This window comes from Venturia canescens, chromosome 3, assembly GCF_019457755.1.
Source record: "Venturia canescens isolate UGA chromosome 3, ASM1945775v1, whole genome shotgun sequence".
NCBI classification, from domain to species: Eukaryota; Metazoa; Arthropoda; class Insecta; order Hymenoptera; family Ichneumonidae; genus Venturia; species Venturia canescens.
Genome location: NC_057423.1, coordinates 9,473,238 through 9,545,326, shown reverse-complemented (window position 1 = coordinate 9,545,326; position 72,089 = coordinate 9,473,238). Strand labels below are relative to the sequence as shown.

Sequence of the window (72,089 nt, the reverse complement as noted above, 5' to 3'; positions counted from 1 at the left end):
TCTCGAAATGTATCGACAGAAATATCGCGGATCTGAATTCACAATACTAAAAGTCAAGAGTCACGTCGCGGTTACCACGACGAGATAATTGGCACCGTGTCAGAGTGCGGAGTTGCAGAGCCCTCTTTCTCATTCCCCATGGAACGCCTGGAGGAAGAAATGTGAGAATACGCTGCTTTCATAGGGCATGAGCACACGAACAGTGAAAGACGAGAATCAGCATTGGGATATGAATGATCATTAGTTACTTACAACTGTTGGAATATCAGCCATGAATTCACGACAGTTTAATTGTTTAATTGGCAACTCCATATAGAAACGTATCGGAATGACAAAAAGTATCGCCTGCAGGAAAACGAAGGAGGATCGATGCAGCCAAATCTCTGTAATAGTGGCGTTCTTCGCCTTGGAACAAATGACTGATTGAAATTTAAAACGCTAGGAATTCCCCATCAAAATACTGTAAATTGAAAATTGTTTGAAACTCCGTTATCGATAATCGATTTACCATGGTTTTTGTCATTATTCTAGATTCGCTATTTAATTTGTGTTTTTTATGTAGATGCAATATTTAGAAAGATTTTGATTTTGCTCCTCGACGACAGTTTACTTTACGTGTGCGAATCGTTGAATGCGGTTGATCGGGAGTTCGATATGAATTGAAAATAAAAATCGTAATGTGAGTGGTCTAATTGAATATAAAACCGAATTAGAAAAGTATTGGTTAACAACTACATTATCGACTGAAGTAAAATAGACGATCAATGAAGATCGAGTTCGTTATTTAGTTTAACGAACTAATTGTGTATAAACGTGAAGATAAATTCTTCGATTTGTTCACCAGAAATCGAGTTCTGTAATTTAATAAATATATTTAACTCAAGGAAGTAAATAGATCGAATAAGTGTATTCGTATTCGATTATTCGAATACAATGAACCGCTCTACTTTTTCTGTTACTATTCAGTTCGTTAATAATCTCAAAGATTAAACTTCGACTCAAAAATAAAACTTAATATCGATAACTCAAATTAAGGCTTCGGCTATTTGTAAAGCTGTCGCGAATATTGTTCTTTTCATCAATTCATCAACCCATTCATTATTTTATTAATACTTTATTTTGAGCTTACACTAATTTATATATTTTTTAACAGGATGAAAAAATAAAGAAAACCATTAAACCTGATTCGACCAAAACAAAGAGTGAATTATGGATAACCCCGAAACTTTTCAAGCAGTTGTAAATTAAAACGATAAATTGTGTACTAAAACCTAAACCAGGTGAACTTCAGAATGTATTAAATCAAAATAAAAAATAGAAAAAACTTGAAACTTGGTCAGGCAATTGTTAATTCACAACGAGAAGCGTTGATTTCTGTTTCTCAAAATGATGTTTTACAGTTCGATGACTTTGAAATTTGTGGAAATTTTTACTCGTAAAAATGTTAACGTCTAGTTTAATGGTCTTGAAAATCCATCCAATGAAAGGGCTAGAATTTCCTCGGGGCAGTGAATTTTCCTCCGGTTTGGATTATCGATCGAGAGGTTGAATTTTCTGTGTGAGGAATCGTTGGAAAGCAGAGCGGATCCGGTGGCGCTGGGTTTGTAGCACGTGCCACAAATTCCGCCGTTCATTTTTCGCCTCACGAAAACTCATGGCCAGGGAAAAAGTGAGAGAGAAAGAGGGAGATGAGGAACAGAGCAAAGCCGCCGACGCTCCGATTTCGTGTAATTACCCTTCGGTGCTGTCAAGGCTTGCGTCGGGGTTGAGGGATGAGAGGGAAAGATACCGATCAGGAAAATGGAGTGTCGGTTATTCTGCGGTGTTAGCGATGTGTCGACAGAACCCATTTTTTCCAAGTCCCAGAGTACCGCCCCGCAGAATCACGTGTCCGAATACTCGGGATCGTTTCGGGTCTTCGCCCAACAATATTTCAGAATCACCCCGTTATTAGAGCAATAATTGCACAAATTCGTCCATTTTTTACACAACAACCTTCAGGTGCCAATAAAATTTCGATTAAATCCCCAAAAGTCAAAACAGATATTCTCCGACGCAAATGAAGCTCCGTTCCATTGAATCCACAAATAATAACCTCGCCCAAGAAGCAAATATATTTCACCCCGCAATAGACCCCGTACTATTATACAAAAAAAATGAAAAATCAACCATTTTCATTTGAAACCTCACCATTTCAAAACGTGTTCAAATGCGCGCATATGCAGCCGAATCCCCGCCAAATCCATCGTTATAAACCGCGCTTGCTTATTTTTATGTCCGAGACACTTTGAAGGACCGCGAGTGTGGGAGGGCAAAAAAGAGAAAAAAGAAGAAAGATAGAGAGACATCCACACATTACAGGCTCTCTTTCATGGTGAAAAATCTTTGAAATATAAATGAACGTCCACTCTGTAATCAAACGCCCACATGGTATCCGGGCGACACCAGCATATTTATCGGTTGTGTACTGTTGCGAGAAAAAAAAACCGAGAAAAGAAAAACGGCCTAATCGTTTGGTGGGTGTACCTTAATGTATGTATCGTCGATGGAGCTCTGTGCGGACTGTACACGTATCCAGGTATTTGCTTGGTGCGATATACGGTTGACGAAAAAAAAAAAAAAAAAAAAAAAAAAAACTACAAAAAGCGAGTAAAAAGAGAAAAAAAAGCTGGAGGGAAAAAATTGACGAGAAAGCTCGCAACGTGTCATCAATGCGACAGCCGCGATGTCCCGCGTCGCGGATGCGCGTCCTCGTGACGGAGTCGATGGGCAGGGTGGGACCGCGACAGTTGTGTCCTCGCTTCGTGAAAATCATAGGGTAAAAAAAGCATTCCACAAGCCTGCAGAAATGATTTCTATGTTATCCGTGTGCGTTTATATCTATATACGGGGGAGGATTCCGAGAGAGTGGGGAAAAAAACGAGACTTATCCGAAGAGCGGGGTGGGGGGGGGGGGGGGGGGGGGGGGGGAGAAAGCGCGAGATAAAAAAAAGCTGATACCTTCGCTGTATACTTATTAGCCACGCTCCCGTCAATTATATCTAATATATATTTATTGATTACTATAAAAATAAAAAAGAAAAAAAAGACCACGTAAGCGCACAGTCCGGAGTATTTGTAGGTCAACTGCTGTAGCGAAAAATACACATCGAGACCAATAACAATTTTAAGTTAAACACGAACGGATGACGCATGGAAAATTGAAGTACTATCGATGGATCTCTGACTCCCTCATTTGCATGATTGAAATAAATCGGTGAATTGGTAAGATTTTTTAAAGCCTCTAACTTTCTTTGCTATGATTCTGATTCCCAATCGATCTGGAGTCAGTTTCAAGTTTTTTGTTCCTCCCCCCCCCCCCCCGCCCCTTCGCACGGCTCTTGTTCTTTTGTAGTTGAATCGACGAGTAGCAAATGTCTGAGCGGTTTTCCACTGCACTGCAAATAGAGTGCCTATAAATAACGAGTCCGCACCCCTAGTGTTGTGATTATATTACCTTCCCTTTCTCCATTCTCTCTTCCTTCATCTTTCTCTCTCTCTCTCTCTCTTGCTGCAAAATGATCCTGAAGAATAGAGAGAACCGCATGTTGGAAACCCCTCTGGGACGAAGCCCAAAACTGAACTGTACCGAGGAAGGGATGCGGTCGTACGAGATTCTTGTATATATACGATCACTGTGTTCCAGATTAAATCTCCGACGGTTAGCGTTTGATTAAACTTGGAATTGAGAGCGATGTTAATGCTCGTTTTGCGTTCTCTATGCCCTCACGACGCTGCTCCCCTTGCCCCTTGTTCATTTTTCTCTTCCCACAGGCTCTTCCAAAGGCTGATCGTTACGAAATCACTTTTACGAAATGGCCTTGGCGAAAGAGACATGTTTTATGGACGAGCCCAGTTGAATTGGAGGATTTATTTTAATCTGAAAATTTGGGATGCGATAAGATTTTCGTCACGAATAAAAATTGTTATCGAAGCCAAATGATTCGTGTTTCGAATCCAATATCTGACGTCGTATATTCCCTTAATACATGTGGACTCTGTTGAAGGCGAAACACTTATTTTGAGCCCTAACGAATAATAACAGGTTAACAATACCGGGCTTGCCGGACTCTTGGATCTTCGCGTTCTTCATGATCCGTGATGGATGTCGTAATTGTAGCCCCGTTAATACACGCCGTTGTGGTTTTTTAAACTTTTAATTCCTCAAATTTTGTTTCTCCCTATCGTGTATAACGTGCGGCCAGAGCCGACATCGCGACGTCGTTCAATCGATTTTTCTCTCGCGCGTTCTCGTAATTAAAGCTCTATAGAGTTTTATCCATACGCTTAACGCGGAGAAAGACACACGAGCGGCTCGCTCCGCGTACTTTATTATTGCATAGTGTACTGCTGATAGAGCACGTACGCGGCGCATCCCTCTCGGTATTTTATTCGAGCGCCGAAGGGAATGCAATTAAGCAATTAAACAGAATCCACCACCATACGTTCCTGATGAGATTCTCGGGAACTCAATTTTTTCAACGCCGTCTCTCTCTCTCTCTTTCTCTCTCTCTCTATGGATTTGCGCACGATGATTTATCTCGCGTACATCGCACGTTTGGGTTAATCGCAGACAAAAGAGAAAGAGAGACTCGCGGAGAGCGGCGAAATGAACGCGGAATAAAGCATCGAGTCGTCTCACTCGCCGCGGATTTTTCAACAGCTTGCAATTTGGGGTGATAAATCAATAGCGATACACGAATCTCCAGGCCCAATTTATCGCGAGGATTATTGTGTCGTCGACTTTTCGCTCGATTCATCTTCGTCACACTTTACTCAAAGTATTTCCATTCAAATTCGGTCAACTGGCGACAGAATCTCTCGTTCGAAAATCACTCCAAATGTGATGTCTCCAAATAGTTGGTGTTCGATAAAATTACGGTAAAAATAAAAAATTTACTCAATTATATTCAATATCGATCTCAAATCTCTCAACTTAAGGGGGAATTCTGCTTTAGAGAGTCAAAAAATCCAGCATTTTCGGGAATGTTTTTAAGATTGACGGAAATAACTGAGCATAGCGAACTCTTCGGTACAGTTTCGAGGATATTTCAAAAGTACGAAAACATTTTTTTATTTGAGAAATACTAATTTGTACATGGTTTATGTGCAAAGTCTGATTATAAAAATTTCTCAGCAGTGCACAAATGTGGAGAGCGTAATTATTGTACGCAACGAAAATTCCAAATTTTTTTGTTCTATTTTCACACATTTTCCTTCCATATGAGCCAATGAAAACCCGGAAAAATTGCGAAATTCTATATTTTTAGCGACTTTGAAAAAAAAAACGCTTCTAAAGAAGAATATCACTTCAACGTGCTGTAAATACAGAATTTTCCAAATTTTTCTAGTTTTCCTAGGTTCATATGGAAAGAAAATATATGAAAATGGAAAAAAAATTGGAATTTTCGTTGCGTACAATAATTACGATCTCCACATTGTACACAGCTGAGAAATTTCGACGATCAGACTCTGCGCATGAACCATATACGAATTAGTATTTCTCGCATTAAAAAAATCTCTATTCTAAAAAAATTCCCCAAAACGATCGATTTTTTGGCCCTCTAAAGCATGCCCCCCTTAATCCATTGAAGTTTTTAAACAAAATAAATTCTACGTTTCCCACAGGCTAACCGCGACTTGTAACACTGCGCAATCCGCTTGAAATCCATATTTGTATTAGATTTATAGGTATAGAGACGAATTTGTGCTCGTGAATAATTGATTGCGGTATAAATGATCGGCAAGAGGAGGAAGAGCGTTCGAGGATATGTGGACATAGTGTGTAGTACCATAAGGATATCGTGTCAAGGACCACCCGTGGGGATGCTTCCCCATTTCACTCTCTCGTTCTTCCTTCCCCTCTTGCTCCTCGCCTCGTTTCAGTTAACGCGGCCTCAACACTCTTCGCGTCGTCGCCCGCTGGGATATGTATGCGCTCCCGATATCTCGCTCTCTCGCTTTCTGCCCAGGACACACGACACGACACGATCCGAGGTTGAGTAAAGGAGCGGAGGAGGGGAAAGGGAATGGGCGATCCACAGATCTCCCTAATAAATTATTAAAGGGCTGCAGCCACTGGGAATGACGTCGGAGATCGTGCGGCGGTCCTCGTGGCATATTGCGGTGAGAAACGCGTTCGTGGGGATATATAAACCCCTGCGAAAATCGAACGACGCACGAGGCTCGAATCCAGGCTGATCGAAATCTCCCGTCAACGGGTACCAAATTCTGGTCTGTACATAAAAAATTAATGTCACGATATTATCTCGCATACGGATCGAACGTCACGCGGAAATGACTGAACAAATTGGATCGAAAAAAGTCTCGTTTTTTTGACGCACGTGTGCTGTCAAATTAATTACGGTATTTGTTTACTTTGTTGTTTCCTTTTATTGTTTTCAAGCCAACTGTCAGCTTCGCGATAAAATATTTCTTCGATAACGAAGGAAAAAGATCCTGGTCTTTTAGTCGATGGGTTTGCTTTTTGAAATTGCAAACGTGTAATTTGTGATTTGCCGATTTTTCAATAATGTTTTTACATTTTTTTTCACTATTGCCAACGCAAAGGTTATGTTCACCAATGACCCGAGGTGTCCTGCAACGTTGAAAAGCTTTTTTTATATATTCAATGATTCAATGATCGATTCGAAATTTTGGACGGGACGTTCAACAAACGGCAAAGAATTTACAAAGTGGCTGACTCGGCTGAAAATACGATATTTTCATCTCGTCTTCTTCACCGATCGAAAGAGTTTTTTTTAACAATTAGATCAGTTGGTGCGATTAACTTCTCAATGGGATTCTGCACATCGAGCAGCCCGATTTGAAGGATAGAAGGAGGTACAGCTCCGCGGACACACAACATTGTACAAATTTGATTGGGATTGATTGGGATTCACTTCGTTAGTCTATGACGTAGGTGCGCTACATCGGGACACGAAAAAAAAACGTTCATTTTTCCTTCATCTTTCTCCATGCACTTTGTTCTGTTTCCCAATTCTTTTTAAAATTGGCCATGATCGACGACATTGCCGTGGGTAAAAGAAGAATAGAACGAGAAACGAGGACAGATAGCCGAGCCGAGGGGCTCGCCGCATGCTCGTGGGGATAACAGCTCATCTCGCATCTCGTTTCATTAGCAGTATAAGTCCGTCGCGGATAATTTAACGCCGCTCAAAGCTGCGGCGTGTGCACTCGTAAAAGCCGAGCGAGCGCGAAAATCTCCCGGGTAAACATTGCCACATGAATATAACCCGATTACGTAAAACGGGCTAAGAAAACCACAGGAATAGAGCAACACAATATTACCTCGTGGATGGTCCTTATTTCCTTCAACACTTTAGCATTAATGTATTCGAGTCAACGAGCTTGGAGAATCGTTTAATTACGGACTTGTGGTTCGCCAAGCTTCGAGGTTTTCATAGTTTATAGAAAAAAATGAATTTTTTAGTATGGAGGAATCCGAAAATTTTCATCTAATTTTAAATGTCCGAGGAAATTTGCACTTTTGTCAAGTCTCTTCAACGACGAGTCATTTGGTCTTCGGGCCGTGGAGTGACATTAATCAAACTTGAATGTCGGGGATTTGGACACGAGAATCGGAAAAACCGGGTCAAATCGTCGAGCAGGTTCGCCATCGTTAATTTAAGTTTGGACGAGAGAGACCAGAAAATCTTTGTTTCCAGGGCGTTATTGATCTTTTCTCAACGGAAAACAAGAGCGAGACTGAACAATACAAATTACTGGTATACGGTGGCGCCACGAGGAAATGCTTTGTTCTCCGGCCGCCCCGCGGGAGCAAATTCTGTCGAGTCAAAAGCCAATCGTGTTTTCTTTTCTCTATTTTTTCCACTTGTTTTTCCGCGTGTTTGTGAGGCTCCGTTTCGTTTCATCCTTGGCGAAAGATCATTTCTCAGATCCTCTTTACGCTCCGTTCATTTCGTTCCGGGGCTGAGAACGGCGTTTGCAAATTGAGGGAGAAAATCCATGAAAATCGGCCGTTAACGCGAGCTTTCCGGAGATAAATTCCGTATAACAGCCTCGACTGTTTTAGTTCCGATTCGGTCAGCCTTCTCCGTAATCGCGAACAGAAATTCTCAAGTCCAACGGAGAGTCAGAGAAAGAGAAACGGCGAAAGAAAAATTCAGTTTCGAACGCATTGAAAAAAGCCGAAGAAGAGACTAAACAGGAGAAAAGCTCGAAAGACAAAAGAACCCTTTAGCCTAATGCGGGGTGCATCCTTGAGAAAAATTTGCAGAGTAAAAATAAAACTCAAGTTCCCCTGTGAAAAATGGCAAAGAGAAGTTTGTCCTCGTTGCACAAGTTCCCCAGGAAAATCCGCTCGTTTCTTTCCGCTTGAAAATCCCAGGGCCCTTTCAAACCTTTTTCCTTTCACTGCCCGCCACTCGAAATTCCTTCGTTTGATAAAAACTCCAGCGACCCAGTGATTATGGGAATACAATAAAGGGGACACGGATGATCTCCGTAAGATCGAGATAAGCAAGGACGAAGCGAATATTCATTGGCGCGAGAGCGCGTGCACATATCTCGAGTCCGTTATACCCAAAATACAGGTAATTTTGTCGAGGCTCTAATTTGTCAAAGCTTCATTACGAGAACGCAAAGGCAACGAGAGACCCATACTTAGTTGAGGGAACAGTACGGGTAATCATAGTTTAAATTCGGGTCCCATCCATTGAAAATCAGTGGCTCCGAACTGCTTCGCAATCAGAATCTAGCGAAGGGAAGATGCGTGGAGGGATGAAAGAGAGAGAGAGACGGAGATTTCCGAGTATTAAGGAGGTGGAGGCTATCATGGGGCATTTGATCCGTGGCGAGTCATCAATATTGCATGAGGGGAATCTCCTGCAGTTTCTGTGTACACTTATACATATATGTATCCGTAATGGGGAGCTAGCGCGTGCACGATCATGCGACTAATGTGGAGAATGAAAATAGAAATCCGAGCACGCGTTTATGAGTGTGTGCGGGCGCGCGCGTGTGTGTTACTCGACAGTTTATAATTTAGAAAGAGTGAGATAGAAACGAGGAGCGAATGAAGGCTTACGAGTTGTACGCGAGTTCTTATGTGGGGGAGGATTGTGGGAGAATCGAGGGGGATATTTATACGAGTGATTGATAGGACGGTAACGTTATGAGCGTAGCAACAAAAGTGTCGTTCATCTTTGAACGGTTGCTCGAGCATCGGAGTAAATTTACCTTCCACGTTACACGTCATGTGCCTGCTACTCGTGCAATTAAATACGTGCAATATCGACGTACTTGATAATCGACGTAGAGAAAAGAAAAAACGAAGCGGAAGGGCGAATAAAAAAAGTGATAAGCCCGTTCGTAATTACGCTGAATGGTAACGGTCAATGGAAAAAGTACGAGGAAAAGTGCATTTATGAACGTAGCCATATAATAATGTCGCGCGTCTATAAAATAATGAACAACTCGTCGAACCTTGAATTTTTAACTCGCAGATCTTATAACCCCAAGGCACATTAATATTTCATTTAAATTGCCGAGCCATTGTGCTCGTCGCCGAGGCGACCATTTGTTCATACAGTCTCGCGGCGAGAGCGAACAACATCGCCGAATATTTTGTCAACGCGCGATGCGCAGGGGAAAAAACGCGTTGCGTCATTCGACTTCGGCTCCTTTTATTTCCTCGATTTCACTTATTCCACCGTTCCTCCCAGTCTTAGTCGTGCGCATATATCGCGAGATCGAGAAGAGGCGGAGCCCGAATCGCGCTTCCGACAAGCCTCGCGACTGTTGGTCCCTTCACCTTATTCCAAACGTTCCAGAGCTTATTTCGCGACGCGTGCATGCTTTGCTGACGTCGCTTTGCGAGAAGAGTCGTCGTTATTTATTCGAGAAACGAAGCGGTCCGGAAGGAAATAGTCAAAAATGGGAAATGAGAATAAAACGATCGATCGCGAGCGGATAAACAATTAGGTTGCAGCAAAAATCACGTTTCGTGGAAGAGGAAATGGAGGAACGCGGAAAAATGAAAAATGAAAAAGGGCCAAGGAAAAATTGGAGATCCGAGAAGCAGAACGCAAATGAAAGAGACGAAACCTCGTGCACGCAATGAGACTGAGATTTCACAAACGGAGCAAATTCCGTCTCGTCTCTGACCCTACGAGGCCTCTTAAATACTCTCGCACTCGCCCACACGACCTTCCTTTTAAATGGACGTTGCGGTGGGCGCGATTGTGAGTTCTTGGAAATTCAATTTGTTGAGTCTTTAATGCTTTAGCACTGAGAACAACTGTAAATTCGTTTGAATACAATTTCACGAATTGTGTGGTTTTCTCAGTCTTGTTGTGAAATGAATTTTAATTTTAAAAAATGAGTTTCCTCATTACATCGATCACGAATTTTTCGTATTCGCACAGCGGTTGCCATTTACACTGATCACTGGATTTTCAATCCTCGAATAATCATTTCATTCATCGTGTCAAATAATTTTAGCAAAACTTCAACAATTTAATGTTAATCTGCAACGTAACTTTGTTTTTTTTTCTGTCGATTTTCATCCACCTGGAAAACGTCCTTTTCCGATTTGCAACCAGCACTCCGAGGAAATACAAAAATATCTACAAATACATACACGCAGACGGAAGAGAGCTTTGTGGAAAAAGTGCTGACGCCGGAAGCGCACCTGAGGGTTTTTCCGGTATGCCGAGAGGAAACGAATCCGAGACTTTTGGGTGTCGGTGGTTGTTCCTCTCTGCGATTCTCCCAGGGAAAAGGTTTGAGTTTGGTGGGCGATGATAGGAACAACAGAGAGAGAGAGAGAGAGAGAGAGAGAGAGAGAAAGAGAAAAAGGGAGGGAGAAAGTGAGAGCATGAGAGCAAGGAGGATTACTGACGCATGCGAAAACTTTTCCTCGTATAAGCGTGATCGCAAGAATCTGAGAGGATCGATGCAGCCACCGATTCTTTTCGGAGCCGAGGATTTCTTTTCGCTTCTCGTAATCGGAGAAAAACGAGTGGAGTCTTGGTCTTGCTGACTGTGTGGTTTTTTCAATTCGGCATCAGCCTGGAAATAAACATTCGGGAGCTCGGAACAATTTGAGGATCCAGGGGAGAAGAAGTCGCAAAAAAACTAGAAACAATTCCGGAATCGTTGAGCTGTGAATAAATTGAGGGGTGAAAAGATCGAGCAAAAGGAAGCTCTTGTGAAAGTGCGAGAATGCTGTCAGTCAGACGATCCAAATAAGTAGATAAATGCGAAGGACCTTTGGTGATAGGAAAGCAACGATGAAAAAAACAAACGTACGCACCAGCGGGCGAATAAGAGTCGTGAAAACGCTAGTGAAGTTTTTTATCGTGCAATCTCTCACACATGCCCGATCGGAGAGGCCAAACAGCGCTATAAAGGTTCCTCCTTTCCGCATTCGCCGAGTTCATCGATGCTTGCCACATGGCTCAGTGGACCCACCCGCAGTGAGGGTGGATAACCACCAGACACTACTCACCACGGACGAACGGATGAAAAAAGTAAACGCGACAAAAAAAGTGCCATAGATATGCTTCCAAGTCCACTCGAATCTCGTCGAGAGAGTGAGAAACTTGTCGGCCATGTGTCCCCTCTTTTTCCTCCTTTTTTCCACCCTCCGGCTTCGCCAACTCTCGTATCCTATGAATACCATTATATATTTTCTCTACTCGCCATATCCACGGAATCGTGTTCAACCGACCCTCCGAACTACCACGCTTTCCATATTTTTCCCACTTGTTTTTCCTTCCCAACGGCACGCGGCGCGCACGGAAATTCCCCGAGAATAACTGATTTTTTTCGGCATTTCGAACGTTACAAACTCACTCGATGTGTTTTCCCCAATCATTTTTCAGCCGCTATCACGATTCGGGGTCATGTGGATTTTCTTCAATTGCCTTCGCGTAAGGGAACAGTATTTTCCTTCACTTTTCAGAGGCCTGCGATTTTATCGACTTCACGCAGGTATCGTGATAAACTAAAGACGAATTAAAGTAATTTTTTTTATTTAAAAATAATACAATAAAATAAGCTGTCAGGGATGAAATAATTTGGTGCCCACACCAAAATGACGTGTAACACTTTTTCGTATTTGATCAATGATTTTGTGCACTGATCGTTACATTTTTTCATTGTTTTACCAAAAACTCGAATTTATGACCCGAAATATGAACGGATTCGGATCCAAGATGGCGCCTTGTCAACTGCGTTAGCTACTGTACCAACATGATTGAAAAATTCCTTATCATTGCGAGCGTCACCCATTCGAGGAGAATTACCTCAAGAAACGACTCTCTAATGCTTTTCAAGGCGAGTCGACTTGGGTTATCGATGACACGTGTTGCTCAAAATATTCCATGAAACAGTGTTTAAGAAATAACGCAAAAATGTTTAGAATCTCATTCCAATTCTCCGTCCCGATGAACTTTGAATCGTGTTCCGAGAAAGACAATAAATTTAGACGTCATCAGATGCCCTTGGATGTTGCGAGCCAACTAATTATGAATTCTCGTGAGTTTCGTGGAGAAAATGTACCAAGAGATCAGCGAAAAAATATAGCTTCAAAAAATAATGTATCTTCTAAATACGAACATTCCACGAAGTTTTGCTCTTCTTTCTCGCATCTTGGCGAATGCGAGGTCGTCGTGAATCAGGCCATCACGCGATCATCAACTTTCAGACGATTTTTTTCACATGTGTGCTCAACCTGACACAAAGCAACGATTCAAATTGCTCACGACATGTGGAGTACATTCTTCGGATTCCAGTGCGCTGAAACGCGTCCCAAGTTAACTGGAACGGTGAAAAGCCATTTTTTACTGTTCACGAAGACCAATGCATTGATGAAGGTTTTCGTTGAGAGACATTCCTCGATATCACATCGTACGGAATGACGCCATTTTTCGCAGATCTTTAGCCTCTTCGATTCGAGTGTTGATTCTCATGTCAAAATAATTTCTGAACAGCTCTCATTAGAAAATAAATGAGACGCGACATTGTCGCTTTTTTATGTTATTTTATGATAACGTTTCTGTTGCCATCGGTTTCATTTTCGATTTATATATCTATCATAGTGCTTCTGGCTTTTTGTCAATTCGAGAAAAAACTCTTCCTGACGAAAATGACTATAAAAACCGTCCAAGATAAGAAATGTAAAACGATGTTGAAAAGTAAATAAATTTGGAGTATATACAGGCCGGGTTCGACGAGGTTTGGCTAAAACGTTCTTCAGACACCTCAACTACAATGTCTGGACTGATCACCATTTTTTGCGTCGCACTTCTCGTTTCAGTGAGTCAAAATGAGCGATTCAAGGAATCACTACTTGGGATGAACATAAAATTCAGTTAAAAAATATTTTTAGTTAAAAACGATCATTTAAGTCTTAGCCAAATTCAGAAAAATTCTTTATTTCTTGTTCATTTACAGATCATTTGCATTCATCGAAAAATCGATCTTGATTCGAAATCAAAATTCAATCTCGCTAAATAATAGAAACGTTAGTTGAAGCGGTTTTTATATTTTTAGTAGCTTTTTCAAACCTCAACAGATCTTTGAATTGAAAACGTTTAAAGTTTTTTCAAACGACGTTGATCAGTATCGTTTTTTCAAAGACTTTTTCCATTCCAACTTTTTGAATTTGCTCGAAAAAAAAATCAAATTTCATAGCAATAACACGGGCAATGGTGCCCGTGTTATCTTAAGCAGTAGGTCGCAATCGATGAAAAAGTGTTTCTTATCGGTGATGGAACAAAAATATTTGAAGAGCTGAAGTATTACGTCGACATGCTGTGAATAGAATCGTCAAACTTTCATTTGTATCTCAACTCGTTCAAATATGATAGTTGAAGTTTGTCTCATCAGAAAAATCTTAAATTTTCTAGACATCTTACGCCGATGCTCCGGACGAACAACAGGAACAGTCTCCACAGTCTCTCAAAGCCAAATGTATTCCAAGTATAAATGCAGCATTTGCTTATATGAAACAAATTATATGAAACAAAAGAACGTAAAACGGTTAAGAGCACGGTTGAGCTTAACCTCGACTAATAAAAATGTTGGCATTGAATAAAAATATTAAGCAACGTAATTTTCATTTATACAGCTTTTGGACACGGGATTAATTCTTACTCAAGAACTTATCAAAATTGTAAATGAAAAAGAACAGCTCGGCGAAGTTATTCGAAAATTTGACAAAATTCTGTGACGATGAGGTGTCAGCAATTTAAACTCCGGTTCAGCACTGCATTTTACTTTCAAAAGTCAATTCTTCAATCTGGTTCGCTTGTCATAAAATCAACCATAAAGTTCTGATTTCATCATGCTCATTAATTTATCCATTCATGAAAAGAAACTACGACGATTAAGAAAAAATGATTAGGTAAAGATTTTTATTAGATAAGGATTTTTTAACCTTTATAAGGATGAGGCCTCAAATCATTGATATTCATCAGTCGTACGAGGCAAGTAAAAAATTGGATTTTGCATGCTTAATGTGAAAATTTTCATTGGAAAATGGAGATCCAAAGTACTATTTTCAAAGTCGATTTTCGCTTGAATATAATTAATGCTATAAGCGTTCCTAATAATCGACTGGCATACATGAAAAAATAAATGTTTCTTCGGTTATTAGATCTATGACGATGTAAAAGTGATCGCCCAGCTGTTAATGGATCAGCCTGAAATAGCAACGACGTCGAAGGACTCTTCATTGCAATCCCCGAACCGAGAAATGGTTGACGACGAGCAATGAAAAAAACGTCATAATTCAGTGTGCAGCAATGTTTATAATGAAAATCTCCATCACTTTACTACGATATAAATAAAATTGTATGCAAATGTCATGAATTAAGTTCCTGCTCGTCTTTTGCAAAGGGAATCCTGATTGTAGTCTTTGCAGATCGAAAATAAAGTTGGCTAAACCGTCACGTCGATCGATGAGATCACATTTTTTAATATACAGAACGAAGACGAATATGCTTCGTCTGTTCGTTTCTGCACATGAGACAAATCATCGAATTGGACCAAGAGTCTCCCTTGCCCAGCGCAAACCCTTTGATTTGGATCGGATGGTGTAGGTCGTTTCATGAATCCCGATTTCAAAAATTGAAGCCACAGTGTATTCCAAGAAATTGTAGATGAACCATCTTGAAAAAAGTGTATAAAAAAGTATCGACAACAAAAAATAATAAAGATGCGAGTTTTTGCCATTATTATGGTTGTAACTTTTCGACGGCCTCGAACGTACAGCCGCAAAGCTTTGTCATTGATGAAAAATTTGCAAGACAATTGTCCCTCACGTATACAAAAGGGACTCGTTTCTGTATTTTTCGATATCCTCCTTCATGGCACTCGCACGTCGAGTTACTACCTCACATTCCATCGGTAATCGTGATTTCAAAAAAAGACTGAAAACTGGATTTCTTTAGGGTTTTCCTATATTCCTGAAGGCTGTCAGGACGAGTGAAAAAAAAGCATATTTTGCTGTCAATGGACTTCCAACGATGATTGATTAATATTATATTGGATAAAATATCGTTCTTTTGAAAAATTTGCGTCGCAAATTCGGAATTGCTTATTTGAAAAATATGTTTACCTATTAAAAAACAGAAAGTATTCAGAAAGATGCTTTGTAATCTAATATTTAATATTGAAATCTGCGGAATGATTGCTATTTGTTAAAAAATCTTGCTCAAAAAAATTATTTCTGAACACGACTTATGTCACGTGTACAGCTCGAGGCCAGTTTTTAAATTTCGATTTAACATATATATGTTCGATTCCGATATCTGCTGTAATAGAGCTTCTGGCTTTTTATCAGTTTGAAGGAAAACTCGTCATGGAGTAAACAACTCTAAAACAGATGTGGACAAATATTAGAAAAGTAAATAAGGTTGGAGTATATATTGGCTGGTTTCGACGAAGCTTCGATTAAACGTTCCACAGTCGGCACCTCAGCTACAATGTCTAAACTAATTGTCTTTTTTTGCGTCGCACTATTCATTGTGGTGAGTCAAATGACAATTTAAAAAATCACTAAACTAATGAGTTATAATGATAAATATGAAATTCACTTGGAAAATAATCGTCAATGAAAGACGTTCATTTCACTCTTGGCCAAGTTCAGAATCATTTCTTGTTCAAGACGCAAATTATTTGCATTCATCGTGGTTTTCATCTTTTTTAATAGTTTTTTCAAATGAACCTCAACAAATCTTTGGATTGAAAACCTTGGAAACCGTACATCGCGATTAAGCTAATTTATTTTTTAAACAACACTGATCAGTATCTGTTTTCAAACACATTTTCGATCCCAACGAATTTGCTTAAAAATTTGCTCAAAATTTGCTCGAATTTGCTCAAAAAAAAAAACGAAGAAAACAATTGAATTTCTAGCAGAACGTGAATAGAATCGCCAAATTTTTATTTGTATTCTATTCCCAAAACTCGTTTAAATATGATAAATGAAGTTTATCTCATGAGAAAAATGTTGAATTTTCCGACGTCTCTTGCCGTTTGATCACATTAACCAAGTTTGTGGAGAAGCTCTGTTTTATTCAGAAAGAACACCAGAGATCAATTGTCCGGTAAAGACGTAAAACGGTTGAAAGCACGAATATTTTAAAAAAGTAATTGGCATCTTTATGGGAAAATCATTATTAACAATAAACAATAAATCTTAATCTCAGTTTCTTAAAAGCTTTTCAATTTTTCAATTTCAATCAATTCAAAATAATCAATTTCAATCAAATTTTCAATAAAAAAAGAAGCTCTTTCAATTTTGAGTGATAATAATTCATAATAATACCGGCTAAAGCTGCGAGGCAGACCACTATATAGAAATTATTGTAACCGTCAACTACCTATTTTTTATACTAAAAGCAAAATTCGATAAAATGCCCAATTATCTTGATGAAGAAGACGAAATAACATATCAGAATTTCACAAGAAATTACGATAACGAATAAATCATGTTTCAATATTTCTAGGTGACTTCTGCCACTCATATGGTCGAGGATCCTCAGCAAGCCGCTAGAAAAAAATGTGTTGATAGCATATATAACGCGTTTTATGCCATTAAGCAGAAGTTCGATGCCACTACATCGAGCAGATATAAAGAGTTGTGGCCTTCGGTAAGGAGATTCAATGACAGAGAACAATTGGAGCTTAATTTCAACTCATTGAAATCATTGGGTTGAAAAAAATGTGTGATAAGAGGATTTCTTTCCATATAGGCATTCAAGAATGCAATGAACTTTATCGAGTTCGTCATCGGGAAGGTAAATGAAAGACCAGCACCGATTGGGACCGAGACGAAGGTTTCGTTCTATACGGTGGAACAATATTCCATATTTTGCGACAGAGTGGTGAGAACATATTCCATATACAATATAAAAAAAGGAGTTTCTCAAGATATAAAACTCACTTTCAAGCTAAAATTGGCATGGTGTGAAAAAATCATGATCGACACAATAAATATTTTAGATGATCTCATTCGTGCTTTTAACGTATTCAGAAAAATCAAAAGTTTTGTTTTCTGCAATTAGGTGGCGAAAAATATCGAAAAATACTTCAAGGAGTTCATGAGGAAATACTGGAGAAGCTAGCTGTGAAAGGACTTTTCACATTCGCACTCTTCATCGAGACGTGACTGACTCCAAGTAATCGAAAAAACGAACATTGTAATTTACTAGATATTGGTGTTTTGTAATAAAAACAGAAAACTGTATTTAGTAGAAAACATTGACGAAATGTAAAAATGAAGAAACTATCAGTAAAATGGAAATGGCAACAGTGCCCAAATCCAGTGCCTTACATGGAAAAAATTCGATGAATAAAATAATCTTTCTTCACTGCAAAGTGTCTTTGTCGATTTCATTCTGAAGTTCGGTCAAAATATCGAACTTTTGTCCAGGCCACACTTAAGATTGGCTTTATTTTTTCAATGCTGCCACCATGAAAATTACATTTTCACGTTTTGCTTTCCAGTCGAAATGAAGAGAAAAAATATAAGAAATTTATGAACTGAAAAAATGTTCTTCCTCTCTAAATTTAGAGAGAATCCCCTTTTTTTTTGAAATCTCAACGAATTCAGTATTGATCCAAAGGAAACTCGATGTTTCCCAGTCGCCCTGGTACATACACATAAAGGTGAGCTGCGAATTAGTGTTCGTTTCAGAGAACTACGATCCTGAGGAGCGATTATCGAGCCATTACAGCGACCACACGCGAACGAGATCGTCGTCGGGGTTTATTTTGCATTGAGAGACAAGAAATCAAATAAAAAATAGAACCGTAAGAAGTGAAGGAGTAAGGAAGAAAAATGATGAAAAAAGTGTACCTGTTGGGGTTATATTGCTGGGGATCGGGGGAGATTAGTGAGGAGATTAAAAGCGTGTTGCGGAGGCAGGAATTGAGGCGCAGAGCGCAAACCGCGAGTGAGTCGATCTCCCGTGCACATGCCAAAGCGGGGATAGCGATTTTTTTCTCGCTCCCATCTCGCGAGCTTCTCAAAAGGGAATAAAAGAAAAAAAGGAAGAAGAAAGAAGGGCAGAAATTACGAAAAACATGGAGGTTCCATTGGAGTGAGAAGAGTTGAAAAACGTGGTAAAAATGAAGAGCGTCGTAACGTAAACTACGGTCAATGATCCTGCTCGACTCATCCTCGATCCTTTATGCTCATAATACGTAACTTGTCAAGCTTTTTAATGGCATTTTGTGTGTGTGTGTGTATGAGGCTAAACGTTAAGTCGAATTAATAGTTTAATATATATGCAATACCGCGGTATAAATAATGCTTGTAAATAGGCTCGTGTTCGTTGACTTGAATTAACAACAAAATGGGGAAAACGAGCTTAGGGTAATTAAAACGTAGTCAGTGCTATATCTGAGATCCTTCGGGACAGCCGGTGATTAAAACCCACTAACTGATGTGCGCTGGGCTCTTGTCATCGTTATTATAACTATATTTATGAGCGCACTCGCTTCGAACCTCGCGTGTTAAAAGTGTTAGTCCTCGACAATTTTCTCTTTTGTCGTCGCATATACATGCATAAGTATGTGCTCAAGTATAGCGACGTATATTACATTTTTACTGGCGTTTATCTATACGAGTCTATTGCGTGCCCGTCTGTACCTAACGCCAAGGATCGCATACCGATATGCACCTTCCGTACACCCGCTCAAATATGTTTATTTCTCGCTCCATGCACTGCTTTTCTCCCTCGACATAATATATAATTCCACCGTTTTTAACGCTCTCCCTCTTTGCAACTAAAGCCCTCCTTTAGCAGCTACGGTAATCAATCAAAAACCTCTGTCGAGAGTTGTTTGTTCTGAGGCTTTAACTCGCGAGAGGCAGAAAAATTTGAGGTCTATGTGCGGCGATGCGGTTGATGAGATTCAAAGATTCTGGAAACGCTGAACAATATTGAGCAACTGTTTTCTGGTTTTTTTCTTTTTTTCTTGGTAAATATTGGTAAATGAGTTGGTAATTTGACTGGATGCAGAATAGAGTAATTGATTTTAAATAATTTTGCGTAATCAGTCGCGGCTCGAAAAATGTTCTCGCGTTCCTCTGATCTACGAGGGGCACGAGAAAATAGTTTGTCAGGAAGCATGTTTTTAGTCGCAGAGAATATAATCTTGTCACTCATTTGAGTAAATACGCGTTTACAAAGTGATCCTAATTGAAGCGACGAACGACGAGTTTGTCGAATTCACGGAGCACCGCTCCGCGGTCATCACTCGCTTTCGCTGTCTTCCCTTCGTATTTCTTCAAGTTAGAGAAACGAGAGAGCTTCGACGAATTCGTTTATTGAATTATACAATTGACCGGGCAATACGCCCGGGTGCGACAACCCCGGTTCGCATTTCCAGAAATTCCCTCGCAGCAATCTCGCTTTCTTTTCCTTTTTTCTCCCTCTCGCTCCATTTCTACGAGTGTATTACATCCGCATTATGACTCTTCTGGGAAATGCACTCGCGCTCCGAATGACCAGAGAGATCGGGCTAATGATAAATTTTTGTTGCAGATGCACTCGCAAAATTCACCGGGAAAAAAGGCACTTTGAGGGCGATGCGAATCTAGAGACTAGCGATCGTCCCAGTTTTTCCAACTTCTGGGTACACTCTCGATCCCTTTGCTGTGGAGCATCTGAGAAAAAAAATCGTCGATTCAACAGCATTCGATGCTGTTGGAAGATTTCATTGATTCGGCAACAGTGAGCTCGGTCAGCATTAATCTACTTTTCAATGAAAATATGACGTTGAAGTTTGCAACGTTACAATCCAACGGAACGATGTAAAAAAAACTCTCCAAAGATTCCAGTAATTATCCAATTTTGTTTCCTACCGAATTTGCAATTCGTAGTTTTACAATCTACACCAACGATTTCGTGAGATAAAAAATTTGCGAATTGCAAGCGTTTTTTTTTCGTTAAATTCGTTGGACTCGTTGCCAGCTTCAGCGTCGTATTCCAATTCATTGATTTAACACCGTAGAGTGTTGCAAGGATTGAATAACATCATTGACAATCTCCGTACTGGCGAATGAGGTCGTTCAAAAGATTTTTTTCCCCCGGTAAATATGAAGATAAGTCGAACAAGTTTTGAACCAATTCGACAAAACATTGTATTCGATCTTCGTATCGGGACAGCGAATCATTATTTTGGGCACCACCAAGTTTCTACAGTCCTAAAAAAACGCCCCTTTCCAATAAAATGTGAGAAATAAATGGAGAATAATGATACAGCGAGGCGAATAATGAATAGCGACTAATTCACGTTCAATTCGAAGACTGCAATGCGGCCATAACTCTTTACCTACTTCGGGTCGCTCGAAGACCGCGCCGCGGTTTTAATATTCCAATTGCGATGTCGATCTCGATGTAAATTCTCGATATCCCGTGTATTTAAGCGATCTCGATAAAATACGTGCGATATATAAATGAGATATATCGAGAGACACCCGCAAAGTTCCGTCAAATCGAAACTGGTTAAGAAAGGCTTATTTAGAAAATGGCGTGTCGGGGACCGGGCTCGAGCTCTCGTGATCTCTCGATGTGTGTTTCTTTGTGTGTGTGTGTGTGTGTGTGTGTGTGTCGAGTGCGCGTTTGTGTGCGCGAGTTTGCGCTGCCTTCGGGGGCCCCTCTCGTCGTCGATTACTCAGGAATGAGGAGATACCGGTATCGCGCCTTCGCCATATACACGCAGCTCTAACACCGCACGGCAAAATCTCTGTCTTTCGCAGCTGAGGGTCGAGAGTTCCCGACGCCTTCATACGTGTATACTGGGGTGGGTCAAAAAATGGACTTTGTTTTTTTTGATCCGACACAGAAAAACTAGTTCCTAGGCACCTCTATAGAAAGTACTCACCAAAAATGAGCTCTTAATATTAAGGGGAGGATCCTCCTCGTCAAAGTTTCCCATTTTCACTACAGGCTCATATAAAAATGACGATATTTCATCTTTAATCGATTGTTAAGCCAATCCTTCTTACATATTTTTGTAGGAAATTTAACGCCCTACAGAAAAGGTCTCTTACACTTTTTTCATTAATCTAACCATTTACAGAATATTCGAAGTTAAAGGTTGAAGAATTTATTGAAATTTTTTTATTTTATTTTTAGTTTGGTTACTCACTGAAAAATAATTATTGTCAAATGAGAACAGCATATTTTCATAGGAAATTAAACGCTCTACAAAAAAGGTTTCTTTGGTTCAATCGATTACTCTAACCGTATAGCATATATTCGTATTCGAATCCCAATGCGTTCTGTTTTTAATAATTTTTCAATAACTATTTTTTATTTACTCGCATATAATTGATGAATTTTGAGAATATTCATAAAAATTTGAGTCCATTTCGATAGAATAATAGCTCCCAACTTTCTTATCTTTGTTTGGGTATGCCTTTCTAATCAATTCTTCTGTGTCGGATAAAAAAAAAAAAAAAAAAAAACAAACAAAGTCGAATCAAATCGTATATTGGCTAAGAAGACGAATGAAAAATCCCAAATGGAGGAAGAAAAGTTCAATTAGAATTTTCACTGAATGACGATTGAAGCAAAAATATGAATTCGACCGTTGAATCTCATCCTGGGCTTTTTTTCATTTTATTTTCGAGTTCTTTGTTGAAAACTAGAGTTCAAAACAATGAGCAGAGCTTATTCCAATCCAATGAAATAAGATGCCAGTCAGACAGGAAGCTTTCTGGCAATGGAAACGATCGAAGAAAAAAATCTTCGTGCTTCACATCTCATTAGCTTTTACTAGTTAATATACGCGACGGGAATACGTCCACAATGTTGGCGAAGCGAATATGCACGAGGAGGATATATGTCGCCTCGTTAACTCGGTTTTACGGAGCAGTCTTGGGGGTTGACCAATTACGGGAGATTTTAGTGCGAGGCATTTTCCTACGAAGCTGGTCAACAAACGGGCGTTGAGCTGCTTCTTTCGCAGCAGTTTATTTGCGGACGTGAATTTCATTTGGAATGAGAAAAACGAAAGATCCATTCGAAGACGAGATTGTTTCACGTGACTCTGTAATCGTTTTCCTGTCCACCCAATTCTCTAGAATTATCCATTTTATTCGCCCAGCGATTATTCGTCGAGGCAGCCTCAATGGTAGCCGCGTACATTTATAATGTGCCATTTGTAAAAGCTTTATCGAGATTCGAGCCACGGTCACATGGAAAAACCGTTAGAACATTCACCTCCGTTCCTCTGCGTACGTAACGAGTCGTTCCAAAAGGAAACACCCGTTTTAATAGCGTTCGATTTCTGCGGAATAAACTTCTGCAATAAGAGAAGCTGATATGGAGCCAAGTGCAGGACCGGAAAATGCGAAGACGCCCGCAGGGTGCGAACCTCATTACCCCAATATAATTGAGGCCGTTTCCTCCCGCCCTTATTTGGCCTCTTCTCTCTCATCGCAGTGTATCTAAACTCCGCGCTTTGTTTTAGTCGAAGCTATAAAAATTCTTGGCGGAGAAGATATTATTTTCCGTTTAGCTCCGTCCCTTTATATGGATCGAAGGCACGTTGTACTTGGAGCGAACGTAAAGTAAGTTTCGTTCAAATGATCGTCAGAAGAAATTTCACTACTTGCCAGTGCGGGCTTTGCACGAGTCCACGGATTCGTTGACACCCACGTTGGTGCGAATGCTGCAATCGGGAGCGACGTAACCAGGCTGTTTTTACGGACGATTAGTTTTCATTCGGATCCTCTGGGATTGAAATTCGATCGGGCGGGACGGGACTTTGAAACTTCGCAAACAGACATTTTGGCCGGTGTCGCGAATCATGTTAATTAGCTGGGAATGAATTTTTTCGGGAATCTCGATGTTGCCAGGCGCAATTGAGGACGTGGCAAAAGTTGAAGTGAAAGATAAGCGCGACGTGTACGGGAGCAGTAGGTAGTGATGTTGCTGATGATGATGATGACAAAAAGGGAGAAAACGCAAGAGCGAGAAAAAGAGCAAGAATATTGCGAGGATCTCGTGCGTGGAGTACGTGCAGTTTCCGAGATTTCCAAGAATCGGGCCGGAAAGAACAATAAAAATAATCACTTCAGCAAACTTAATCGAGAGTCTGCAAGGCTCTGATGCAGTCGCTCACGTATATGTCTATGAATATACATATATACGCGAGCAATGGCGTTATAACCGCGCCTTAATGACATCTAATTGCTTTCCAGCGTTCTGCACAGAAATGCGCCGCTCTCGATACGGTTTTACGGTGGTACACCAAACTGTGAGAGTAACAACGTCAAGAATATACGAAATTAGTATGGAGACGCGACGGCGGCTTCATTCGGGGGGGAGGGAATCATCGTGCGGTTATTAATTAAAACTCCTTCATTCCGCGACTGTCAAGAACCTCGTGGATTTCGCACCTTCGCGGTTTTATCTTCGCACCATCTAGACAAATGTGGCGTCCTACTTCTTATTTGCCATTCGTTGAGTAATTAGCCCCATAAGATTATTCAGTGGCTCGCACGCTTTAGACTTGTATCTGATTTTTCTTTTTTTAATATGGTTCCGAATAATGATTTATTAAAAAGAAATTTGCTGATCTAACAGATTTTTGTTGGTTCAACTGGAATTTGGTTGATTCGAGCATCCGATTTGATGATTCAAATGAAAATTTTCTCACTGTGGCAGGAATATTGTTGGAACGAAATTTCAGTTGAAGCAAAAATTTTCATTTGTTCGCCACGATTTGCCAACTTGGCTGAAAAATTTTTGAAGCGCCAAGTTTCTGGTCTCGGCCTGAGAAATTTTGCTGAATTTTTTCATGTTCTCTGCGTGGAGTCGAGCGCCCGAGAACCCTGCAATTTTCAATTCATAATGCAGCAGATTCTTTCCGACGTTATCCTGACTCCCCCGCGAGTAAAAGTACGTACGTTTTTATGAATGCTCACGTGCGCTCATCGAGAAACGACATGAGTCTTATGGGAGCAAAAGCGTAACGCTTACGTCATGCTTAACGACACCGGGCACTCGTTCCCCCGTGGCTGGTAAGTGCTTGTTCCAAAAGCCATAACGTTCAACGAGCAATGCATATACCATCGGCCTCCCGGGGATCTTTAACTCGAATATTAAGAATCCTTTTCTCTTTTTTTTTTAATCAAATTATGCAGTAATGCGTTTTTTGCATGGAATAAGGAACAGAGTTTAAATCGATCGTGTTCGAATGGTTTTTTGAAATTACGTTGGAGCGATCGATAATGAAATCGATTAGTCGTGGGTCCGTGTGCGCGATTAAATTTCATCGTACGAAAATGGTCTCGCTAATAAATTTCTAAAATAGGCGTATCAACAACGTTCCTTTTGTCAATACTTTACTGTATTTTTTTTCATCGATCGACAGCCCGAGATCAAAGGGTGATTGAATAATAAATGACATTTCTTATCGCAGCCATGATTTTTGTTGAACCCTCAGACATTTCGTTTCCAAAGGCTCATATCGGCAGTAAAATAATTTTTTTGATGCATGTGTTTGTGGTATTCGTTGAAAGGCATTCGTGCTCGGCGACAATCTCGCCCTCGCGGGCTCGCAAAAACACCCTTGCAGCTTGCAATATTGCAGCGAACGTATTCGTGAGCGCCTTCGTGTCCAATTCGAATTCTCTATCTTCGTCGCATTGTGCCTAATTGCTCGGTGACTTATTTCCTTTTTTAGTCTTTATTTATGCTTCTCGTTTTTTCTTTTGAGCCGCACTCGCTTCGCCATTAGCCCCCGCAGGCGATAAGCTTCAGTTTTATTTAGATAGCAACCTGTCACGCAGCAGGATGAGAGAAACAATATTTTTTTGCTGCCTGCCTCCAGAGTCAGAGGAAAATGGTAATGGGCGAGAATTCAAGGGGATCAATGTTTACTTGATTTTTTCATTTTTTTCATCATGCGGCATCAACTGTTTTTAATCGATCCCGAACGGAGCTCGAGTAAAAAGGTTTCTAGCACTTCTTCTCTGGAGATCGATAAGCGGCTGAGGAGAAGCAAATTAGCTCGAAAAACTAAATCACACCTTGGTAGATTTCTTAATAATTCTCAGGTTCACTGCGACTGACGCACTTGCGCCAATGAGCTTCCGGCAGAGTGCGATCGACGAGATCAGCCGATAACTTTTTTGCGCTCGCCAGCCACTTCACAGCAGGTATGCCGATTGTTGCAATTAGTCTAGTCGAGAGCCGCTTTCTTCGTAGCGTTTCGCCCTTCAACGTTTATAGACACAAAAAATTATCAGCTCATCGTACCGTTGCCAATTTTCTTGACTGCAAACATTCTGAAAGCAAATATCACTTTTTCCAAATGAAAGCAACGAGATCGCAGGCCTTTGATCTTGCGAGGGAAAATTTCGAAAGGTTCGTCGACGCACGGAACACGCTTAACGAAAGAAAAAGTTTTGACGTGAAATTTAAATGGCGATCTCTCTTTTTTCAACGACGATATTTGAAAAAATTTCGATGACTCCAGGCTCCATTGACGGCACGCTACTCCTGGAGTTTCAATCACCGTATTTATCGGGTTTGAGTAATGGACTTTTCTTAACAAGTCTTCGAAGGGCATGTTGCCAGGAAAAAGGCGAGTAGAAGAGTTCTACTCTCGTGTCCAGTTCACAAGTTTATACGCAGCGGATATGCTGGTGTGTGAGATCGCAGCAGTTGAACAGGCCGTTCGGATCTTCACATCTCTCGCCGCTAATTCTTTTTATCTCCGTAAGCTTGGCTTTATATCGGCTCGAAACTCGCGCGCGAGCCTGCCAACCAATTACTGCATACTTGGTGTGTACCACATCCAGTAATTATCAGCGATCGTCCATCCGTTAACTCTTCGCGCCCGCGAGATATTTACGCACATATTCGAACACGCGTACGCCGCACACCAACGAAACAAGCGCTGTGAATCCCGCGAATTCTACACCTAGTCAAACTACCCATTTCTTTTCATTTTTCTCGCGTTCTCCGAAAGGAAACAACGATCATCGCGGAGATCCATTGGAATGTAACCGGATTTCAATCCCCTCTGACCGCGATCTCATTCAAACTGTTTTTATCGCTCGCGCTTAAATTGTTGCCACTATTTACGGAATTCGCGATCTGAGCGAATTATAGCGCCAAGTTCGTGTTGTTTCGTTGCAGTCTCCAGATCCAACCGAGTTCAATTCAAGCAAGTTCATCCGGTAGCGATTATTGCGACTAGCGTAGTCTGTCCAGTGAGCTCGGCAACGCCGCGACCTCGTAACCTGTACTGTCTATAACAGCTGTTATGGACAGAATTTTTCACGCGCGTTCACGTCATAATCAGTCTTCAAACGTTTGGCATTATTAAAACATGACAGAAATGTCGAAAAAAAACAAGTTTTTGTTAATTACATCAATATTTTCTCACCCGCCCTTCATATTTTATTGCAAGTCCCTAGTGCGAGTTGCGTCGATCGGACAACGTAGTCTCCGATTTGAAAAAGCGTGTGGTTGCAACGTTACCGCGCATTGTGAAAGTAACATATGGGTAACCTCCCAATAGTCACCATTTTTTGAGAAAAAAAATCATTAATTGCGAACTTTATAAGTATTGAACAGATTTTACGAAGCTGTAAACACATTCTTCAGATATTTTTCTATCACTTATCGAAGTTTGTGCGCATGCAAGAACTGTTTCTCAATGCCTGCAATTTTCGTATATAAAGTGTACAATTTCGTATCCTTCTTGATATTTTTTCTCACGAACGAAGTATCCTCGGGCCTTAAAATCTGGACAGGACTATTTTTTATTATTCGTTACTGTATTGAAATTTTTTGATCGAAATCTCTTTGTGAACTCGATCACCGGATGAACTTTCTTATTAATGGGAATAGAATCGACGAGCGTACAAAAAAATGGGATTTTCGATATGTCGCGTGCGAACCTGAACTTTCGACTTTTGGATATATCTCGTGCTCAGGGAGAGAAAAAAACTTGATCCCTTTTTTCGATGTACAAGTCTCTCGCGAGAGGTAAGAGTCTTGCCCGATCACAAAGTCGTCCAGGGATGGATCCACATCTCGGGAGGTTTAGCAGGAGAAGAAACAGCAGCAGGAGCAGGAGCAGGAGCGTCGTGGCTGTGCGAGGCTTTTGCCAGAGCATACACGCGTTCTCTCGCAAGCCGGTATAGAGTCGAGGCTTCGCAGGTAATTGCTAGGCCGACGGGTCGATAATGAGGCCTGGCTTCGGGGAACCGATTACACCGAGAGGGGGCCCGAACCAAAAGCCAAAGCCTTCTTTCGAGGTGCGCGTGAGCTCTCGGGGACCCCGTCCGCATCGAAAGAGAAAAAGAGAGCGAGAGAGAAAAGTACTCGCAGGAATATAGGAGAACACGCGGCGATGGAACCTCGGAGATTGAGAGAGAACCAACAGCGTTTTATATCAGAGTCCCTCCAAAATTCTTCCTCAGAGTTTCGATCTCACCTCTCTCTCTCTCGCTTTCTTTTTCGTGGAGCTAGCACGCCTGTGGACCTGATACGAGTCTATTCTATATCTATACGTATCAGAGAAGAGGCTAATGGCCGAAATCTCGTGGTTCCCACAAAAAATTCGTCGAATTTTGCCTAGTTTTTGTTCTTCAACCGAATCATATTTTTCGTTGTTTCAAATTACATAAACTTTTCAAACACCGTAGGAAAAGTAATTTTTGTTAATTTCTCGTGGTAGCGTTGATTCATCGATGAGTGAATTTATTTTTCTTGATCTAACGAAACGTTGAGTGTCCCCAATTAATGGTATTCAGCAACAAAGATACGAAGTCGATGAGTTTCATTAAATTTCAAATATTACCAACTATGGAACTATAATATTAGTAATTACATGATCCATTACAAGTGGAATTGAAAAATGAATTTTCCACGCGAATGCTTGTCCACCGGAAGACGAGTCGAGTGAGTTTTTCCTGAAAATATAATAACTCGATGCTTCATCATACGTGTCTCGCGGTTATCATGGGATTCGCGGGCACGATATAACGGTGAAAACCGGGTGAGAGATCTGTCAGAAACGGATGCTGAGAAAACGCGATTTTTGTTGTTCTGAGCGAATGCAAAAAATAATGAACGACAAGACAAAGTGAATAATAAAAAGGAGGAAAGTAAACGTGCTTTTTGCTGAATCGGGGCACGCCAAGCTCTTTTCACGACATCACGTGCAATACGCGATCACTTTGAGGAATAGAAAACTATCGTAATGGTGTTGCCGAGAGCATCGCCGCGCCATATATTTTCTCAACTTACCTCTTACTGTATTTACAAAGTCTCTGAAGAAAATGCACGTATATGAGATGAGAACTAATTGCTAAATTATCATCAACAACGTTACGAAAAAGGAAGGAATAACGAGATGAAGAGAAATAAGAGAATTTTTCGCTCTCCGTCTCTCTTGTTCCTCCATACTCTCTGCAGTCTCTCGCGACAGAAAAACCTCAAAATCACCCATTGGAAAAGGTACTCAGTTTCTTCCTGCATGCGATACACATATTAGGGACGTGACTAACTGCTTTCTGATAGCGAGTGCATCGTATCGAGCAAAACCATCAGCATATGAATTATCTACAGTAAAAACCTTCTATACCTTAAGAATTTATGAATGATCCTTCATTTTACATCTGAAATCTCACAATATTGAGCAATGTTGAGCAAAAGCATCGAACAGATGAAAAAAAAGTGCTGGCAATTTCCTGAGGTTCGAAAACCTACATTTTCACTTGCAGATTCCTCCTCGAATTGGTGGCAATGAATAAATTAAAAAATTGTCAGATTGGACGCGATGAAGGCTGAGGGAAAAGTTTGAATCGAGCTTTCTCGATGGGCCATCAAGTGAGACAAATTGTGATTTTCTGAGATGAGATGATACGGCGAGAGCAGGCGCAGAGAGACAATTTCTTGAAAATTCCACTGTACGCTCGTACACATAGGAAAAGGTTTAGCCTCAGAGCCACGGGATGATCGAGAACTGTAAATATGAATAACACACACAGACACAAACACACGCACACACACACACACACAAATATGTTGGGAACGTTGTGGCTATAATTCAACACAGCTACCGGGATGAGAAAGAGACTGAATAGCCGCCGGTATAAGTGATCTAATTTCAGGTGCAGTCGTGCAGAAAATTATCAGTACTGGTGCTGCACACATACGAAAAATAGTAACACAGTCACTTTGGGATTACGAAACTTGGACAAAGACTAGCACGCATTTTTCTCGTCTCTAGGATTGAGGTAGCTCAGAAAGGAAATTGAAAAATGTGGCAAATCAATATTATTTTCTCATCATTCATCCATTAATTCTCCAATATCAGTGAATTTTTCACGATAATCCTTCCCTCGAAGCGTTCATTTTGAGGACGGAAGTCAGCGCACCGGGGTTGACGCGAGCTGAAAAAGTGTTGGCGAAACGACATAAGGAACCAACGAAGAAATGAGAAGTATTACAAGAAGGATCAAGGAGTAACGATAGTGCGGTGACGAGCTGCAATTCGTGATATTATTATCGGAGAAAAATTGAATTTTCCTATAAATTAAATTAAATCTATTGTTCCAAGTATAAACTTTTACCGGAGTATTCAGTCAATTTTGACGTCCTATCCGCAATATTTACTGCTGTTATAAAACTGAAAATTTGGCAAAATCCTTAAAATTTTACAGTCCCTTAGAGGAACAAATACTTTTCGTAAGCTTGTCCATTACTTATCATTATTTTCGTACAAACGATTTTGAAATGATTAAAAAAACTTTGGAAACCGATTTCCTCGTCAATAGCATCATCGAGTTTGAAATTTGAAACGCCGAGGGCGTGAGTATGGAGTTGAAACATTTGCGGACTTTGTATCGGAAGGGACCGGAGTATTTATTTCTACAGGGTGTCCGCGGGGTGTAGCTATATACACAGGAAAAGTTCTTTCTCCGTGTATCGTTTTTTTTCGCGCCGTAGGGCATAAACCTCCCGGTAATAACCGACGAGTTGATATAATTACAGACTTTGTACTTTGTCCGGGCAAACGCTGGTATGGCAGCGCGTGAAACTTGGCTTCGTCACGCGAGCAACGCCGTGACCGTTCTCTGATACTTTTCGCGGATTTAAATATATACAGATATACAAATATGCAAACTCGCGATATCTCCATACGTGCACAGAGTGTATAAAAATGCTGCGCTCGTGTGTGAGTGTGTGTGCGTGTGTGTGTGAGTGCCGTGCAAGAGAACCGTGCATTCGCGATGAGAAGCAATCCGCGAGGGATCTTGAGCTATTTTGTGTGAGATGAAGTGATAAAAAAAGCCGATCGAGCAAAAACGTCTTGGGATCTCAGGTGGTATTTCTCCGAAAAAGGTTGTTTCGTCAAGCTCCGTTTCGTGCACGATACTTTATCACTTTTGCATTGAAAGAGCGTAAAAAAGGACCTAATGACCGTGTGCTCAACGGTTGCAAGATTTTTCTTCGTTCTCACATACTTTGTAAGAGCGGAGTAATGATATCGGAGAATGAAATTGCATTGGGCACATCCTGGATATCGAGGTTGCCCGTGTTTTACGTACGCAGCAAACGGAGCATCGTCAAGAGACTAATTCTCGTGCGAATAAGTATTTGTGCCGGTGGAACCCGCGATGAGGCACTTTCGGAACGCTGCAATTGCGAGACACACGCAGAGAGATCTCCAAGCCCACGTCCGCGGGATCTGTGGCTTCGATGCTGCTGGTCTGCTCCTCTGCTGCTGTATGGAATATCTTCTCACTGAATTCACTCCTAGCATCGATATAGACATAGCCGGCCCATGTGAAAATGATGTTGCGGCGACGGGAGCCCGTGCGCGATGCCCCTGCGGCCCCGAGGGCGCCCGGTCCCACAATTAACATAATGAGGTAGAAAACGTTGATATTAGCGCGAGGTTAGTTAATAGTGCACTTAGCCAGGGAATGTAAATAGTCGGTGGTCGGCAAGGCTCTCCCGCGAGTCGGGCCTCGTGCGAGAGCTGCTTCTCTGAACGATATTTTATACACTCGCATAACTTCTTCATGAACTGTATGTATACGAAGGAAATTAACTTTGTTCGGTTATAAGTATATTTTCGCGAGCCTCGATATTCGTGTCCCTACAAACGTGCGTGTATTCGTGTATCCCAGCGATAATGTACGAGAGATATATCAGCCAAAGTTGCGCGCACACTCCTTCCGATCGCACAAGATTCATCCGCGATGCAGGTGCGTTCTTTAAGGAAACACGAGAGCTACGATCGCCTTACTTTTTTCTCTCAATTCGTTTTTTCCCTACACCTGCAGGCTTTGCTCTATAATGCGATCCATTTTTTATATATTCCAAATACTAACAAGTCGTTAGCGCGAATATACTACTTGCCTTTACGAGATATTCCGGCTGCATGATTGATGTCTTAATTGCGTGAAGACCTGTGACGCAATTCTCGAGCAACGTTCCGAATGGGAGAGGACAAAAACGTAAAGACACTTGTTTCTGGCTCGGTTTTTTTCTGACCTTCTACTTTGTGATTTTACCTGAACGTTTTTCCAGACGAATATTTTTTCGGTTCTTTTTCCCCCAAACTCTCTTCGCACTCGTCGATCTTGCCGAAATTTTTCCAATCGTCGTTCACCACTGATGTCTCAATTTTCTACCTTTTGCCATCATTGCACAACTCACAACAGCTGGCACTAAAGTTATTCGCGTGGTCAAAAGAGCCGCTTCGTTCTCTCCATCTGGTGTGTTGGCCGTCTGCCTCTGGACTGAGATTTCCTGCTCTGTGGGCACCCCTCATTGTCTCCACGTCCAAAAGTCATTGTGTTTCTTGTGTGCTGTACTCTTGAATTCGTTTGGCAAGTGGAATTGCAGATATGCGACCGATTCCTTCATTAGCAGTGACTGCTTCCCGTGTTACAAAGAAAAGTGAAAAAATGAAGGATTTTTGTCCCTGAATCAATGAATTTAACAAAATCGTGTTGCTACTAATTCTCTGGAACATTTTTCTCTTCGGTTACGAAGAAAAATAATTATACAATATCTCCAAATGCTTCGAAATTGAGGGTATTTTCAGACAGTCCGCATCACCGTTATTTATTAGCGGATAGTCGCTCGTGACTGACGGAAAAGCTTCTCGACCAAATTGCAGGTGGTGGGCAAGCTCCATCACGGTGGTTGGCCCGAGCCACTAATGGCGAAATATCAAAGAAGGGTGCAACGCAATCGACCGAACGACAAGTTAATTGGGAACACGCCACTTCTGTGCTCGGCAAACCTGTGGATTTTTCGGTGAGATTTTCATCGCTTGTATAAAATGTGACAACGAAAGTGTCGAACGAGATTGAGATTTACTAGGTTTTTATATAATAATAAAACTGCGAAAATGAACGTGATCGAACATTGATATTCCGATTGCAAAAGTATGTGCGCAGAAGCTTTAAATTACAGATATTTTGCCACGTGGATTGGAGCATCGATAAGACATTCGTTTCAGCAGACTCTGACCGGAACCGCCGCATCGGAATCGAACCAGTCGACAGATTAATATTTATTTTTATCATTTTTTCAACATTTATTAACTCCGGCGATGAATTACGAGATTAGCAGACTGCCGGAAATCTTTCTCACCATAAATTCGAGGCAGCCGCCAATAGATGAGCGTATACATCAACGTGTATAGTCATAAAGGAGAAGGAGATTCGATCGTTTTGAAGTGAGGAATATAATCGAATCGCGGCGGCGAGCGAGTGTGGGGGAAAGCGAACGGAGGAGAAGGAATTACGAGGATATATCGAGGGTTATTTGGCATTCGATAAAGTCGAGGGGAAAAAGTCTTTCGTGAGCTTCTCATAGGGACGTTAGAGGAAGAATATCAGCGAGTATAGATGTTCGAGTATAAAGTGAGGAATACTCAAATGGGATCAGTTTCTGACTGCGCGCGGCGGTTCGTAAGAGCCAATTAACTGCGACTCGGCTGCATGCCTTTTTTTATTCTCATTATCAGCGAACTTTAATATTTCTTTCGGTTTCAACTCAGGCTTCCTCGGGCAGGTCAAGCACGAGAGAAATGGTTGGTGGCGCCTCTCTCAGGATATAAATTAATTAGATTTGTGTGGGGGTGTGTCCGAAGGGCGCGCGCGAGCTTTGCTTCCCAAACTCGCAGTGCCAAGGAGCACCATTTTTTCTTCTCGTTTTTCATGCCACCTCTGAAAAAGCCTCGAAAGTCCGCGGGCCGAAGAGAGCAAACTTGAAAAAGCTGAAAGCAGCGTCCGCTCTCTCGAAGCATGTGTAGAAAATGCTCAGGTAAGAAATCCAGCGAAGATCATACACACATGAACGAGTGAAAACCATAAGGGCGGCCCCACGAACACCCATAACGAAAGACTTGACGACCTTTTCGCGTTAGGCCTCAGATCCATATACGTAAAGTTTGATCTATGGCGAGGGGGCGTTTACAGGCATTTTTTTATCTCTTTTAACATAGTATAACGTTTATTATATTTTGGCCACAGTGTGTGCAGCCCCGCGCTGTGCCGGATGAAATAAGACTGGAATGAGCGAACGAGCTCGGCGCGTGTGACTTGAAAGGAGGCGAAAAGGGTCTGCGCGCTCTCAACCTTTTCCCGCCCTGTTCTACGTCCCCGTCTACCCACGAGACTCTTTTACAGCACAAATCGTACGCGTGGGCCTGCAACCTCGCAGGCTGCCAGACTTTCCACGAAGAGTTGAGACTCCGATGGCTCGTTAATTCAGAGTCTTTTGCGAAGTGCCATTTCACCGATCGTTTGAAAAAATAGCTCCTTTGCGAGTGCACCTGCGACCAAAGTCGCTCCGGTTCACTTCTTCTTTTCCGATTGCGCGAGAACAATTGCGCGACGATTAAAAGCTCCGCTGTCACTTCATTTTCGTTTCGAATCGGCGGCGGGCCAACTTGTATTCACCGCGGAGCACTAAATTATCCTGAGCGTGCCTTTGCGCTCCTGAAGCAATCTGATCTCTCGGCGCTTCCTCGCAGCTTATGTAACATAGAGCTTGAGAATATCTTGGGTGAGGAACCCGCTTAATTTACGATCCAAGCCCTACTTCATCAACGTTGCAGGAGTGGATCGAATCTCCAGTTTTTTCGAGGCTTAGCGCCGCTCCGAAGTCACGATCACATATTTCACAATTTTGACGTTTCGAATGCCATAAACTATTGGGTTAATGGGAGTGTATTCGATGCGAATCATCATTGCGGTTCGACCGCGTTGTTATTTTTACACTCTATTTTTTCATTCCCACTTTAAATGAAACAATTTCGAGTGCGATGCGAGTAAGAAAACGAGAGAGAGAGAGAGAGAGATAATTTAATAAATGAGAGTTAACTTATGCTCGAGTGGATATGACTCACGTTTATGGTGTTCAACGGTGACGTGGGGCTGGACCCCCTGCGGCCATTGCCGCCTCCGATTTCAGCCTCCAGTTTGACGACTTTCTTTGATCTTTTGGTGTTTATCACAAAATTAAAAGCCGAAGATAATTTACTGTCAAAGTTTATTCCGCCGGAAGTGCCTCCGGCTGCCGTCTCAAGGCAACGGTCCTTTGTTTCAAGGCACCTCTAGAAACCCAGAGTAACTAATCGACGCACAAAACATCGAGCCTTCGAACTATTGTAGACAAAAGGATCCAAAAAACAAACAATTCACTGTTTACAGATGCGACGAACCCGCGAAGAAATCATGTCGAGGTTTGACCGATCGGGCGTGTATTGGAAGGATCAAGAGGAGAAGGATCGATGCCGCGCGAACACGTGGACTCCAAGACGAATCGATGTGCTTCGCGGTCAGGGTAGACGACAGGGAGAAACTCTCGGGGGAATGAGCCCACCTCCCACCACGAACGGGTGAAAGAGAGAAAGAAAGAGAGCAGGAGGGACAGAAGTGAAGAGGAAGAGAAAAAAGAGAGAAGGAGCGAGAAATTTTTTTCAAAGTCGAAAACCGTAGCGACCCTCAGCGTGATCAGGACTTCCACTTCGGATGATCCAACCCCAGCTCTCTCCCTCTCTTTCCGCACCGTATTTTCTCCTTCTTGCAAAATATATATTTTTTCTTAGTTTTTTGTTTATATTGAGAACACGTTCAGTGGCAGTCCGCGCTGGAAGACAGTCGCGCGTGTTTCACACACGGGCATGTGTGTGTCGATATGTGCCCAGAAGACACGTTCGGAGGAGGCCAGACAGGAGCGCAGGTGCCACGTTCTTGTACGTATGCGCGCGCGTTCTTTTCCCAAACGGTGAGAGAAGTAGTCTCGACGAATCAGGACATTCGGCGGTTCCCAACTCCCAAATACGATCCTGGCGAATCTCTCTCACCGGAGCCTGCTCCTTTCATGTCCTCTTCTTTTATTTTATTTTCTCTTCCTCATACGATGAATGGCCTCTCACCCTGTGCACGACGAACTTACCCGATATATTCTCAGGCCACGTGTGTCCCGGAGAAAACGCCGACGCAGTCACCACTTCCGGTTTACTCCCCCCCTCCTCCCTCCCTCCCTCCCTCTTCGCCCCTTTCCTTCTCTCTCTTTCTCCTGCTTCTCTTTTCAGCCCTTCTTCGATTTAAGCATTTTCCTGATCCTTATTCCCTGTCCCCGTGGCACGTACGTAGCGCAATCGCCGATCACGAGGGATTCTTATTTATTTTATTTCCTCATTATCCCCCGGCTATCTTAATCCACGGCAATTGACGGCTAATTTTCAGCTGGAAAAAATGATCCTTGGAACTCTGACAATACACTTTATACTTTGACTCACTTTTGGCTTCGCTTTCTGCTCGGTATCAACACGCACTACTGTACAGCTTTATTCGCGTTCCGGTGGAGATGAAGATCGACGCGGGACAGTTTGGAGAGTCCGACGCGGTTGCGATAGTGCAGTTCGCAGCGGTGTTTTCTCGCCCGTTCCGCGTGTACTTTGGTTGAACGCGAGTCTGGAATTGCCGTGGCGCCACCCCACCCCGGGCTTATCCAGGGATCCCGAACGTACCGTCCTCCTCTTTCCTCCACCTCCACCTCTTTTTCTCTCCTCCTGCTGCTGCTGCTGCCGCTGCTTTTGCGCTGCCCGCTCGCGCGACTCTCCGTCACTCCGCGGCCAGAAGAGTTCCTCCTCTCTCTTCCAACTGCAACGCGCGGAGCACAAGCAACGTAACGTAAAACATGAGTTGTGGGGGCCGCGCGACGAGGAGCCTCGCACGATCCTCTTTATCCCTCCCGCCCCTTCTCGCTCTTTTACTTTCCCTCTTTCGCGATTCTCGACCCTCGGCACTGCTTCGTGTGTACCTCACCGTTCACCTGTTTCCTTTTTCGCCATCCTTTCCTCTCTTTTCGTCTTTTTTACGTGTTTAGCTATTTCTAGACCTTCCGATAAACTTGCATTTACCAGCAAACCCTCGGAATATTGATTCGTTGCTTCTCGGTTATAATGTCGCAATGAGCGCCGCCCGTACGTTTCATATTTCAAATGATTTTCTCGCGCAGGTATATTTTTGACAGAATTTTCAATCGGTTGTTACGAGGTAGGCGATTTTTCGAAGTTATTTCCTCGGCCAACGACAGAATAATCGTTATTGCTCGTTGTCGCAGTCCAAGTGTGCAATCTCGCGAATGTTTCTACACACCCGAAAGAGCAGTTTCGTTAATTCGTCACTTCTCTAGTCACCTTCCATCTTGTAATTTGGCCAATTCTCATCTTGTCACCGCAGATCCGAAGGTTTCTGGACGCGGTTCGTCTCTCCGGCAAAAGCCAGGACGCAGGGAAAGGCTCAAAGTATCATGGATAAGGCACAAGTAAACGGTGATGCACACACAGACGAGCAGCCATGAATCTTAGTCGGGGCACGGCGAGTCCGCAACGCCCATTTAATGGGGCCCCCATGGCTTTTTCCATTCATTCTTCTGCCGCCATCTGTCGGTCGCTCGGCGAACCGAACGAGACGAAGATTGAGCTCAGGAACGTCCACCTTTCTCCGGGGAACCCCTTCGGAACTTGCAAGCCGAGAGAGGGAGAAAAGGATCGAGAGAAAAATAAAGGACGGTTGATTTCTCGGGGAATTACTCGTGCGCGCATCGCGAATGACGAATCGCCTTGTGCACACTGGTCGAGCGTACGAATAACATTCTTATATACTTGTGGAGAAAAGTAATTAGCAATAAATTTAACATGGCATATTTGCCCAGTGCGTACTCGTATTACGTCCAACCTCTTTTCCCTCCTCGCTTCCTTCAATTTAATCTCCTCGCGGGAGTGAACCAAGAAATTGTAGGTTTTCCCTCATGCGTGAGTTATCGATTATCACTCGAGTCGCGATGCAATTATTGATAAAGCAAAAGAACGTGTCCACGCGGTATGTAGAAAATGAAAAATTATCACAATTTCATTCGATGTACATGAGCGCCATAATTACCTGGCCCTCTTTTCAATATCAGGGAAAATCTATCGAAAGCAATTTGCTCGATCGTTCAACTATAATACACCTTTCGTAGGCTCCACAATGCTGCTTCTCCAGCAGGGGGCTAAGAAAACATAACCAACTGGACGTGCAGCATTATTTTTTCGATAATGGAGCATGTTCTATTGTGTGAAAAAGAGAAATGAATGTTGCTCAAGATTTTGCTTCTCGTGAACGAGGCACCTGCAGGTACAAAATAAAAAGCCCTTCTGCCTCAGGCCTCAGAAGAGATTCTTCTATTAAGTCCGAGAGGGATGCTCCGCACGGAGACACCAAATCGTATTGTAAGAATCACGGGCGTGGCAACGAGCATCGTATCGTGTGACAGGAAGATTCCGGCCCGAATCTGATATACGACAAGGGGATGATTCGTTATTATGTGAATTTTCACGCCGTCTCTCGTTCGTTCTCTCTCAAGCTCTTCCTCTTTTACTATCTTCTAGACCCGCTTCGGATGCGAGGGAAGCTTGAGTTCATGTGTAAGAACGCATTTAGGAAAGAAATGAGATGATTTTACGGTACAAATTCATATTTATGAGTAGGAAAATCGAATTTATTAACTTAATTACACGTCTCAACGATAAAAAATTCATTTTGTACAAAAATATATACAGGCTTCGTATTTACAATTCTACAGAATTTATTTGCAATATGTAGGAACTTTTATCGGATCGGGCAGAATTTCTTTCGCTTATTGATTTTTTTTTTTTCTATTTACAGTGCTCCCAATTTATTTCTAGGAATACTCAATATTTCCAGAATTTCAATTTATTAATTTTGCACCTTCGTGTGCCCACCGACACGACAGAATTTTTCATATATTCTTGCAACGATTTTCCCTCTGGTTCGTCCTCCCTCGAACGCTGCGGATGCTGCTGTTGTAACCTTAATAAAATTGGTCCGGATGGAGGAAAATTCAAAGTATCGCCATGGCGAAACTCGTCTCGAATCCGTGTCGACAGAAAAGTTTGAACGATGCACCGAAAATCTATCAAAGATTTTATATTCTTGGCATTTATCTCCCCGGGAAGGACTCGATGTTTCATCGAATTTCCTTGGTTATCAGGACTTTATGAAAACCCTAAAGATTCTGTTGATCAGTTTGTTCCCTTTATTTAAACTACGGAATAAGGCACGCCGATAGGAGCGTAAGGATTTTGGCCGGGGGATGATAAGACTTGGGATTCCTGTCGATGTCTCGAAGGAACGTTTTCCTTGTTGGCTTCCTTCTTCGTGCCTTTGCATTTTTGATTCTCGTGAGTCTTGACGTGTTTCGTGAGATGATCGCTCCTCATGAATCTCTTGCCGCAGGACGGACACGCGAACCTCTTTTCGCCCGTGTGAATTCGCAGATGACGTTGTAGCTCGTCGCTCCGAGTGAAGCGTTTGCCGCAGAGTAACCAGTTGCAGACAAAGGGTCTTTCGCCCGTGTGCCATCGTAGGTGAGCTTTGAGATGGGAAGTCTTACCGTAGACTTTACCACAGCCGGGTACGTGGCAGATATGTTGACGTTTGCCATCGCTGCCGAGTTGATTGCCGCCGTCAATTTGACAATTGGGACACCTACATCTGGTGCACTTGCGTCCGGGTTTGGTGTCGTCCGCTGCTGCGGCGGCGGCAGCAGCCGCCGCAGCAGCGATGAGATGGTCGGAGGGTGGCGTCAAGGGCCATTGATAAGGGCTGGTGTGACCTTGATGAGGGCTGACGGGCAGTTCCGGTGGACTCGGTGGCAGGGAATAGTGCTGAAGGGGCGTCAGGTGTGGCTGATGTTGCGTCGAGTGATTAGTCTGTGCGGTCCACGAGCTTGCGGTCGAGCTTGGGCTCATGGAGTAAGAAGGCGTCAAAGGCTCTCCGATTTGGCTGGAATTAGCGACCGACCCCGAGAACCAATAACTCGATGAGGACGGCGACGATTGTACTGGACTTTGGAGATGCTGGTGATGGTGATGTGGGTGAGGGTGATGAGGGATGTGAGCGTGATGAGAGTGATGAGGATGATGGCCGCCGATCGACGGCTGGCCGTTGTACGCATGATGATAATGTGCGGCCGCTGCAGCAACTCCGCTCCCGTAATCCATCGCGTGATGCTGGTGCATCGAGGGCATTGAGAGACCGGACATCGCCGTCATCCCCGGCATCGGCGACATCGTTGGTACGCACATCTGTAAATTCCGGGAAACACAAACGTTAGTTTTGCTCATCGTAACTCGTTTGACTGTCGCTTAGAAAGGAGTTAAATTCTGTCTCGTTATCCGATCGTAAGATGAGAATCGCTCTCAAGTGTGAATAGAATTTCCATGTCTGCTTTTAAAATCGCCCTATTCGTTATCATATTTTCGAAAATCACTCGACCCAAACGCTTCGCTTCCGAACGTGGCGCATGATCGTTCAACTGAATAACATTAACGAGAAACCCTCCCGTTTGTTCCTCTCCCAAAAACGGCGTTATTACTTTTTTTTATCAGGTATGATTTATACCGTACATGAATGAGACACGCTAATGTTTCAATTTTCAATGGAAGAGCGGAAGAAAAAGGAGGAGATGAAAAAAAAAAAAAAAAAAAAAATGCGAAAAAGAAAAATGAGTGCAAAACGTATCCCGGGTATTTTACAATGATGAGATAGGGTGAAACGTCTAATATATCGGTCGGACGTCTTCAGTCCCCTTGACCGCGCCGCGGTGACGTGTATAATAATAACGCTCTCCATTCTCCCGTGATTACTATAATTCACACACGCGAAAAACACCACGTTCGTCCTAAAAGTTAAATTATAACGCAGTTATGCGTATAGAAATTTGGATGATGCGGCGGACCTGCTGATACTGCATCACTTGCGCCATCACTTCGGAGCGTTAGCCGGGTTCCTTTCCTCGGGTGTTGAAAGATGATGGATTGATTTTGGATCGAAACTTTTTTCCTTCGATTCGTGGCCGGTCGAGTAATTAAAACGAACCGATCGAGCACAAAACAACACCGGCAACAGATTTATTAATTTTTTTCTCGCAGTATCCTTGATCGGCTCAACACTTTTGGATGAACTTGCTATTTTTCAAATAACTTTTGCCTCGCGCGTTCAATCCCGATGATTAAAAAGACAACGCTGGCTCATCGCGTCCCGAGTCAACCCCCGATCGCGGAGGGTGGGGGTCGGATAACACACGAGGTACAAGCACTTAACGTCTCCCGAACGAATCCTCATACAAATACGCGTATACATATGTCGCTATATTTCTACGTATACGTATATATTTAATACTTGGTGTATCGCGAGGTTGTGGGCATATGCGCGGCCACGGGCGTTCGCCAGATAATTGCTGGTTGGCGAGCGTGTCGCCTCGGTTTTAATAACTGAGTGGACAACCGAGAGTGGTAGGGGGAGGCTGCTTCACCATAGCCAAGTTCTCTCTCCCTCTCGCTCTCATTCCTTCCCTCAGTTTTACTCTCTCCCTCCCGCAGACAGAGAGCAAAATATGGGAAGGGGTGGGGGTATCGGGGCATGGGAACATCCCGCAAGTCTCTGCACCACTCCGTTAGATGAGCCGTATACCCAAAACGTTTTGGGACTTTGTGCGCATGCCCGGGCTCCCCCCACCACCGGCACCACTACAAAAACGTTCCTCTGCTCATAAATCAAGCCTGGGCGTCGAGGATCGAGGATCAAAAGGAACTGCATATCGCTGTACCTCTCTATGCCTATATATTTCTTTTTCATATATACACATGTACACTAAGGCCGAGAAGGAGAGCGCGCGCTCCTCGAAGGAGGGCCTTTTGTGGCCAGCTTCACAGCGCATCGCTTCTTCGCCCTTCCGCCTCGTCCGCATCCTCTCGTTGCTCCGTGGCCTCATGCCTCCGCCTAAGAAAAGGTCCTTGCCAAGAAACCTTTAACTATGTTCCTTCCCTCAAGAAATATCCTTGCTACTCCCTTCCCTCGAAATACTCGTCCAACGCTACAATCCTCATTCTTCTTCCTTTTTCGCGATTTTTCTTTTTCCTCTCGCTGCTTACGAGACTGCTCTTCGATCATTTTTCAGTCCCCTGAGAACATCGGTGTTTCCGGTCCTCCGTAAAAACCCTCGCAATATCCTTGTTACAGTGCGGATTCTCGCTCGTCCAATCGTGCGAAAAAGTCCCAATGAAACGGGGCTTGATATACTCACTTTTTTACGGTATTCCGCATTAGCCAGGGGACCCGCAAATACGCGACGGAGACACTGACACTTCTGCAAGCGATCTGGATTCCAAGGTCGTTCGGAACATTCTGGGGAGGACATTTTTTCGTCTGAGGGAGTGGAAACCATCGTCGACGAAAATTTTGAACGGTTGCTTTTAGTACCAATGAGAAAAAGAAGAAAAAGAAGAACAAGGTTCTATAACGCCAAAAAAATGATTATTATTTCAGCGTTGTTTTATTATTTGATGTCTCTTCATTTGAGCTCGTCAATAGAAAAATTTGTTACACACTCGAAACGAGAAAGTCTACATTTTTGGGATTTTTGTTCCTTGATTAATTCGGCCTGTGCGATCAAAAATTATTTCTGCTCGGGTATAAAAGATTGAATGGAAACGCCGAAAAAATCGTGAAAGCAAATCACCAATTTTTGCCACTTTCAGAATCTCCTGATACGGAAACACTGTCGAAAATCAACTCGAAACGATTCTGGTGGAGTGTGAACGTCATAAATCTCGTTCGATTCGACTGGACCAAATGAATTGGCCACAGTGACGACAAGAAAAGCGCAAGGACGAAACTAACGGTACGAATGTGGGTGAAGTGCACAAAAGAGGCACACGGAGGAACACTAAAGCGCTACGCAGGACCACTGCTGCTCGACGGTCTTTCGTTTACAAAGTGCGGAAGGTTTATGGCTGCTGTAAAATGATCATTGACGCGTTTAAGGTGACGACACTTTTGCGCTACCGATATACCAAAGAGTGCTGGTGTGCTATTATGCTTTATATTGCGTGACTTGCCGCCGCCGCCGCCGCCGCCGCTCCCACACCATCGTCGTCAGTGTATACAACTGCGCGAGTGTTGCAACGAGGAGGATGCTTCGAATAAGAGAAAAGAAAGTAAAACATGTACGTCTGCATGCTGTCGAAAAATCCACTGGCTGCTGGACCGTGCGAGAATTTTTCGGACAATCCCGAGTGCGTGCATTCTTCGAGAGACTTATCCACAAAACGCTTTTTCTCTTTCATCGATACGCATCACTCCCAAATTATCGGTCAAATAGTGTCCTGGATTGACCGATCATGGGCCGAGGAAAAGTTACGAGTTCGGGGAAGTCGCCGAAGATCTTTCTCTTCGATGTTCATGAAGGAGAAAAAGCGAAAAAACTCTGTTTTGTATGATTAAACAATTGCGCATGGGAACGACGGCGTCAATATTTTTCAAAAGAAATTTTTTATCCTTTCCATGAATCTGTTGGAATCTCATCTTGGCTGATTCGTCCCCGGAGGTTAAAAACAGCTCATTTGATGAGAGTTCGAGATTTATCTGCAGAAAGAGAGGAAGAAGGGGGGGTTGAGGAAAAAGATTGAGTAATCTCAAAGCTTCAGAAATTATCTTCTCTAAGGGACAAGGAAAACACTGAAATCTCTTTCTGATCAGCGTTTATCGGAACCCTTCCACATCATCGCGTTGTTCGCTGGTGGAACTTCCGGTCGAATGGTCTACTCTTGTGTTTTATCTGCTGGGAAACTTCAAAATATATCGCAGCATTTTCCGTCTCTGTATATCCGACTGACTGAGAGCGAGGCCAACGTTCATCGATCATTTCTCGTATCTCTCGGAGTCCATTCTAAAATCACTTGAAGAAAAACACCCAGATTTAAGGCATCATCACCGTAACGCAAGAAGCAGGCTCACAAGGGAAAGGGGGCGCAAATCTGCCTCGCCTTGTTTGTCCAATTCATTGAACAAACACCATGCCTATGCACCCCTGGACATTTTAGTCTGACGTTTCCTGCGGTGTTTCTCTTTAAGGGGGCACGCGAGAGCTCCTCCCGTTGCAAGAAGCCAGGAAGCGTATTACTCTTCCTCTCTCTCTTCGCAATGACAATTCCGGGGTGTTTAGTACGCAGAGTGTAAACTATAGAGGAGCTTGCTGGAAGACACATGTCCATGATGGACTGTCAGCCCTTTTATTTCTCTCTTTTCTTCCCTCTCTCCCGTTCTCCCTGTGAAGCGAGGCCTTGGGGAACACGTCTCGCAACACGAGCCGTTGCACAGTGTTGTAAATCTTGCGACACACACACACAGCTCACACTTTCGTTCAATGCACTCGGAGCGAGAGAAAAGGGTTGAAACGTGGTTGACTCGAGCCTCCCTTTCATACGCAACCCTTCGAAGCGTTCTCCCTCTAGTTTTGCCCTCTCTCGCACTCACTTCCATCCTTAGTAGGAGGAACCCAAGCCCATTGTCCGCTAATAAGCCGCTTAGCGACTCCGCGAGGGGCAAATTGCTCCATCGGTAAACACTACTCCCACGCCTGCCCCATCTTGGACCAGCTTTTATCCACACATTTCTGTAAATATCTATAGCCATTTTTTCTCTCTTTACACAATTGCACTCCATGAAAATTCTGCGCCTCCATTCTGCACGCACACATTGTGCCCGTGGCCCGTTAGGAAGTTGTCATTAATCATCGCATTCTCGGCATGTTCGGTCGTCAAGTGCTGCTACTGCTGCTGCTGCTCCAATGGATCAGCCACATGGAATATTCCAAAAGTATTATTTTTATGCACAGAGATATTTACCATGCCGATTCAACCTGCGCGTAATCCTCGGATTATGCGACCGTGATTTTCCATATGATTGTCCAAACCTCAAAGCCGCTGAGTTTTTATTCCCAAGCTTTTTCACACGATGAGTTTTTAATCACGTTTCTGGGAATTATCGTCGGAGAAAAAAACGCCGGTGGGGAGCGCTGTGGCAAACGAAAATTCACAGCGAATTTCTGCACAACTTTTCGGCCTCGCATCAATACGCACGAATCTAGAACGAATGATTCAACGCGAGTTTGACTTTTTCCTCTCATTTTTTTCAATATTTCAGTCTCACTCGAATCTTCACTTCTTCAGGATACATAGCGACAAGATTCAAAGGAGAAGACGAGGGACCCGAAGATCGATACATTTTCGAAGAACGTCAGTCGCTCGTTAAAAATTCGATTTGCCAAATGGTCTCGCATTCCCTTTGCTCCCTGAGCGGCAGAGCATATGTTGAGACAATGTGCGAGCTCTCGCTGACTTTTGAGTCCACCTCTACAGGGGGGCACGGAAGCTTATCCCGTGCCAAATCTTTCGGGTTCGGAGGAGGACTCCGAGCAACATTTGAGGTGCAGTGTACATATACGGATGCGTGGAACAACGGGGCAAAAAAAGATGGAACAAAAAGACTGATGTTTCACAGTTGGTACAAGCACTAATGCTTCGCTCCTCTGCGGTGTGTCCTCACTTCATCGCGATCTCAAAAACAATGCTTCTTGCCAAGAAACAAATGATGCTTGGCGCGGTATCCACGAAGCGGTGATTTTCTCTTGGACGAGAAAACCGAGGGTTCGAAAAAGGGCTTTTTGGTGACCGGGTGCACTGTTAGCTCCGGGTGTGACTAATCGACGAGCGAGTGGCTTCGTACGATCCTTTGCTGCCAATCGTTTTTTTTCTCTTTCTATGTCCATACTTGTTATTTCAATGTTGAAGACTTTCGTGCACGTTTGAGTTCCTACACGTTCCGTATGTGCGTTGCCTTCACCAGGGTATGTGAGACACGCCATCTTTTTGTCTCTCTCTCTCTCTCTTTCTCCTCGCCTTCTCGCATCTCTCTTCCAAAAGATACATTGAAACGCAGCGAACCGGCGCGAATCGAAGAGGCAGGTCAGTTCCCTTCACCACCGTATCCCTCCGTTACAATTTCGTATTGTATCGAATGTGATGTTTTACCACGAATCGATGAGCCGAAGATACGCTCCTGCGCTTATTTCGGGCTCGATCGCACACTCCCTCACACTCCCGCACACCCTCGAGCTTGTGGTTTTACGAAATAATTCTCCTCCCTTGACAGGTAGACGTGCTAACACGCTGATATTGATATACTCCGGCAAGAATTCTTTTTCTAGGATATTGATATGGCATATGAATTACGTCTCAAAGTGATTGATTTATCGATTCGAATGTTTGGACGAGTTGAAGACACTCGGGAGGGAATAAATGCCGGAACGAGGCGTGAAAAAAACTGCGGATACTGTAGACACGAAATAATTGAGCGATTGGAATTTATTCAATGGAAAATATCGTGCGAAAATAATTCCAAAAATACATTTAAAAAATATGACATTTTATACAGATAATGCCCCCGAAAAAAACAGCCGATAAACTGTATAATTGAATCGAGCATTTGACGGATATTCCACTTCGAATAATCATGTTCCCCGAAGTAACAGAAAACTTTACTCCGCTCTCGAGCTCCAGGCTTGACTAAGCGAGAAAAAAAAACGTCTGTTTTAATCGTTTTCGTACGTCAACAATCGTATAACTCAGTGAATTTTATGGTTTTTTTTTTTTTTTTCTTGAAGTGTCGTCGTGGCGGCAGCGTTGAAACGATTTCCTGGGGAAGGGGAAGAGAGAGAGAGACGAGTCCCCGAATGTATCTCGTGTGTATTTGTGAGCTCTGAGATCGAGAAACGCGCTCCTTTTCGGGGACCATGCGGATGACCCATAGGACTTGAAAATGTCCATTTGTTATATCTATATATTTGGAAATTTGCCACCTGCGTGTCTCGTACAGTAGAGAATGTTTCATGGTTCTAAACGATTTCAATGGAAACCCGATGCAGGATCAGGTGCCGTTGATCTTGCTCACACGAATATCGCTTGTATACCTTAAGATCCTGCAGATTAGTTTTATGTTAGTTTCACCGATCTCAGCTTCATATTTATCCAATTTTTCAGGGGCCCATGTGCCTGTAAATTACGATCGAAAGTTATTTTTATACTTTACACTCTCTCAAGTTTTTCCTCAAACAGAAGAAGGCTTGTTACAAAAATAAGGCGACGGAAAATGAAGAAAAAACGTCGAGGAATATGTGAAAAATGGAGAATGGAAGAGGGAAAAAGCCCCACGGAAACGACCTAGAAATATTGGACAATAGCCCAGGACAATGAAACTAGTATTCGTGGCTAATGGAGCGAACATGCGCGCAGTTTTCACACGCTATTACAGGGCAACACAGGTGCATTTTTCGTTGCAACTAAATACGTAACTTGGCACCGATGTTTGCTCCCTTTTTATCGATCGGAATGAAAAATGTTTTTTCTAAAGAAAATGAGCTCGTGCTTTTTCGACGATTTTTCTATCCAAGCGTTCCCTCATCCACTCGTCACTTTTTTCACAGTGCCTCATGTCCGGAAAATATATGATGAACAAATATCAAGATCGTTCTCCAAAAGCATCGCAAAACTAACCAAATATTTTTCTCTCCCACGAACAGTAGTACTAATCGGGTTAGGATTACCGAAAACCCTAAACAAGAGATTACGCGCGGGGAAGCAAACAACCTTGGTGCGGTGTTTAGGCAAATCGTTTTCGCATGGCATAATATTTATACAGTAGCGCAAAAAGGGGGGTATGAAAAGTGATCTTAGACGAATATAAAAATGAATTTAGGAGCGTCGAATATAAAGAAAATCGAGTATCTTAACTTCATTGTGAGATCCTCTGACCCACTTTTTCAAACTTAATTTGACAATTATTTGACCACAATGAATAGATGAAGTGTTTGAAAAAAGACATTTTTCCAAATAAATGTTAGTCGTCTTGGGACCAAAATAAAAATTAAGTAAAGTGCATTTTCACTTCGCTCATCATTCGTACGACTGATAAAATCGAAAAGCATCAATGGCGGCATCAAACAAACGATTGAGGGATTCCCAAACGAGTTGAAAGTGCAACTTCATTAATCATGCTTTGGGGAGAACAAGGGGGAAGTCCCATGGCCTTTCTTTCTGCAATGTCAAGACACGAGGGTTTAAACTTGAGGGAGTCGACGCGTGCATGCATAACCACACAGAAAGTGGGCCCTCGACTGAGATTCTCTTTCATTTATTACACGTCGTTTATAAACAATGAAGCACTGGAAATCCACGAAAAATGGTGAACAAAGAACGTGGAAAATTCAACGTTTAGTGGGATTTGAAAAAAGCAATGCGAATAATTTCTATCGCTATTATATTTTTTCCCTTTTTTTTACTTCCTCATTAAAGATAAATAAGTAAATAAATTTTTTCAACTTTTGGCGAATGGAATTACAAGCCATTAATTAATCGAGGACCTGTAACTGACTGAACCCAAAATTTCATTCGTCCCTGGCGAAAATACTATGGTTTTATATGCAAAAAACGCTTCGAAAGAAAAAAGTGTTAATAAAAGGACTGAAGGCTATGACAGGAATAGGCCAAGCCAAGAAGAAACAAAATGCCGAAATAAACAAATGTGAGGTTATACGATTGCTCATTGACTCATTGCTATTGTGTAATTTTTCATAAACTTCGTTATAAGCGTTCATTCGTTACATGAAAAGATAAACGATTTTTTACGCATAGTCCTTAAAACCCTGTGTATTTTTCTTCATATTTAAGCACATTTATCGCAATAACCAATAAAACGAAACCTTTAGAATTTGATACGCATGTCAGTCGACTGCCCACTTAAACTCTGTGTAATAAATTTTGAGACTTTCTTAAGAAAATCGTTTTGTGCGTGTTAATTACTGTGCACCTTAAGAAATTTTTGTGTCATTTCATTCGAATACGAGGATCGATCGCTATGCCATTGGACTCTTCACACCGACAATTAAACCGTGCGTGAATGATCAATATTTCTAGAATTTCAATTTCCCTCATTAATGAATTCGCCAAAATGTATGAATCTGCTGATCATGATTGATACGAAAGTGGATAAAAGCAAGAAAAACTAAATGCCGAATCACAGCGAAAAATAAAGTCTGCGTCGGTGAATAAAATTCCATCATTTTACGTGTTTAATCAAAGTCCCTTAAAACCCCATTCTCTACCTCGAGGAACCCGAGGAAAAATATCGATACTTTTTGCCTGTAACGAAAAGCCCATAAATTTGCGTGATGGAAAAAAGAAAAGTCATTTTCCCGTGGTTTCCGAGAGCTCGCACAGTGGATCAAAGAAAAAACGCTAGAAAAGGCACATCTCGTCACAGTGCGACCTGTTCTACCGCGTGTCTCTCCTCGTTCCTCGTAGAGAGAAATGAAAAAAAATAAAAAAAAATAAAAATCGAAATGAAAAAAGGCGTCGGGGGGGTGCCTCTCGTAGAGGTGCCACAGGCGCGTGGGAGCCGTGAGAAGCTTCGAAATCAAAGTGCCGCGCCGTCCTTATTGTGACGTGGGTCCATTACGCAACCCCTGACTTTTGTGCCCCTGGCCTACAAAGGAAGACACTTGTGATGCCGACGATTCACGACCAACTCATCACGAGGTTGACCTTCGTGACGAATTTTTGGTATTTCGCCCCAAATTTTAATCCCATAGTATATACATTTTCATCGAAATACCAACTTCACGATCCTTTCAATGCTTTATTTCTTCAAACATCTGCGACATTGAATTATTTTGAGGAATTACTAAACTTCACTAAATTTAGTAGGTCAAATTAACTTCCGGGAATTCGGCAGTAAAATTATGACGGGAAATATTTTTCTATATGTCGTCTACCGAATTAAATTTGTTACCATTCTGAATATACGAATGTCCATCAATGTATTCTTTACTTCGAATAATAAGAAGGGTTTTGGGCGAATTGGAAGCACTTAAGGGCGCCTAATTTCACCGAATTTTAACATCCATAACAATATTTAGTAATACGATTTTTTTTTACAAAAAAAGAGATTAGTGATCTTTTATTCTATAAACAATAACTCGGCTTAATACTGAAAAATGAAAGCAGTGTATAAAAATGAGTAATTCGTCGTATTTGCGAATCAGAACGAAAAGGTAATTTCCCGTCACAATGGAATTCCATGTTATATTTTGAGCGGTAATCGCTCGACGATTGTGGCGCATTAACCACGATTTTCGTCGGAAGTGCACTAAATATTATGACGCTCGGCGAGTATTACCAATGAAAAGCCACGATTTTTCCCGATGTAGGGTTTTCACCTGGTAAGAATGAAACAACGAAGCCAGGTAAGCCAATTAACCCCGCAAGGTTCGATGAGATTTAATGTGCCCACTGAGAGGCCTCGGCCGGTAACTTTTTTTTCAATGAGCGTCGAGTTAATCCGAACGATGTATTGAAATCGAACTAATCCGTGAGCTAAGAAATATCTTCCTGATATATTCTTAGCCCGGAAAACTTTACGACGAGCGTAACTCGAACGTATCATATCTCTATTGTCACTTTTCGGCATCGGCTCAATGTTCACGGTAGAGGGTGGTTCCGTTTTCCAGTGTTCCAACCCCAGGGAAGGAACCCCCGGGGCTTTTTCCTGTCGAATGCATGAGAACCGCTGCAACGTTTCGTCGTACTCCAAATTGCGAAAAAATAATCGTTAACATTCACATTCATTAATTTCAAGTATAAATTATTAATAAAATTAATAAACACTTACACTGAGAATATTTTTATCATGAGAATGTAATAAAATGCTTTAAAAATATCATGAAAAATTCAGCTTGACATTTTTATTGGGCGAAAGAAAGTTCATATCGGTGTAACGCCACCGAGGAAAAGAAATGGTCAATTCATTAAAAACTAAATTCATTTAAAATTCGTCAAAAACTAAAGTTTTTTCGTGCTTTCTTTCTTAAGGATGTAAAAACGGTTCGTGCTAGTCGATGGACAGTCTTTGACGATATTTTTTCAAAAAAATTACATTTCAATCATATATATCACAGTATTATTAAGAAATCTTGTAATGATTTTTTAATGATAAATAATATTTAAGTTCATTTCGTTGCGAAAAGGATTTTATCCAGAGTTATTAATAACACGACTCGGTAGTGCAGTGTGAAAAGTTTACGTCTGACAACATCGGACGCAGTCAGTTGACAGCTGAGGTTAGAGCTTACCATAACCTCAAAAAAGTTTCATAGAGCATTGTACAAATGTTTACATTTATAGTTTGTGCGACGTTGCCACAACTTCACGGGATTATAAAATCCAGAGTTTCCGTGAGCATTTGTCGTCTTTAGCTTTATATTTCTAATTCAGGTGTCCGTTGACCCCCTTTTTTTAACGAACCGTTAAAATCCTCAGGGTTCAATGCATATATAACAGACATTTTTTATGATTAACATCTGATACATCAAATTTTGAGTTATACAGGCTTCGAAGTCATTGTGGCTATAGGTGACACGTAAAATTGTGTTCTTTTTGACTAAAAATATTTCGATTAAATAGTCGTTAAGAGACCTTGAAATTTCACGTAGATTAAGTTTTAAGCTTGGACTATAATATACAAAAAAATTAGTATGCCATCTGAAATAGAGGTGCTTACCCTTAAAAGCTCTGTAAGGTAATGTTTTTTTTTTTTTTTTTTTTATAGAAACGGAATCTGTGATAAATTTTCTTCGCGATATAAACTTTTCCGAAGCTCGAACACCGTACAATTTGTTCACAATTCATATTATTGTCCCAGCATAAGGTACCGTGTTAAAAACTCAAAAATGTAAATGAAATAATTCAAAATTTTGCCCCGTGAGTGGCCCCGTAAGTGTGCTTATCGTTATCGGGGGACCGAGCAGCCTAACTACTTTATTAAGCTATTCCGAAAAAGATTAAGGGCGATTTACAAATGTTTATTGATACTTTTTCCTCGCAGTCGTCAAAACGAATCTTTTACTACTCGTTCGCGATTTCATTTCAATATGAATTTATAATTTCCAAGATTAATGTGTAGAAGACAGAATGGAAAAAAAAACTTCGGGATCCGAGCGATGCCCAAATTTTCTTCGAGTTTGTAACGATCGTTTGGATTAGTACACAGACAAGCGGATAGGCGGCGCCTCCATTTAAAAGATTCACTTATTCCAGAGAACACTTTTCCTCGAAGTCAAGCGGAGTCGAAGTTGAAAGATGAAGAAGCTGTGGAGCTCCTTGATTTTCTTTATTCTCGCGTGGATTGACTAACGGATTATGGGGATTGGTGATGCTGCCAGTGAAGAGATGGGGTGCCAGCAACGAAAAATTATTCAGTCGGAAGAATGACCCGCAAATCCCACCGTCCAAAAGAAGCGCGCTGTCTGACTTCTTAATCCGTTGGTGTCGACGAGCGCGTACACCGTTTCGTTTGTGTTCTCTTGTACACTATAATACAAGTATATACACGAAAATGTACACAGAAGATTCACGGCGCGGGGTTCCTCAAAAGTAGCGTGTCCAAAGAGATTCGTCCGGACACGAAGCCTCTTTGGGTTCGAAGTTACCTTTTTCCTTGCCAAAGCTTCTTGGCATTCTAGCATGAGATTCTACTTGAAAAATTGTTCATTTTTTATGCCCACGAATATTCCACGAATCGAGGAAAAACATCGCGATCGATTTCAATCGCATTGCGCCCAATGCTATACCCAATGGAAGTTAAGTATCGTTCCGAGGGTGACTTCGGTCCAGAGATGAGCTAAAGTCTTTGGATCACCTCTCGGCTTTTCCCTCTTGAAATAGACGCGTATATAAACGGCGTGTTACCACATATATCGATGGAGCAAAAGGCGTTTTTCTTGAGAAGACGCCGCCGACGATATGATTTGTGTGTCAGGCTCCGGGAAGAAGAAGCGACCCCGAGACCCAGGCACGAGACGCTGCGATCGGTTTTTTCTTAGCTCCAAACAGTCTCTCGTGGTTAACTGACTGGTCCGCGCGTAGTCGTATACACGTGTATACCTTTTCTCTGTCTCATCGTGTCCGATTGAGAACTCTTAAGGCGCTGGCGCTCTGGAAAGAACGACCACACAAGGTCGGACTGATCAAACAGTCCTGTCCGCGGGCTCCGCTCGACTCATCCCTCGTCCCACGTCAACTCCTCTCGCTCGCTCCGAGGGAAATTAAAAATGGATAATTGCTTCTTCAGAACCGGACCCGTTCGCATGGGTGCTGCTCTCCATACAGCGTCGCGCTGCTGCTGCGGACGTGTCCGCGTTGTTCGTAAATGTTAAAAATATTTAAGCACGTGTGGGTACGGGTGAACGTATGGAGAGAAAACCACAGAACGCGGTCTCCTTCCAGGTAAAGTCGTAAAGCCACTTTGATATAAAACTAACGAATCACAGGTTCGCCGAGCGTATCACGAGCAAATTACTCCGGGACCGTTTGCCGGTTCCACGCGCCATGTCAACGGGACAAAAAGATGATTGGTGTTCACAGAAATCGGCAAAAAACTATTGGAATCTTTGGATATAGAGGACGGAAGAGATAAATCGACGCGGAGAAGGGAGCGGCGAAACTCAGGTTTCCTTTGACGATGTTATTTCAGCTCACGCGTCTCGTCGTCATCGATGTTTTCTCGCTTCGTAACAAAATCACCCGGAGCTAACTGTTTTGCTGCTCTCCAATGACGATTCTTTACGCGCAACTCTTACCGAATTATTGGCCGCGTTTACACGAGTCTTCGACACAGCCGTCGCCCGATTCCCGGCTATTTTTTTCACCGAGAGAACCCCCAGGCTAAAGAACCTGCTTCAAAAACGGCGAGACTAAAAATCTTTGCCGGCTTCTCGGAAGGCCTCCTACCGGAGAGCTTCGCTCTGTATGCGTGTACCGAAATGCCGACGACGAGTAAGGGGCATCCCCGTAGTGCATTGTGTGGTTTTATCTTTCAACACCGGCCTCGTTTGTTCAACTTGACTCTTCCAGCACCAGCGAAACTCTGCGTCCAAACTTTGCCCTCTATGCTTCATACACAGTTTGTAAACGTGTCTTTATATGACGGAGTCCTGTGTCAAACGAAGCTGCCGAATTTTCGTTGCCCCGAAAAACAAGTCTCTGATTCGATCCTCGAGATAAACCTTCGGGGTTTCTCTTGCCTGCTACTGCAGTCGTCGATCCTGAAGACTTTGCACCAATCTCCAAATCTTCTGGAAATTAATGCACCCAAAATCGCGGCGATAGCGAAGGTTTTCAATGTGCCAATTATCGAGGCTGGAAATTCCCACTGTTTTTTAAGTAAATAAAAAATGAATGAAACCCACGAGGGTTTCTGATAACGTCTAAGAGGCGTTGCCTCACGCTTTCCGCCACTTCTCCGCAACATCGATCCCTAATTGTTGAGCCTCAAGGTAAGAAACTTCTGCCTCGGGGGAGTCTACTGTACAAAAAAATGAGTGAGGTAGCGAAGACGTTAAATTACAGAAGCGGAGTTATAAAATTATCAAGAGATCGTAAAATACACGAGATCCTTTTTTCTCGGTGTGGGCAAGATGTTGATGACGCCGCAGATCGTGGTGTGCGCTGTTGTGTGTCTTGTTTCAGCATTATAAAATCGTTTCTAGGATCCGTCGTGACAAAAGTGAGTGGCAATTGTCACTGGAAACTCACTCATTCGGACATCAATTTGAGGGAATGTTGGAAGAAATTCGAAGAATCCTTGGACTTTTTCGTCGAGGATTAGTCCAGGGATTATGTAAGCTTTGTACATATTTGTGCATGTGGATGCGTGACGTATGAAGAAAGCTCTAAATCCCAGTGCCAGGTTTATTGCCGAATTTACGATTCTACTGCGCGATGATTTATCACGAATAGTAGCGAGCTCGACCGAAGCGAGGATTCCACGTTTCTGTATAACTATAACCGAAGAAAATGAAGGGGAGAAACGACGAAGTGGAGGCAGTTCCTGCAACAGGTCGGCGAGATTTTCGTATAAAGGAACGTATAAACGATATTTATGTCAACATTTTTCCCCGTGCATAGGGTAGCGGTGAACAGGTCAGTTCAAAGCACTCTTTCCCCATTAAATATCTGACAAAGACTCGTAATTTTATTTATTTTTTTTCTCTCTTTTTTTTTTTTTTTTTTTCTCGTGAAGTGGCCATCGATCTGATCCCCGTGGATGGGCTCTGGGGAACCGAGAAATCGGGGAAACCACACGAGACGACCCCCTGCATCGGGCTGGGCCGCTCCGTGACGAATAAAGATCACGTAAATCTCTAACGATTCTACTCGAGACCAGGATTTTTTGTTTTTTATCTAAATATTTTTTGACTCTAAGGAAAATATGATGTAAGAAAAAACGTCATTTCTCCATGCAAATAAACAGGATGTGACCGGCTTTCATTCCCTGCCCCATTAATTCAACGAAAAGAGAAAAATGCAGCCCGGAACTGTCAGAAACTGAACCCCTGTTTTGTCAATCGTTTTTTTCCGATACTTTAGGCATCTTTTGGCGAGAAAAATTGGTTGGGAAAAGTGACGGAATAATTGTACGTGGTTGGGGCATTCTAGACTCTGGACTGACATCGGCACGGTCAAAGTTCACCCCCCGTTGCGAGCCTTTTTAAACGCCGACGCATATGTATATGCGGAGACCCTCATTTAAGTGTGTATGACGGTCCTGAGCATTTACTTTTTCGACATCCGACCAGGCAGTCCGAAAAAGCTGTTCACGGAAAAGTATGTTAACTATAGGGAATCAATGGAACTCTTAGCATCACAAATACATCGATCGAAGCACTTTGAATGAGCGATCCTTCATCGCACAAACATTTGCCTTCATTTTCACAACTTTCCTTTCGACATTCTGAGAAAAACAAAACAATTTTACGCTAATCATTTTTTTTTTGCATCATTACAAAAATTGAACGATGAATATTAAAATTAAACATAAAATGAAGAGTCTAAATTGACTGACAATATGAGAATAAAGTAAATAATGATGAACATGCGAATGAAAACAAATTGATGACTTCATTTGAGCCTGTTCCCTCGAAATGAATTAGAGCCAATCATTAAGCTAACTGGAAATTTCGACATCATATAACAGCAAAAAGTTAGAGTTAATGAAACGATGACACGTTGCTAAAGTTTGATTACCTCGGGATTGAAATTAAAAAAAAAAAAAAAATTTTAATGGTTGAAATGATGCAGTACTCATTCGCAGTGTATAAAGTGAGCTCTTGAAGTTTTAAATCCCAACAACAGAAGGAAGCGTAAAAGGTGCAGGGCATAAAATAAACAGCATTGAATTGGATTTCGCCTGTAAATTACCGGCTAATCCAACGATTACAAGCGAATTCTTCTGTTGAATGTGTCCGGGATGAAGTTGAGTTGTTAGTCGTAAATTATTTTTATATTTCCTTATATATATATATATATTGTGGCCGATCTACGCTGTGGCTTGAATGAAGGATTAATATTCCGGCTGTAGAATGACGAAGTGCATTTCTCCCACAAAGTGATGGTACCTGAGAGAAAACTCCAATATAATGCACTAGCACAGAGAATGGAAAATTCTCATCGCCAAAGCAGAGTGGTATCGATGCTTCGAGATTATTAGCTGGAGACGTGGTTTTTCAATTTTCATGCTTTAATGTTACAACCGCCTTCCGCAGAGCATTATTCTCGCGCATTTCATCTGTGTCGATCATTTGCCCTTTACACGGATATTATCATCCCATTGCTGCTTTAGTGCACTATCGTTTCGAGATTTTTGTCTGAACGCATCTACGAGAAATTCTCTAACACAGGAATCATTGTTTTCGAGTTTCAAACGATGCAATTTTACTTCCTGTCCATTTGCTTTTGAATTTGGATGCGTTGTCACAAGTCTTCTGCCCAAATAGTAAACACTGGCAACGAAAATTTTCAACGGTTTTTTTATTGAATGAAAAAGTTTGTTGCTTGGGATTAAAGGATCGTTGTGCTGGTCCAAATCTCCATGTAAAATCGATTTTCTTCATTTAGACGAATCGAAAAAACAATTTCAATCTAATTTTATTCCACTGATGTGTCAGCAATGACATAATCCAAACATGAAAAAAGCTCGTTTTTCGTCTTCTTTCTAATTGGAGTCGCAGGTTGTTGTTATTGTTTGTTTGTTTTTTTTTTTTTTTTTTTTTTTTTTTAATTAATACATAAAAACAATATTAGAGTCTTGGGACTATTTATCCCACTTGGCTCGTACAGGTTGATAAAACCATATGTTTAAATCTAGAATACTTAATGCTACATCACAGTTTCATCTTCATCACAGTTTTTTTTTTTTATTTAGCCTAATTATTGCTAGTATTTACCTGATAAAATATTGAACTGAGGTACTTGAGCTGCTTTATCAAAAATAAAAAATAATCACGTTTTGATTTTTGAGTGTTTGAATGCAGGGCATATCAACGTAAAAATGAACGGAAAAAGATAAAATAAAATAAAAATAAACTTGAATCTTAAATAACACTGTCCGTATCATTGATAATTTTTAGAATTGTTCTTAAGGAGTTTCGATACCTGTTAACAAATGTTAAGAAATGTTAAGATAAAATAAAATAAAAATAAACTTGAATTTTAAATAACACTGTCCGTATCATTGATAATTTTTAGAATTATTCTTAAGGAGTTTCGATACCTGTTAACAAATGTTAAGAAATTAATAAAACTTGGTGATAATGTTCTTTAACATAAAGTGCAAAAGCTCAATTTTTTTCGAAATTTTCTTCCACATAGTTATCAAGTAATAAAGCATTAAAGAAAATTTGAAACGCTATTCTCATACACGTGATTTTTCGAGTTCAATAACTCGATAACAGGGTAGAAGAAAAATCTAAAAAAAATACGTATTGTCGAATTTGATACTAAAGAATATGTTCACCAAATTTTATAAAATTCTGAACTTTTTGAATTTTTTTATGTTCTTAATACGGCTTAGCATGACAACATTGTATCGACTGTACCGAAACTCCTTAAATTGGTTAGGGTCCGTATTGTGTAAAAAGGATTCGATGCAGTACGCAGGTAATTAATTTGTGAGTCACAGGTTTTTTTTTTTTTTTTTTATTTTTATTTTTAGGGGCTTCGAGCTCCATCTTGCACGTGCCCATGCTGCCCCGGTGAGTCACAGGTTTTCCTGGAATACTCTCCGCGACACCTCTACGTTTATATCAGAATCGTTTGAGAACTGCTGACGTGGTTGTTTTACCGGGAAATTGGAGATGTCGGTAAATGATCGAGAGTCGATCAACCGATGGGGAAGATGTTAGTCAGCGGTTGATAAGTCATCGGCTGAGTACATCTTGGTACACTCCTTGATTTTCTGCGAATCCCTTTTGTTTTAGAAACTACTACAAATATATTTCGTCTCTCAGATTTTTCACTCATTTCATTACAGAAGTCGATGATACGATTTTAAAAAATTCACGAACTGCAGAGTTCCACGTAAACTGACGGAAAACTTGAGAAAATCCCGAAACTAGAATCAGCGCCGCAGCAACGCTAACGGTCTTGAGAACCACTGAACCTTTCACAGGAAGAAAGTTCGTGGTTCGCACTCGCTCAAAGGCTTTTCAACGCATCCCGATATATATTTTTTTTCTGGAATGTGAAAGGAAGTTGAAACTAAAACTTTCGATGTTTGACTTATCGTGTTAAGTTCGATTTTCACTTTAGAAATTCATCGGTCATTTATTCACAAATATTCGTGGTGACTTGGGTTTTTATTTAATTCAGAAAAAAATAAGTTACAACTTGATTAGCGATGTGATGGAAAATAATTTAAAAATGTCACTTTGAATATTTTATGAAGCAGCTTCTGTTGAAGAATAATCCGGTTGGGATGCACCTTAAATCTACTCAAACACGCACAACAGCAGTGCAACTTTTTGTGTAGTTTTCTCGAACCTACAGGAACAAAAAAATTTTGGAAGAATCTCAGTTGTTGATTTGAAAGAAATGAAAATTATTAATCACCTAAAAGTCGATATTTTTGAGTTTTTTTTCGAGTCGATGATAACGCGATCATCGAAAACCCTCAGTTCGACGTTGATGCAGAATTTGCCCACGTTGAGAATAAATTTCGGGAAAACTTTCGAGCTCCCTGTCAATTCTGTGCCCGATGAAACTGCGAAAACGAGAACTCCGATCGACACTTCAGCCACTCTGTTTCTTTTTGTGGTCGAGTCTCGCAAAAGCTTTCCGATCGCGATGACAAAAAATGTGATCGACGCCATTGCAGAGATGGCCTCTTATCACTACAGTCCGAAATATCTCATGATATCTTTTGCTCCGAAGCAAAGCTTCGAGGAATTGTTGCGGTTTGCTTGGTCCAAGAAAATGTTGGATTTTACTATTATCGAGTCGGTTCAACCAGAAGTTCCGAGACGTTCCATTTTGATCGACCGTTCCGTTAATTCATTGACGATTTATCAACTGAACCTCTTCAAAGAAGATAATACACGAGAGAAAAATGGAACCTCGCAGGCAGTCAGTCAGTCGCTGACTGTCAGTATTTTGTTTCATCTCGATTCGAATTCAGTTGAATATTTGTCCGGACTTAGAGTACGAATATTGCACACCGGAAATGAAATTTTGTTGAATTCATAATAAAATATTTCGTTGATGCAACAAATTTTTTTATCAAAGTTCCGTTTGTCTGTAAAAAAAAATACTTTGTTGTAATATTCGAAATGTTGTTATGGAAACTAAAAAATTTGTTCTATACGAGCAACAAAATATTTTAGTATTTCATCGAAATTTCGTTTTCAGTGTGCAACGATGATTTTATTTTTAGTAATAAACTGGAGGTACTTTTACGACTTTTGTTATATTCCAGTCCAATCGTACGACGCTTTTGAGTTTTAAGATGATGGATCAGTCGGTAATCACACCTCGATTTTTTTAAATTGAATCTCTTTGACATCGTTCGTCCGATTAAAATAATAAAAATATCATCGTACGCAGCACGATCGCAAAAATCCGATGACGTTTTTATTTTTTCGATCAGACGAACGATGTGGAAAAAATTCCTTTTCAAAATTTACAGCTAACTCTCTCGCGCTCACGGTTGTGATTACCGACTGATCCATCATCTTAAGGGGCGGGGTTGAAATTCCGAACGGTGAGAAATCAGAAGGCTCAAAAGTCCGACAACCGCGCTAGTGCGATATATCTATATATTTCGAGTCCCAGCTAGATTTTCGGACTTTTGAGCCTTCTGATTTCTCACCGTTCGGAATTTCAACTCCGCCCCCATCTTAATACTCAATAGCTTCTTTCCTTCTCAATTTTTTTTTTTGTTTCCACATTGTTTTCATGGCCACAACGACGACTGCAAGTTTCTCGAAGCAGAATTCAACTGTACCGACGACTCCATGGTAATATATCTGCAAACTCGACAGAGAAAAGTGTAGGGATCGAATAATTTGCGATGGGACCGCTTCGAATGAGCGCCACGTCAGAAGAATGAGAGACGAGCATCACCCAGCGCATCTCATCTCTGCTAATTATCTGTGGGTACCTTTGCCACGAAATGAATAACTAAATAGCTACTTGAATTTCTCCCATCCGGAGAATGTACGCGACTCCTGGATGACTATATAAACCTTTCTTTTCATTTATCTCATCGTTTACTTAGCTCATTCGGTGACATCGTGAGCGTGTGTCAAAAACTCAATTTAACTCTTGCCCATTGGCCGCATGTAAATTCGTTTCGTCGAATCACGAAGAGCAACGTCCGACGTGTCTATTAGATTCATCGAAAATCGCATCTTTTTTCGTTACAACGAACTAAATAGTAATATTAACCTGCTTCTTAGCTGCCACGTTAAGAGCTATTCGATTTCTCGATTATTTTCCCGACATTCAACTCGTTCACACGACCGACGACCGCTCGCGACTGACGACGCAACGTTCGCTCGCTGATGGTTGTTCCAGTACTTGGCGTGTGATTAATTAATGATCACAAGATGTTGTGTCTCCGTGATATTTTTCACTCTAGATCTACTCTTTTTGCATGTATTCTGGTGAGTCAGTTTCAATATTTTATCTTTCATCTCCAATTCTACTTCCTTGCGACAAGAGCGAACAATTCGGAGTTTTCTCCTATGACATGGAGGTGTCATCTGTTTCGGTGTGACATCAAATTCTTTGTGTAAAATTTCGAGACTTCCCTCAATTCAAAATCTACCCATTCGTTCGTTTTTTTTCCGGCCTTTCATTCAATTCTATTTATACCAACGACTAATTTATACACAACTCGTATACATGTCGAATATTTAACCTCAAAATTCACCTTTTCTCTCCTTATCGCTATCGATACCGGCAGAGATTTCCGGTTTTCTGTTACGTAGCGTATGTTTTTCTACCATAAGGTTACTTTTGTTAGATTTCACAATTTTCTTTAGTCATTATTTTTTCCCCTGGCACTTTCCATGCTCAATTATTTCGCGGAACCGACTCTTCTCATTCTTCGAACTGTTTTTCAAACGCGAATCTATGAGAAGTTTACACAATAAAAAACGTCAATAATGACAAACGATCATTTCTCTGGTTATTCCATTTTAGTGTAAAAATTCGTTTTTATTGAATAAAAAATATTGATTATCCACGAAATAACAAGACAATCCTTTTATATAAACATTACTAACGGTTTGATGAATTGATTGTAGAATAAAGTAATAAGACGTTTAATTGTTATAAATCAATTGTTTGAAGTGTCACTGCAATATATGAAGAAAACATTTTCAATATTGGAATCAATGTTAGTGTTATTAAATTTAAATGAAAAATGGGTATGTAATCTTTGCAGAATATTTTTTGTACAATACGTGGTTCGTTGATTCACATGTTTTTCTCATTCTTTATTATCTTTACTGATAACAAGCTCATTTTCCTCATTCAATACAAATATTCCATTGCAGATTTCCTTAGCGCACAATTATGTAGATGGAGGTGCAGTGCCGCTTACTTCAAAGACTATTGATATGACATTAGGTAAAACTATACATATCATTAATCAATATTCTTGTTTATCATTATAATCTGATAATTCACTAATTTGAGATCATTCCTGTCTGGTTTTCAGCCTCCAACGAATTAGTATTTATTAATTTCTATGCGGAATGGTGCAGATTTAGTAATATTTTGGCACCTGTCTTTGACGAGGCTGCTGATAAAATACACGCACTTTATCCATCCGGATCGAAAGTCGTGATGGGCAAAGTAGACTGCGATGCTGAGTGTATGTTTTGAATAATGCAATTTACTGATTTTCATCTTTATTTTTTTTTTTAAATTTTACATTCCATGCTTTATTCACTCTATTTCTCTTTAGTTACTCAACATTTTTATTTTGATTCTTCAGGTTAAATTTATTCTGTCAAGTAATGTCAATTCATTCTCATATTGGATTAAATATTGAGCTCACAATGTTTTTACAATTTTCTTTGATTGACTTAAATATTTGGATTCATGAATTCAATTGAATTTCATTCCATGTTTTTTTCATTACAATCTTCATCACTTCACAGCTTCCGTTGCTGCTCGATACCACATTACAAAATACCCAACACTCAAAATCATTAGAAATGGACAACCAACAAAAAGAGAATATAGAGGGCATCGTTCCGTTGAGGCTTTTGTTGCATATGTAAAAAAACTTCTGGAAGATCCGATCCAAGAATTTACAGACTTACAAGCGTTGCCTGTTCTTGATGACAAAAAACGCATGATGATTGGATTTTTCGATACAAAGGATGTTCCAGAATATGAAACATTCCGCCGTGTCGCCACTAATCTCAAGGATGACTGCCAATTTCATGTTGGCTTTGGGTATGTTTTTTCAGTTCTTATTTCTCATTTGTACTGTTGTCTGTATATACCTCCGTTTTATAGCGTTATTAATTGGACAGTGACAGTGGAATTTGAGTATTTCCGACTGTTGCACTGTCCAAATTGTATATTAAGCCTGATTCCTTTTGTCCTCTTTATTTGCTACTTCATTCTCTTGAAATTAATGTCAACTGTACGTTAACGTAAAATGCAGAAAGTAAATTTCAGAAGTAACTACTGTTATATTTGTTTTCGTTTTGAAAGTTTTATCCAATCAATTGATTTTTTCACTTTTTGACTTTCTTTTACATCCTAAATCATCAGTTTTCTATAAAGTTCATCATGTGCAAATGAATCATCTTCAATATCAAGCATTCATTCAACAAAACGTCTTCTGTGATTTTATACAATTTTGAAAACAAATTTTTAACCGATGTTCGTTTCGTTTTAACAAGTACCTGCACTGATGCAAATTGTGATATTGGGCAGTATATTAATTTGCTGTAAGTAGAAAAATCACGAGTTGAACTCTTCGTAGTGAATCAATAGAAAAGAAATATTCTGAAAACAACAACGTTTGATTAAAACGAATAATCCTCTATTGTTTATATTATAAAATAGTTTCACCAATTTTGAATGTATTTTATTCACGGACAATGGTTTGATTGACCTGCAGATGTTTTTTTTCTAGTTCCCAACAATTCTCTATTTTTTTTGCTTTTACTTTTAACTGGAATAAAAAAAATGTGTATTCCATTAGGAACGCAAGCCAGCCAATGCGTCCTCCCGGTGAACGACTTGTCGTCTTCAGATCGGATAAAGCGTTATCGAACGACAAGGATGAAGCGTTCAGAGGGAGTTTACTTAATTATGACGAGTTCAATATTTGGGCACAGGAAAAATGTGTCCCACTCGTTCGAGAAATAACGTTCGAAAATGCCGAAGAATTGACAGAGGAAGGTTTGCCCTTCCTTGTCTTGTTCCATGCCCCTGATGACCATGAAAGCGTGAAGGTTTACAAAGACATCATTGCGAATCACTTGATCGACGAAAAACGTGAGTTTTGATTTTATCAAAGTTTATTCTTATCTTAACCCAGAATAACGACTTTTGGAAAAAAATATATTTGAAATTATAGAAATGTGTCACAAATGATTCATTTCTGTCAAAAGTTTCAGTCAATAATCGTCCCCGTTATTTATAATATTTATGATGTTTAATCAAATTGTTGAGAACAGTGAATGAGAAAATTTATATTGTATTTTTCAGAGAACATAAATTTCTTGACGGCCGATGGTCACAAATTTGCTCACCCTCTTCATCATTTGGAGAAAAGATCGACCGATTTGCCATTGATAGCGATCGACAGTTTCCGGCACATGTATCTTTTTCCTAAATTCGAGGATATTCATATAGAAGGAAAACTGAAATCTTTTTTACAAGATTTGTATACCGGTAAGCTGCATAGAGAGTTCCATCACGGCCCTGACCCTAGCTCGGTGGAAGTGGAAGATAAAAATCGTCAAGCAAAAACCCCGACGACACCGCCTGAATCGACTTTCAAAAAACTTGCTCCGAGTAAAAACAGGTACACGCTCCTCAGAGACGAACTGTAAAGAAAACGAAAAAATAAGTGTTGCAATTAATCGATTCGTCTTCGACTCTTTAATTCAGAGGATTAATAAATGTGGACGCTGGTGCCTGAAATTAGCGAGCCTATTTTTCCAACCCCCCTATTTGTCATCGTTTTAGATTTTTTTACGATAAAAATTGAACGAAAATCTTCATTGAAATCTCTAATTAACGTGCATCGTAACGTTTCATCAACTTCCACAATTGTAATAATGCAATATATAGATATATATATGACATCATATATGCATTTATATTTATATATTGGACTGAGAGAAACTGTTTCTATTTCACTTTCGTGCAGACTCCATTTTCTCGTTTTACTATAAATAAAAACTTTCAAAATATTTTTTATAAAAAAAATTAACATTATTCAATCAAAAATTAGTTCTCTAATGTCGAAATATACGTAGGAAAATACTGAAAAATATTTTCGTACCACGAATATGAAAAAAAAAACCTGTGAAAATTACACAAACTGCTAACATTTTAACTGGTAGTTCTTTTGAAATTCGTTTAACATTCGGGGAAATGTACCATTTTTAATTTTGTTCATGCGTGGGGAAGGAAAATTCAGGTGCTGGGAAATGCAAGAATGGAAATTAATTTCTAGTACAGTCCAGTATATATTTATATACAGATATATGATTATTTGGCATTTACGTTAATTTGATGTCATTTTCGACCGAGACGTAATGCCAGAATCGTGTATATATACATACACTTAAAAGAGATTTCGTACCTGTGTGATGAACTCAATGATTAAAAAGAAAATTTACATTTTCCATTTCGTTCATTAAATAAGCACGATTTTAATACGGCAAAAAGTTACTTCCATACTGATCAACAATAAAAAAAAGTCGCATATGGGAAAATAAATTTGTATTATTTGCTGATAAGTTTCTAAAATATTTTTAGTCACTCTCAACGTCATGGTGAAGATCGTTTTTTGTGTCAAACTTTAAGATACACTAAATACAAAAATATATATTTGACGCTGCTCTTTGAGTTGAAATAAATAAATTTGTTTATTTGTTGCATTTACAGAAAGATTATTAATTTGTGACGAACAATGAAAATTTCAAGGAGAAAAATATAAAAACTTCATAGGCCCATTTGTTTTTATGAATAATTTGTAATGAATTTAATGAAAAAAATTAATACGATATTCACTAAACCAGTTTGAAAAAAAAGTGAAATAAAATATAGTTGAGTTTATAGTTATTAATAAGCTCAGAGTTTTTGAAGATTTTTAAACGTTTGCTCGAATTTTTTTATGACACAATTAAGGGTCCTTGGATTTTCTTTTTCTCTACATATCTACGAATTTAAGGATGAATTGTACATATTTTCGTACCAATCATCACTTTCTAGGAGAATCGCAGCATTTGACGGTCTGAAAAAAATTCAAATTTTGGTCAACGATCTATCAAACGAGTTTCTTCGAGATTTGTCGGTTGTTCAATTTACTTTCAAATGTTTTCACAATTTTAAATATATTTTGTAATTGGTTTTTTTCTGAAGTGATTTATCCCAAGAGCATATGCAATGCTGGAAATTTTTTTGAACAAACTTTCTGAAAGTTTTCTGGAATAAAATTTAAAAATCAAACAACGAGAATATTCTGAAAAAGTGATAATCTGTCGGAGCAATATTTTTTCTCTCAATGAAGTGTTTTCAGAAACTTTGTTCCCAAGAATGAATGACGTGTACGATATTTCCTTGAGATTTTGAATCTGATCGCGAAGCTTTGAAATTCAAACCCAGATGAGTCTCTGATTGATAGAAATGTGCAATTAATCCTCAGAGAATCGTGACCTTTCACCACTTAGAAAATAAATCTCGCTACAAAGTAAACAAGTCTTGTACAGTCAGTAAGTTGTATGTAAGAGAGACAAATTTACAATTGCAACGCAGAGGCGATGGAGTGGAAGATTTTTTAATGCCTGTATAGAAAAACTGCGTCGCAAGTTGATAAGGAAACAGTTGTGAATTTGCACCAATCATTGTATGATTTTTTTTTTCACTCTACATAAATAAGTTGTTTTCCGGATGGGAAGAAAGGATCATTTAACATGAAGATTTTGTAGAAACTCTGAGTACATGCTCTTGGCTACTTCTTAGCCTAATCACGTCAAAAAAAAAACGAAGAAATGAAATTAAAAAATCGAATAAAGGCAATCATTCTCTGCTTCAATCAAATGTGTACATTTTGAAATCACTTACGTGCCTCCCCCACAGCAAATGTGACTTGTACATAAAAATATGCACACTTCGATCAGCACGAAAAAAGTGAGAGAATAAAATGCTTGAAATCGTTGAAAAATCAAGGCAACTTTATTTTTTGTCTTTTTATTTCACTATTGCCTCGATGGCGTGTGTACGAGTGTGTTGTGTGATTATCGTTTGTTTGGTAATGGGAAAGAAATCGGTTTTTATTCTACTTACTATTTACCTTTGTTCTTCTACTCATGTAGTATCATTTTTTCTTGTTTAAATTACGTTTTATTATCCTGTGAAAATCATTCCATTCTTTAACCACGTGAAGCGAGCCCAGTGGGACTCTTTTTTTTTAGTGACTTTATATAACGAGTATGTTTAAGTTGTACATGTATCGATAACGGTATTAATTTCACTGTTAATAAACACTCTCTAAGTCACGAAATGTGTTTTTCTTTTTTCAATCACTTTCCCCTCATCGAAAATTCGAAAACGAACTGGCCGTCGTTATCGGTCCCCGACTAGAGAAAAATAAAACCGAAAAAAAGTGATGAAAACATTGAAGTAAGCAAAATCGAAATTTACATATTTTTCACGAATATTTTATCGCAATTCATACAGTCGACAAATTTTTCTCCACGAACGATTCAAGCGAAACTTTGTGTGTGGATTAGTTTTTGTGGATGCTTAGTCGGAACACAAACGTCGTGAATACAAAAACAATCTGTCGAAAAAAGAAATGACTACCGTCTACAGTTTGGACGAAAAATTGGGATTCCGAAAGACTCAATAGATTGAACAGAAATTATAATCAGCAATTTGTGGTTTCTTTTCAGTCGAGTATACAAGTTGCGATAATCAATTTTCAAGTGTTATTTTTTCGGATGACAAATAACGACCATTTTTCATTTTTTCCGTAATGTTTCCGAAATACTACGTAGATCAACAGAACAAAAACGCAATATATTTGCCATTATAAAGTAGGTTAAAGCCGAATACAAATTCGATGCTTTTTATTTCCATCCGATTTATAAAAATAAGAACAATGCTGAAAGGATTGTGGTTAATCGAATGAAATTCGTTCGTGTCCATTATAAAATGGCTGTATTTTAAGGATAACTTGATACACGTATTACATTCCACCAAAACACTCCGTCTTTTTCGTAACTGTTTTTTTTTTTTGTTATTTTCTTAATGTGTTTTATCATATTTTTTTAGATTTTATAATTTTTTAAATGTTCTTTTCCCTTCACTTTCCTCTCCGTCCGCGTTTCTAATCGTACGATACATGACATAACACATAACATGACTTACATACATGTAACACCACACATACAGCACTCTCGTATGGCTTGTCAGCCCAGAATGGTGTCTAGGCTTACGACGTAAACACGCGAAGGAAGCTTTTGTTAATCCGGTACGATTTCCCCACTTGTTGTTTCTCATCCAAGTGTTTTTCGCTTGTTTCCATTTCTTGTGTTATTTTTCTCTCGAGTTTCGGGGAACAGTGTGATATCGATATAAGAAGTTATTAAATATACATAAAGTGCGGGAGATTAATCGATGATCGTGACAAAGAAATTCACAACTGATTACGTATTTATAAACCGATCGTAAGAAACTCAGACTATCGATGGAATATTTATATGTATTTCGTTTTGTTTTCGTTCTCTGTTTTGTTATTTTTTATTATATTTTTATTTTTCAATTAAAAAACATTGAAAGCCACGAAACAGTCGTAGAGTACAATGAGATGAAAATTTCGAAGACAAAAGCTCGTAATTTTTCGTCTCTGACAGCGTGAAAAATATTTATATATGCCATTTCTCGTTTTTTTTTTGTTTTGCTTTTTTTACTTCGTTTTATTCGGTTACATATTATTTCGACACTCGCGAGGAAATTCGGCGCAATTCCCAAGGAACAAAATTACGTATATATACACAGGTATATATCAATTTTTTTTTCATTCACATTGATTTTTTTGGCTGGAAGCCTCTGCGGTAATTTGACGCTTATCTTTCGGTGGAACCCTATTCGCCGTCCAATAACGATCCCAAATTCTTTCATTTATATCCGACTTTTCAACAACGCATGGTATAACTATAATAATAATGATAATAATTAGTAGAATATTTATTCTAGAAAAATAAAGGGCAACAAAGACCCGTTTGCAGGAGCTCCATCGTAGAAACTTTAATTTCAACTCTATTCAGGGTTAAAAATAAAAATTTTTCACCCTCCGTTCGATATTTTCTCTCGGTGTCTCGCCTTTTTTTTATTATTCTTCGTTTTGTTTTGCCATTTTTTAATTAATACGCTCAATATACACATATCAGATATATTCTCCATATACATACACATATATATATATATTTTTTTACTTTATAGCTTTTTTCCTTCTTTTCTGACGTTTCTTGTTTTACTCTCATTTTACGTCCTGGAGGATAAAATTTTTTCTTCATTTTTATCTTTTCGCGATCTTTAATGAATTGATGCATTTTTTCAGGACTCATCGCCCGACTTCTGGCAGCTATACATAAATTTTTCAAACTCTCCTCACTTTCCTTGTACTCGTATAATCAATGAAAGACTTTTTTTTTGAACAATTTATCATAAATTTTCTCTCGACTTTTGACCTGTCGTGCAGATCTCACAGCTTCAGGTGTTTACTTTTGTTTTTGTTGTTGTTGTTAGGCCCATCCAACGTGCTTGACTCACGAAAACAGAGTATCGACAAAATTTACCACCATACGAAATAATAGTGGGATCGTAACAAGTTGAAGGAGCTGGTTAAAAAGATTGAACTTCTGTGCCTACGTTCTGCTTCTTATCTTCCAAACAGATCTCTTCCTATTTTTTTCCATTTTCCATTTAACGATGCTGAATTACTTTACCAATCTCGAAATAATCGAAGTGACGAAGAAAAGGCAGATGGTTGTTCGATGAATTTGTTCGTAGATAAATCATTGAAAATTAATTTTCTTATGACGAAATTTGAAACAATATTATCGCAGGTGCTTTTTTATTTCCATCTTTTCCTCTCTTTCTCCTTTTCCACTATTTCGTTTTTATCTTCGCTTAAAACATTCAACACCAAAAACGTTTTAAATGGTTAACGATTTTTTTTTATTCATCGATCATTTCGACACAGGATTTTTGCGGTAATGCGACTTTCAATATCTTGCAAATTTTGTTTCTTTTTTCATTTATCACTAACGATGCAAACATACAATTTCTTGCATTACAGCCTAATTTTTAGATGATAAAACCTGAAGGTTATTATATTCCGGTGCAAAAGTTCGCCGCCATTTTGTTTCAGCAGCAATTTAGCACAGTAACATTCACGTAGTTAGCATAAACATTACACTTATCAACAGTAATGATTACGTCATCTAACTTTACGATAATCCGGATGTTTTTTTATACCTGTAGGTTTTTTTCATTAATTAAATTTTTTTCGTTAATTTTAGTGTTCGTACATTCATAAATTTTCGCATGAATTTTCGGACAGATTGTTTGATTATTTTTGCAAATATAACTCATCCGTGTCACGTAATTTTGTCGCTTTTTTTCACTTCCGTTTACTCATTTCGTAAAGGAAATGATGGATTTTCATTTTCACAATTAATTTCACTTGCCCCAATTGCGTTTACGATGAATTCGAAAAATGATTTCTTCCGCCACTTTTTCGTAATCGTCGTCCACCATGTTCGTGAGTTTTCGAGCTTTTCATATTTTTATTCATAAACGAATACCCGAAGGTTTACACCGTGAATCTTTGAACGCGCTTAAAACAGCGACACCAATTTGTTGCAGCACAAAAAAACATTTTTCTCTCACAAAATGGTGAATTGAACGATGAGTAGCTTTGTTAAAAAAATGTGCTCAATAGAAGGAAGACTGTTTTTCTCTTTGTTATCCCTTCTCACTCTTCCTCCCCCTCTCCTCGCGCTCTCTCGTTTTCTCATTCTCTTTTGACCTTCTCCCGCTTGTTTCGCTACTGTCGTCGTAACGGTTACTACGTAAGAATAATATTTCTGGCATGTACAGTTCACTTTATCTTTTTCGTAATATATCCATGAACGCGTGGTGTTTTTGATATTTTAGGACCCTTTTGCTTAGTTGTACTCGAATATGTATAACGACGAGATTAAAAATGAAAAAGTACGCGCGTTATATTTGAACGTGTTTGCTTAACGAAGCGTTAAAAAACCTTTGGAATCGCTCGGGGTGCGCGTGGAACTTTGAGCTATAAAAATATGTTTTCGTTCAGTGATATTTCGTCTAATAAGTTTTGTCGAAGCAAAAAACAATTTCTAAATGAAACTACCGTTTACAGATTTCACACGGATTTTTACATTTTCTTCGCATTCGTATATTTCGCACGTATCGAGATTTTAGATTTTTTTTCAACAAATTTCTTTCGTTTCGAAATCCCATTTCACAGTTCCGAAATCGAGGCTTGCAGAGACGAATTCCCGTGTTGGGATGAACGTAAACACGAAAGTCATGTCGAAAAAGCATTTTACGAATAAAAAGGTGTGAAAACACGAAGACGGATCTTTGCGTAGAAGGGACGATAATTAAAATTGCTTTACTTTTTCATGTTTTTTTACGTACGAGAAAATGTGGTTGTGCGACGTTTCCCAGAATGCAGCGTTTCGAGAGGCTCGCTGCAGTTCGAGGACGAAAAATATATAAGTGAATGAACGCTTACTTATCGTAGTGTAATGAAAAAGTTCACTCATTTCTTCACAATTTGGGACGGTTCGACCATTCGTATCTTATCGAATTCGAGCAATGTTTTTTTTTTTTTCAGTATGACGTAAATAATTGAACGAATGATTGAACAATTAGGCAAAGAAGTTTGGTTGACGCGAAGAAAAATTGATACACGAATCACATCTGAAAACAAACAATTTCTCTCATCATTTTCTTTATATTCTTCACTTTGTTTTTGTTTTTATGTTTTTTTCTTTTTTAACGCATAGGCCGTCGAGGTTGCGGGGAACCTTTTCGGATGAGATTTAGTTTAATCTGTTCAGATATTGTCTTTGGGACGTTTTACATTACTATTTGAATTGGCTCATCGCGACGAACTCTTTGAATCCATTCGCTCGGGACGTGAAAAAATCACGAATAATTTGTGATTTTCAACTAAAAATGTCCTTTTACTTTTTTTCTTCGTGAAATTTTATGTCTGTTATCGTTTTTTTTTTTTTGCTTTTTTCAGTTTTATTTTCATTTCTATTTGTTTGTTCGTTTTTTTCTTTCACTTCGGTCGTTCTGTAACGCATTGTCTACAACGCGGATGATAAAACGCTGCAAACCTGCTGCAAACGTCTACTTTTTATGTTCAGCGATATTCGGTTACGATCGAAGAGTCATCGGAGATGGGCATTGAAAAATAAATAAAAACA

The 72,089-nt window shown here is 40.4% G+C and overlaps 2 protein-coding genes across 3 annotated transcripts; one reads left to right on the top strand and one right to left on the bottom strand.

The window, feature by feature from the left end:
* Positions 1-38,591: 38,591 nt before the first annotated feature.
* On the bottom strand, positions 38,592-40,945 carry LOC122407618 (transcription factor Sp5-like). The gene is made up of 2 exons (XM_043413948.1): positions 40,860-40,945; positions 38,592-40,206 (listed from the first exon to the last, which is right to left on the bottom strand). The coding sequence occupies exons 1-2, from the start codon at positions 40,884-40,886 to the stop codon at positions 39,160-39,162; spliced, it is 1,074 nt and encodes a 357-aa protein (XP_043269883.1). The 5' UTR covers positions 40,887-40,945; the 3' UTR covers positions 38,592-39,159.
* A 19,544-nt stretch (positions 40,946-60,489) lies between these two features.
* ERp44 (Endoplasmic reticulum protein 44) lies at positions 60,490-67,114 on the top strand. Of its 2 annotated transcripts, XM_043413745.1 has the most exons (7): positions 60,490-61,010; positions 61,908-61,980; positions 62,072-62,227; positions 62,517-62,817; positions 63,273-63,320; positions 63,578-63,873; positions 64,087-67,114. In XM_043413745.1, the coding sequence occupies exons 1-7, from the start codon at positions 60,954-60,956 to the stop codon at positions 64,431-64,433; spliced, it is 1,278 nt and encodes a 425-aa protein (XP_043269680.1). In that variant the 5' UTR covers positions 60,490-60,953; the 3' UTR covers positions 64,434-67,114. The 2 variants fall into 2 exon arrangements, with proteins under 2 accessions (XP_043269680.1, XP_043269681.1); XM_043413746.1 differs by lacking the exon at positions 63,273-63,320 and having other exon boundaries at positions 60,493-61,010.
* The last annotated feature ends 4,975 nt before the right edge of the window (positions 67,115-72,089 follow it).

Excerpts from the sequence above, each read along its gene's own strand:
- LOC122407618 (XM_043413948.1), bottom strand. The coding sequence starts at position 40,886 with ATGGCGCAAGTGATGCAGTATCAGCAG. Across the intron at positions 40,207-40,859 it reads AAGTGATGCAGTATCAGCAG|ATGTGCGTACCAACGATGTC; the intron begins GTCCGCCGCATC and ends CGGAATTTACAG.
- ERp44 (XM_043413745.1), top strand. The coding sequence starts at position 60,954 with ATGTTGTGTCTCCGTGATATTTTTCACTCTAGATCTACTCTTTTTGCA. Across the intron at positions 61,981-62,071 it reads GACTATTGATATGACATTAG|CCTCCAACGAATTAGTATTT; the intron begins GTAAAACTATAC and ends TCTGGTTTTCAG. Across the intron at positions 62,818-63,272 it reads CAATTTCATGTTGGCTTTGG|TACCTGCACTGATGCAAATT; the intron begins GTATGTTTTTTC and ends CGTTTTAACAAG.